Source organism: Ascaphus truei, chromosome 7, assembly GCF_040206685.1.
Source record: "Ascaphus truei isolate aAscTru1 chromosome 7, aAscTru1.hap1, whole genome shotgun sequence".
NCBI classification, from domain to species: Eukaryota; Metazoa; Chordata; class Amphibia; order Anura; family Ascaphidae; genus Ascaphus; species Ascaphus truei.
Genome location: NC_134489.1, coordinates 31,193,978 through 31,266,066, shown reverse-complemented (window position 1 = coordinate 31,266,066; position 72,089 = coordinate 31,193,978). Strand labels below are relative to the sequence as shown.

The 72,089-nt window shown below is 44.3% G+C and overlaps 1 protein-coding gene across 1 annotated transcript; it reads right to left on the bottom strand.

Moving 5' to 3' along the window:
• Positions 1–27,606: 27,606 nt before the first annotated feature.
• On the bottom strand, positions 27,607–58,478 carry LOC142498503 (extracellular calcium-sensing receptor-like). The gene is made up of 5 exons (XM_075606737.1): positions 58,221–58,478; positions 54,265–55,104; positions 46,622–46,849; positions 29,004–29,127; positions 27,607–28,523 (listed from the first exon to the last, which is right to left on the bottom strand). The coding sequence occupies exons 1-5, from the start codon at positions 58,476–58,478 to the stop codon at positions 27,607–27,609; spliced, it is 2,367 nt and encodes a 788-aa protein (XP_075462852.1).
• Between the last annotated feature and the right edge of the window lie 13,611 nt (positions 58,479–72,089).

Here is a 72,089-nt window from a genome sequence, read left to right as displayed (position 1 = left end):
TAGATTTTTCTTTGCTGCGCGGAGCACGTGTAGTGATGGCCACCATCTTCGATGCACCCACCATGTGTAATTGTGTGCTATCCTCAGTGTCTAGGGTGTACTTGGTTCCTAGACTCTGACGACTGACCTCCACTCGCTCTCTAACACTCCTGGTGTGCTCTGCATTCTCTTTTGGTCTGTATCCCACTAATATGAGGTGGCATACCCCAGGCTAAGCGGAACTTCTCTCCTCCATGCACTGTACTCGGTGTCTACGATGCAAGTGCTCTGTGGTGCGTTGTGTGGGTGATAGCTAGTTTACCGGGCATCTCACTAGGTACGTGCGTCTCCTACTTTTGGCCACTCATAGTGTGGGCCCTGGGCCATGGTCCCTGGACAAGTTAACAGGCTAACCCCCCCATTTGCCTCACACTACCTGTCTCAAGGAACTAGAACAGCTGTAGCTATTCACCCCTCCTATGCCACCTCCTTAGGGCGCCTAGGGCATACTGTGTGGGATTCCACGCTCCCCTGACTACCCCCGGTGTGCAATTGCGCCCTTCCTTCCTCAGCACTTGCATGGAGAGTGCATCCTACTCTTCCCATTCCGCTTCGCTGAAAGCCTGTCCTGTTCTGGATCTCAGCAGCGCACCTCCAAATGTAACCCATATTCCCCCCCCCCCTAGACTCATCTGCTGTATCTAGGGTGCGTGAGGGCAGATTACATGCGTGTGGGTCAGGAGGGCCTGAGCTTCCCGCGATGGTATTGGGGAGACAGGACCAGGCTCCTGGGGTGGTAACCTCCATGATGTCTTAGTGGTGGTGCAGCGCCTCCATCTTCTATAACTCCCAGGGATATGGGAAAGGACCCATATAGAAGAGAACCCTGGTCCCAGGGTAGATACTCCGAAGGTACACACAATAGTCGTGGGTAAAAGGCAATGTCTCTCTTTATTGTAGTACTAGGCACACAGCAGACGTGCAGCATGCAACGGCAACATCCACAGCAATGGCCGTACGTGTACCCACACAGGGTTTCCCAGCCGTACAGTCTCTCTCCTCTCCTTTCCTCCAAGTAGTTCCCCTCAGGATGGTCTGAGAGGGGGTCTTTGCTTCCTGCCTCCACCCTCAGCCTAGGGTGCTCAGGGTGGGGCTAGCTCTTCCCTCACCCCCTAAGCAGGGTGAGGGGCATGGGTCCACCTATCGCTCACTAGGCCCTACTCCACAGGAACCTAGCCACCTTCTCTGTCTGACTGTCCAGTCCGACACTCCAGCACCAACGAACTGAACTCAACAACTCCCGCCACTCACGGGGCTGGCCGCTAAATTGAGTCAGCCCCACCTTTCATGATCTCAGCAGCACCTCCCCTCTTCCTCATGCCTGCAGCAGAGGTCAGGGCCTGCATCAATCAATCAAGGTAGGGCTTTGAAGGGGGGAAACCCATGATTACTACTGGTGCCTGCCCTTAACAGGACTTACCACAGTAGGTGGAATATTTTATAGCCCGTGCTGTTTACAGTGGGCTACATATATTATCAGCTCAATATCACTGGCTATGAATATAACCCTAGGATAAGTGATTATGAGTCTAGGGAGCAAAACAATAAGTCCCTAACCACAATGTGGGTATAACATACTAGGCTCACATACATAGTAACAACGTAGGGCTGACTCAGATCAGGTGTGTATAAAGTTTGTTCAGCATCTTTCAGGTAGGTGGTGTGTATGATAACCAATCTATCTATAAGGTGGTAAACAGTACTGACCCAACACCAACTCTGTTGTCAGAGTTGATCTCTAAAGGATCAGTACTCAGTGAGAGGTAGGAAATAAATACATGGTAATGCTGAAAGTCCATAACTAAGTCCCGCCCCGTGGATATGACATCACGGCTCATTGACTAAACAGTCAGTGAGTCTGCCAGGAGGGGGAGCTACCCACAATGTTTACACAGGAGTGCCTAGGGAATTGTGCTCAAAACCCTGTTAAAGCATACAGTGATGCTGGTTAGGCACAAGCAGGCACTAAGGACTGGATAAGTCCTGGGTGAGGGGTGTGGGTAAGTGCTGTTAGTGATGTGTATGATGGTGCTTGTGTGTCCATGACTACTTGTATGTATCTTAATAAAATTATGATAATAATTCAGACATGGATCCTAGAACTTAACCCAAGCCCTAAACAGGAGGTCAAATGAGAGGCTAGAGGACAAATTAACAGGATGGATAGTATAGGGGTAGTGAGGGCCATTAAAGTTTGTTCAAATGAATGGAGAGTACATGAACCCTTCATTAAGGCCCCTGGGAGACATGGTACCCAAGGTGTAGATCCATTTCGCCTCTTTTTTAAGGAGGTCCAGGTCCCAATCCCCCTTCCGAATACCAGGTGAATACTTATCAATGCCTATGAAGCTAATTGAATCAGTATTGCCATTTTGGCAGAAATTAACATGTCTGGCAATCGGAGTATCACTTTTATTTCTAATTGTTCCGAGGTGCTCCAGAACCCTGTGTTTGAATTGTCTCCTCGTTTTGCCGACATATTTTTTGCCACATAGGCAGGTGCCCATATAGATTACTCCCATGCTGACACAATTAATGAACTTGCGTATAGTGTAAATTCTGGTGTCAGCATGGTTGCTGAATGTCTTACTGACTTTGATGTTCTTACAGGCTTTACACTTTTGACAGGTAACAGTGCCTATATTCTCCGTTTTAACAGCATACAGTATGTTGTGTAGAGATGGGCAAACTGGTCCATATCCCCTTTCCAGGTTTTTTAGACCAAATCCAATCCACATCCCAAAATATGTCTGTGAATTGAGTACAAAAAATCTGAGTGGGAGGAGGAGGAGTTTCAATGTAATAGCATATCCAGTTGTACAGATGCAGCCACCAAGATTCGACCATTTCTCGGGAAGATATACTAAGCTAGACTAGCCTAGGCATGAGATTTCAGCAAAGCGTTTATCCGCGAGTTTACTGGTGTTTTGAAAGAGTACAGAAATTGAAATTCAGTGTTGCCTGCAATACTGCCCAGAAACTCAAGTGGGTGATCGCAAGTTATTGTGTTTTATTGTGTCAGTGACCATGGTCATTTTCACAATAGAGCAGTGAAATTCAAACTAGTTTTATTTGTTATAAAGACACCTGGGCATTGCCTACACGCTGAACTGTATATGCAAAGACATTCACTTTTGCCATCAGGTGGATATGCGCTGAACTGTAACCACACAAATGAGAATTCAGGTAATCCGGGTAATCATATACAGCTAAACAAATGTGCGATTGCCAGACTTCATGGGACAATGATTCAATGAATCACGCGTGGAGCATGGCTGACTGCACTGAGATTGGTCAGAGAAAATATTGAGGAGGTTATATCAAACCTCTCAAAATAAATTAGGTAGAAATATCTGTTTTACAGTATTAGATATGAAAAAAGAAAAATGGTCTAGTGCTATAGCTAATGTGGTATATTTATTTATTTATAAAATGATTTACCGGAAGTAATACATTGAGAGTTACCTCTCGTTTTCAAGTATGTCCTGGACATAGTTACAGTAATATGACAAATAATACATGGTTAAAAATACAGTTACATAAATGAACAGGCTATACATTACAGTATATACTATACATTGCATGCACAGTTAGAGAAGATGTATATTATAGGCGTATGTAACAGTTACAGACATGTTTAAAATGTGACACAGCCTTCGTTTTGAAAGAACTTAAACTGGTGGTGGATGTGAGAGTCTCTGGTAGGTTGTTCCAGTTTTCAGATGCACGGTAAGAGAAGGAGGAGCGGCCGGATACTTTGTTGAGCCTTGGGACCATGAACAGTCTTTTGGAGTCAGATCTAAGGTGATAGGTGCTGCATGTGGTAGGGGTGAGGAGCATGTTCAGGTAGTTGGGTAGTTTGCCCATAAAGAATTAAAAGGCAAGACAGGAAAGGTGAACTTTGTGCCTAGACTCGAGTGATGACCAATCTAGTTCTTTGAGCATTTCGCAGTGATGTGTGTTGTAGTTGCATTGGAGAACAAAACGACAAATTGAATTGAAGAGGGTGTCAAGTTTGCTAAGGTGGGTTTGGGGTGCCGAGCCATATAAAGAGGCGACACACTTTATTCTAACTCGGCTAGTTCCGCAAATTTCAGAATATCCCGGTGATGTTCGGTTTTGTATCGTTTTCGCCCGGAGTGTATTGCGTTATTTTCCCGGCTGTGATTTAAGCATTTTATTCCCGCTGGCTGCAATACTGCAATGCCGTGTAAAAACACATGGGGGCGTTTCCGAGCTGTTGTCTAGCCGTCCCCTGAAATTCATGAATTGTAATGCAGTATACATATATATATATACTGTATAACAACAACCCCTATAACCCCTAACATACACATACAGTACTGTATATGCACATCAATGATACTATAGGACGTCCCCTGGCGAGATGTGTTTGCAGCAGAGAGAGATCCGCTGCTCTCTCTGCGCAAACATCGGCACATTAAAAATTATTTCAAATACATTTTTATTCATAGTGACCATGTGCAGGGGGTCTCCGGAGCTGAACCGCATTGGTTTCAGGTCCGGGGACCCCCTGCTTCCCGAGATACAGCCCCCTTTATGAGGTGCCAGTATCCCTCTGCATTTAAAGGTCCAAATCACGTGACCGCGGCATGTAAACCAAGCAGAGGGATACCGGCACCCCCTAAAGGGGCCTGTATCTCGGGGAGCAGGGGGTCCCCGGACCTAAAACCAAAACTTTTCTGCTCCGGAGACCCTCTGCACATGTACAGTATAAATAAAACACCCATATCAATAAAGAATCGTTCTTTACCTTAGCGGCTATGTGCTATGGTAACAAAGCAGCATTACTGTATTTTAATAATATTGTACAGTGAGCAGGGGGTTCCCTGAGCCAGATATTAATGCTCAGGGCACCCCCTGCTCCTGCACAATATTATTAAAAATACAGAAATGCTGCTTCATTACCATAGCTGATAGCCACTAAGGAAATGAAGGGGTTAACCCACCGTGCCCGCTTTATTGTGGGTAACGGGGGTGGGTGAAGGGGGTATTTGGCCCTTGGTGTGAGTTTAGGACTTGCGGGGGGGTTGCGGGTGCACTTAACCCCTTCACGACCCTAGCAGTTAATACCGCTACGGTCATGAAGGGGTTAACCCCTCCCGCTACCCCCCCGCAAGCCCTAAACAACCACCATTGGGGCTAATACCCCCTTCACCCACCCCCGCTACCCACAATAAAAAAAACTCACACAAAGCAGCCGCCCAAAAAAATAAAATAAATCTTAATAAATAAATGAATATAAATAAATACATTTAAAATACATTTTTATTCATAGTGTAGATGTGCAGAGGGTCTCCGGAGCTGAACCGCGTTGGTTTCAGGTCCGGGGACCCCCTGCTCCCCGAGATACAGCCCCTTTTATGAGGTGCCGGTATCCCTCTGCATTTAAAGGTCCCGATCACGTGACCGTGGCCTGTAAACCAAGCAGAGGGATACCGGCACCCCCTAAAGGGGCCTGTATCTCGGGGAGCAGGGGGTCCCCGGACCTAAAACCAAAACTTTTCTGCTCCGGAGACCCTCTGTACATGTACAGTATAAATAAAACACCCATATCAATAAAGAATCGTTCTTTACCTTAGCGGCTATGTGCTATGGTAACAAAGCAGCATTTCTGTATATTTCTGACCCTCTGCACATGTACAGTATAAATAAAACACCTATGGTAATGAAGCAGCATTTCTGTATTTTTAATAATATTGTACAGTGAGCAGGGGGTTCCCTGAGCAAGAAATTAATGCACACGGGGCCCCCTGCTCCTGCACAATATTATTAAAAATACAGAAATGCTGCTTCATTACCATAGCTGATAGCGGCTAAGGCAATGAAGGGTTAAGGCAGAATAAACAATAAATACATTAAATACATATTTTAATGTGTGTGTTAAACATCCCTGACTTTACTGTAATCTGTGTAAGATCCCCTCCCCCTATTGTGTGTGTTAAACTTCCCTGCCTTGACTAATCTATGTAAAAACCCCTCCCCCTATTGTGTCAGTTAAATCTCCCTGCCTGTGTTACTGTGAGTGCAGTGTACTGTATGTAAAGATGGGGAGGGGGAGGGGGATCCCGTGTAAATAACCACACCCACACCCACTACCCTCTACCCACAGCACGTGGCCCCTCCGCTGCTGCAAAACAGAGACAAAAATTAAAACATCCAAAGTAATGTCCCCTCACCCCTTAATCACCATAGCGGTTTTTAACCGCTACAGTCATTAAGGGGTTAACCCACCCTCACCCACCACTCGGGATGCCTACATACCCTCCCACACTAACCCCCCCGTGAGGCCTAACGACCCTCACCCAGTACCCACAAGGGAGGCCTACCCACATACCATTGGGAAACACCCCCCCCCCACCCCCAGTACCCACAATAAAAAAAATACAGTGACCCACAATAAACATCATTCTATTTAATAAATACATTACCCATCCCCTGTGCCCCCACCATAAATACAAGATTTATTCTTTTACAAACAGGGTTCATAACGCAGCCCCACACGAGTCCCCAGTGAACTGGCGGAGCACCTGGACAGACCTACAGGGTACCAGCAGCCCTTTTTAAACAGGTTCTGGAGGCCTGCTGGTGGGTCCCGCCAGCACCATGGCCCCCAGGTGGTCTCCTTGGGTCACCGTGGGCCACAATTGGTCCCCACGGTAGGCCCGCAGATGTCTGGGAGCCCCGGGTCAGACCCACAGGTGTCTGCGGGGCCTCGGGTGGTTCCCACAGGGGTCTGGGGAACTCACGAGTGCTCACTACGGGTCCGCGGTGCCCCCACAGAAGTGGGACCACACATCATCATCCCCGCACCTACGGGTCGGTGGTGCCCCCACAGAAGTGGGACCACACAGCTTCATCCCCGCAGACTACGGGTCAGCGGTGCCCCCACAGATGTGAGGCCACTGCTTCATCCCCGCATGTGTCACCCGTGGAACCACCAGCCTGATACCCGTGGGATACCCGAGGAAACCATAGGTGGTCTCCAGAGGTCCCACGCAGAACCACGGAACAAACCCTGAATATAAAAAAAATAAACCTGGCCTATACATTCAATACATACGCTCCCCCCCCAACACCTACAGTACAATAATGTGCAAAATAACTATTATCCAGATATGGATAATAGATTAATTGCCCATTATTAAAAACATTAACTAGCATATTAAAATAAATAAAGTACTACTGACCTCATCAATACGAAGTGTCCGTCGCCAGCAACTTCCTTGTCTTGCCCACAAAATACATAGCCAATACAAAGCCAATACATTGCAATTACATTCAGATATCAATTAACCCCTTAAACACCTTATCAGATAATAACCGCAAAGGTAATTAAGGGGTTAAGCCACACTGGCCCGATACCCACCCTTCACCCATGAATTTGTACAGTGTCTTCATCATGCAACTATATATATATGTATATATAATACGTATACCCCTGAGGAAGGTCCCATTCTGTAGGACCGAAACGTTGGGTTTCTGGATGTATTTTTGCTTTCACTAATACACTTTGATTTTCAACATTGAGTGCTGTCTCTTGTTTACCAATCCTTGGAACGGTAACGTATAACTATATATATATATATATATATATATATATATATATGTATATATATATATATGTATATATATATATATATATATATATATAAAGTATATATAGTTGCATGATGAAGCCACTGTACAAATTCATGGGTGAAGGGTGGGTATCGGCCAGTGTGGCTTAACCCCTTAATCACCTTTGTGGTTATAATCTGATAAGGTGTTTAAGGGGTTAATTGATATCTGAATGTACTTGCAATGTATTGGCTTTGTATTTGCTATGTATTTTGTGGGCAAGACAAGGATGTTGCTGGCGACGGACACTTCGTATTGATGAGGTCAGTAGTACTTTATTTATTTTAATATGCTAGTTAATGTTTTTAATAATGGGCAATTAATCTATTATCCATATCTGGATAATAGTTATTTTGCACATTATTGTACTGTAGGTGTTGGGGGGGGGGGTGTATGTATTGAATGTATAGGCCAGGTTTATTTTTTTTACATTCAGGGTTTGTTCCGTGGTTCTGCGTGGGACCTCTGGAGACCACCAGAGGTCTCCTCGGGTATCCCACGGGTATCAGGCTGGTGATTCCACGGGTGACACATGCGGGGATGATGCGGTGAACTCACATCTGTGGGGGCACCGCCAACCCATAGTCTGCGGGGATGAAGCTGTGTGGTCCCACTTCTTTGGGGGCACCGCCGACCCGTAGGTGCGGGGATGATGATGTATGGTCCCACTTCTGTGCAACCCATAGTGAGCACTCGTGAGTTCCCCAGACCCCGTGGGAACCACACGAGGCCCCGCAGACACCTGTGGGTCTGACCCGGGGCTCCCAGACATCCGCGGGCCTACCATGGGGACACAATTGTGGCCCAGGGTGACCCAAGGAGACCACCTGGGGGCCATGGTGCTGGCGGGACCCACCAGCAGGCCTCCAGAACCTGTTTAAAAAGGGCTGCTGGTACCCTGTAGGTCTGTCCAGGTGCTCCGCCAGTTCACCAGGGACTCGCGTGGGGCTGCGTTATGAACCGTTTGTAAAAGTATAAATCTTGTATTTATGGGGGGGCACAGGGGGTGGGTAATGTAATTAATAAATAGAATGATGTTTATTGTGGGTCACTGTATTGCTTTTATTGTGGGTACTGGGGGTGTGGGGGGGGGGGTGTTTCCCCAACGGTATGTGGGTAGGCCTCCCTTGTGGGTACTGGGTGAGGGTGGTTAGGCCTCACGGGGGGGGGGTTAGTGTGGGAGGGTATGTAGGCATCCCGAGTGGTGGGTGAGGGTGGGTTAACCCCTTAGCGACTGTAGCGGTTAATAACCGCTATGGTGATTAAGGGGTTAGGGGACATTACTTTGGATGTTTTAATTTTTGTCTCTGTTTTGCAGCAGCGGAGGGGCCATGTGCTGTGGGTAGTGGGTAGTGGGTGTGGGTGTGGTTATTTACACGGGACCCCCTCCCCCCATTTACATATAGTACACTGCACTCACAGAAACACAGGCAGGGAGATTTAACCGACACAATAGGGGGAGGGGATCTTACACAGATTACAGTTAAGGCAGGGAGGTTTAACACACATTAAAAATATGAATTTAATGTATTTATTGTTTATTCTGCCTTAACCCTTCAATGCCTTAGCGGCTATCAGCTATGGTAATGAAGCAGCATTTCTGTATTTTTAATAATATTGTGCAGGAGCAGGGGGCCCCCTGAGCATTCATTTCTGGCTCAGGGAACCCCCTGCTCACTGTACAATAGTATTACAAATACAGAAATGCTGCTTCATTACCATAGCACATAGCCGCAAAGGTAAAGAACGATTCTTTATTGATATGGGTGTTTTATTTATACTGTACATGTGCAGAGGGTATCCGGAGCAGAAACTTTTTGGTTTTAGGTCCGGGGTCCCCCTGCTCCCCGAGATACAGGCCCCTTTATGGGGTGCCGGTATCCCTCTGCTTTGTTTACTGGCCGCCGTCACGTGATCGGGACCTTTAAATGCAGAGGGATACCGGCACCTCATAAAGGGGGCTGTATCTCGGGGAGCAGGGGGTCCCCGGACCTGAAACCAATGCGGTTCAGCTCCGTAGACCCCTGCACATGTACACTATGAATAAAAATGTTTCTAAATAATTTTTAATGTGCCGATGTTTGCGCAGAGAAAGCAGTGGATCTCTCTCTGCTGCAAAGACATCTCGCCCCCGCCGGCCCTGTATCATTGATGTGCATATACAGTACTGTATGTGTACAGTACTGTATGTTAGGGGTTATAGGGGTTGTTGTTATACAGTATATATATATATATACTGCATTACAATTCATGAATTTATGCCATCTGGCGGACACGCGAAGCATTGCAGCCTATTAAATCCTGAACCATTATCAATTAACACATCAGCCGCGGTCAGCCGGGCATGACCCCTGGCTGGGAACACGGCATGCTCCAGGTGAACAGTGTCGCATTCCAGGAACCAGCCAGGGACAAACCGGTGATTTGTTAGAATAAAGTCTGCCGCAGCAGTACTATATCTCCATAGTTTATAATTATAAAAAATATATAAAAAATAAAGATATATTACAATAAAGATGTGAATGTGTAATTACGTACAAGAATACAATTTAAATTCACAGTAAGTGATACAGTATAAGGCTGCCCAATAGGTAATACGACTACCCAGAATAAATATAGAAACTATACAAAAGAATAAAAAATGCTGTAAATCGCCTGGTAGGTAAACTAAACAAAACAGTGTTTTTGGTGCAAAGTGATAAACCAGTTAATATGTGCAAATGATCCCAGTGTTGATTAGCACTAAAAAAACATATAATACTGTAACTCCAAGTAGAGGATTCTCCAGGTCAGCAGACTCTTTGTAGACTCTCATATGAAGAAAAGAACACAAAAACCTCATATGAAGAAAAGAACACAAATCCCTCATATGCCTGGTAGGTACAGCCTATGATTGATAGCACCAATAACATGTAAGTATAGTGAATACAACCGTAGATGGTCCAACATGAGAGAATGTCCTGGCCACTCAAAATATGATATTATTATGGATGATGGTCACAGCACATGCACAAGAAGAAAATATAAAACACATGTATTGCGTAATGTTTTCTTAAAATCCTAAAATTACTCAGCCCTTCTTGAGAAAAAAGAAAAGAAAAAAAATATTACTTTTTTTTTTTCCCGACTTGAAATTCACATTGGCAGTGAAGTGATTGTAGGCAAATCACAATGCAGGACTTATCAGCATGCGCATTTGTGTGAAACCAGGAAAAGTCATCTCTCAGCCAAGAACCAAAGCCTGAAACATTATGGGGCCTATGTTCAAAGCACCGATAAGCCACTTATAGCAACCATATCGCCAAAAAAGCCTACTGCTATTCAGTAAGGCCCGATAAATCGGCGATAAGAGAGCTTTTCGTCAAAGCATTTGCTGTATCATAAATGGCGATTTACAAACCATGGCGATTTTTTTTATCGGAGTTTAGGGAATAAGGCATTAAATCTGTTCAATACCCTCAACAAATTAGGGTAAATTTCAAGCCTAAAAATAAATAATAATAAATCGGAACCTTTAAATATCAATTTACCCCATAATCTGGTGAAATTATTATTCCTTAATTTTGATTTTGTTTGAAAAAAAGAAAGTCTGCTCTATCTTGGCATTAAAATAACCAGGTCCTTTAATACCCTTATCAAGCTAACTTCCCTTATATGTACATAAAACTTAAAAAGGACCTAGAAGGGTTGTAAAAATACTTAGGCAGATTATTGGAGATAAGGAAAAAACAGAGGTATTAAGCAAATTCTTTGCCTCTGTGTTTACCAGGGAAGAATCAAGTTCAATAGTAGTGCCGCAGGAGGAAGCCACAACCGCCATATTAATGAACAATTGGTTAACTGAGGAAGAAGTTCATAAGCGTCTTGAAAAAATTTAAGTAAATAAGGCACTAGCCCCGATGGCATACATCCAAGAGTTCTTAAGGAGTTAAGCTCAGTAATAGCCAAACCATTATATTTAACATTCAAGTACTTCATTTTCACAGGCTCAGTACCACAAGATTGGCGTAAAGCAGATGTGGTGCCTATATTTAAAAAGGGAGCTAGATCACAACCGGGGAATTACAGACCTGTAAGCCTGACTTCAATAGTGAGTGAACTACGGGATAATATTCAGGAATACCTAATGGAAAACAAAATTATTAGCAATAGTCAGAATGGATTTATAGTATGAAAGATAGATCATGCCAAACTAACCTTATTTGTTTCTTTGAGGAGGTAAGTAGGAATTTAGACCAGGGTAATGCAGTTGATGTGGTCTACTTGGATTTTGCAAAAGCTTTCGATATGGTTTCACACAAGAGTTTGGTGTACAAAATAAAGAAAATTGGACTCAGTAATAATATTTGCACCTGGATTGAAAACTGGTTAAAGGACAGACAACAGAGGGTTGTCATAAATGGAACTTTTTCAGGTTGGGCTAAAGTCGTGAGTGAAGTACCTCAGGGATCGTTCCAGGGACCCCTGCTTTTTAACTTGTTTATTAATGACCTTGAGGTTGGCATCGAGAGCAAAGTCTCCATCTTTGCTGATGATACTAAATTGTGTAAGGTAATAGAATCAGAGCAGGATGTAATTTCTCTTCAGAAGGACTTGGAGAGACTGGAAACGTGGGCAGGTAAATGGCAGATGAGGTTTAATACAGATAAATATAAGGTTATGCATTTGGGATGCAAGAATAAAAAGGCGAATTACATATTAAATAGGTTAAATTGGGGAATCCTTGATGGAGAAGGATTTAGGAGTGCTTGTAGACAGCAGGCTTAGCAATAGTGCCCAAAGTCATGCAGTAGCTGCAAAGGCAAACAAGATCTTATCTTGCATCAAACGGGCAATGAAAGGAAGGGAAGTAAACATAATTATGCCCCTTTACAAAGCATTAGTAAGACCACACCTTGAACATGGAGTAAAATTGTGGGCACCAATCAATAGAAAAGACATTATGGAACTAGAGAGAGTGCAGAGATGAGCCACCAAATTAATAAAGGGGATGGACAATCTAACTTATGAGGAGAGACGAGCTAAATTAGTTTTATTTACATTAGAAAAGAGGCGTCTAAGAGGATATGATAACTATATACAAATATATTCAGGGACAATACAAGGGGCTTTCAAAAGAACTATTAATCCCACGGGCATTTCAAAGGACTCGGGGGCATCCATAAGGGCTGGTCCCTGCTGGCTACTGCAGTGCCCGCTTTGGTGGATGCTGCAGCGACGAGAGCCCTCCCCTCTATGGCGCCGGGCCCGCTGCGAGGGGGGCCGCAGCGCTGTGGTGTGTCAATAGAATTGAGAGCAGGACTCGCTACGGAGCGCTAAGCCACGCCCCCCGGCGGTTCAGCCAATGAGGGCGAACCTGCCGGGTGAAGTCATGGCCTTGCTCCCGTCACTCCCCCGCCACGCCCTCCCCGGTCTTTTGGTCTGCAGCTCCCTGCAGACCGGGGAATCCGCTGCACGCGCCACCAGTCTTGCGGGCGCGCGTGCAGCGGAGGTACTGAGGCCTCAGCCTTAAGGTTGGAGGAAAGGAGATTTCACCAGCAACAAAGGAAAGGGTTCTTTACAGTAAAGGCAGTTATCATGTGGAATTCATTACCCATGGAGATTGTGATGGCAGATACAATAGATTTGTTCAAAAAAAGGTTGGACATCTTTTTAGATGGGAAAGGTATACAGGGATATACCAAATAAGTATACATGGGAAGGATGTTGATCCAGGGATTAATCTGATTGCCAATTTTTTGAGTCAGGGAGGAATTTATTTTTCCCCTTATGAGATACCATTGGATGTTATATCTCTGGGGTTTTTTGTTTGCCTTCCTCTGGATCAATAAGTATAGATATATGATAAAACACTGATGGATTGAACTTGATGGATGGAAGTCTTTTTTCAACCTCATCTACTATGTAACTATGTAACTACTGTGTAATTATGTAACTATGTAACTATGTAACAATGTAACTTGATATCATGATTTGGAAGGATAACGGCGGTAAAAATGACCCTACTGCCTAGAATCTTGTACTTGTATAGGACTCTGCCAGTCCCCTTTAGAGTGAAGGACATCACAGATCTACAAAACAATATTAATAGGTTTATCTGGAATAACAAAAAAACCTGCATACATTTCAAAGTTCTATCCAGGCCAAAGCTTGAGGAAGGCCTGGCAGTGCCCCATATTAACTCCTATTATCTGAAAGCGTAGATTGCTCAACTAGTGGTCTGGCATGTAGACCCCAAACAAGGTGGCTCGAGATTGAGGATGCCTCTGTCTCAATGATATTCCTATAGACAACATTCTCCCTACAATTAAACAATCATTGCAATTATGGGATAGAATAGCGATATAACATGGCCTGACCACAGCGGGCTCTACCATGACACATTGTTTCCCAACCCACTGTAAACCAGATTGTGATCCACAAAAATATAACTGGTGGGTAAAACAGGGAATCCACAGCATCAAAGACCTATTATTGAGGGGAAAATTAAACCCAAACACAACTTCAAGAATCTCTCCAGATTCCCCACTCAGAAACATTCAGATATATCCAAAGACATTTCACCAACAGCTAACTAAAAATAAGCCAGCTGTTACTACAGTACACGAGGAAACCTGCCTCTCTGATCCACAGTGCAAGGGGCTGAGCTCTATGTTGTTCCAGACCACCCTCCCACCCTGCACAGAAAATGACCTGAAATACATAAGACATTGGGTGGCAGACTTGGGAGAAAGCAAAGGCCCATCTATATTGGGGGACATCTGGGGGACTGTGTCCTCTGTCTCTATTAATCTATATATAAAACGCAAAATCTGTTTGTCTGTGTGTTTGTGGGCGCTCTCATTGGCCACTGGCCGGCCACACCTGGCCCGGCCGGCCAGTTAATTAAAAAAAAAACACTGCAACCGGTGCCGGGTCTCCTTGTTGGCAGTGCCAAAAGTCATCTGGGCCGAGTTTCGGCGCGCCGGCATGAGAGGGAGGCCCGGTGCGCATGGGAGTACGGGAGCAGCATGAGGATAAAGGCGCCTGCAGAGGGGCCGGCCACCATTCCCACACCATCAGAGCACCGACAGCCCCCCTGCAGACACCGGGCCAGCACCGCTATTGGGGGAACCGGGCCGGTGGCAGCATCGGGGTCCCGCCAACTGCCCAGCAGCATCGGAGCACCAACAGGCTGTCCCGCCACCACCCCTCCCCCCGCAGATCCGGAACACAGCCAACCCCACCCCTGCAGCCACCGGCCCATCCCGCCGTCCCCCGCAGCATCAGAGCACCGCCACCCCCGCACCGCATCAGGGCACTGCCACCCCCCTCCAGCATCGGAGCACGGACACCCCCCCCTGCAGCCACCGGCCTGACTTGAGATCATCCCCATGGTAAAACGTATTTTTATATATATTGGGGGTGTATTTTATATATGTATTGGGGGGTTTGGGGTATTTTATATATGTATTGGGGGTGTTGGGGTTTTTTATATATGTATTGGGGTGTTGAGGTATTTTATAAATGTATTGGGGGGTTGGGGTATATTAAATATGTATTGGGGAGGTTGGGGTATTTTATATATGGGTTGGGGTATTTTATATATGTATTGGGGAGTGGGGTATTTTATATATGTATTGGGGAGGTTGGGGTATTTTATATATGTATTTGGGGGGGTTGGGATATTTTATATATGTATTGGGGGGTTTGGGTATTTTATATATGTACAGTATTGGGGGTTGGGGTATTTTATATATGTATTGGGGGTGTTGGGGTATTTTATATATGTATTGGGAGGGGTTGGGGTATTTTATATATGTTTTGGGGGGGTTGGGTATTTTATATATGTTTTGGGGGGTTGGGGTATTTTATATATGTATTGGAGGAGGGATGGGGTATTTTATGTATTGGGGGGGTTGGGGTATATTTTAGCATTGTGTCCAAAATTTTGACACGCCACCTGGAAACCCTAGCCACCACCCCCACCCCGCCCCTCCCCACCCCCGCCCCCCCCTAGCCATCATGCAGCCACCGGCCTAACACCCCCCTCCATGTATCAACGGCACCCCCTTCGCAGTCACAGGCCCTCCCGCAGCAAAGACTCCCCACAGTAGCAACCACCACCACCGCCCCCCGCCCCGTATCAGCCACCGGCCTACTGGCCCTCCCTAAGCTACCGCCCACCGCCCATCCCGCAGCCACAGCCCCCCATAGAAATGACCCCCCTTCACAGCCACCGGCCCTCCCTAGGGCTGAGTTCACGCTGGCGCAGAGCGTGCGGTGCTTGCCGCTTTTAGTTACATAAATGTGTATGGGCAAGTCCCGCTCACCCGTTTCATTTGTGGGCACGCACGCTCAACCACGCATAGCGCTTGCGTAAACAAAAAAATCTAACTTTCAACTGTGCTCAGCTTCCCTGCAATGCCTCCCCCTGATTTTTATTTGTATTGGGGGTGTATTTTATATATGTATTTGGGGGTTTGGGTATAGTTGTATATGTATTGGGGGGGATGGGGTATATTTTTATATGTATTGGGTGGTGGGAGTATATTTTTTATATGTATTTGGTGGCGTTTGGGGTATTTTTATATGTATTGTGGGGGTAGGGCTGTATTTTTATATGTATTGAGGGGGTAAGTAAAAGTTGCGCGCTAAAAAAAATTCCCCCGTGGTAGGTGCGCAATGCGTTGGGGGGGCCTACTCCTTTCATTTGTCCTGGGCCCCATGATTTCTGTTGGCGGCCCTGGTGAGCGGTCACACCGGAGTGGGACTTACGGAAGCGTCTGCGACGGAACAGGCTACCCACACAGCTGTGAGCGGTCACACCAGGGCGGAGTTACGTCACGGGCATGGCTTCACAGGGCAGCTTCTCACATGAACCTCACACCGGAGCGATGGAACAGGCTACCCAAACAGCCGGGAGCGGTAACACCGGATCGGGACTGAGGAGTGCTCCCTGGGACTCAGGGGGTCCGGAGCTTTCAACTGGGGTGGAATCGGAGCTGTTAACAGAGGGGGAACTGAGCTGTTAATGGGGGGCGGAGCTGTGAACCGGGGGGGAACTGAGCAGTGAAGGGGGGGAATCTGAGCTGTGAAGGGGGGAACGGAGCTGTGAAGTGGGGGAATGGAGCTGTGAACTGGGGGGGCGCATTCAAGTGAAGGGGGGGACCGGATTGATGTGAAGAGGGGAAATGGGGAGAGAGAGGGGAATGGGGAAAGAGAGAGGGGGGGGCGGAGAGAGAGGGGGTGTGGGAAAATTAAATCCAGAATGCATACAAGGAGCTCTAAAAATGGTGCCTCACCCCAGATAGACTAAAAATAAATCTTAAAGACCATGTCACCTGATTGTTTCTGGAATTGTGGAAAGCGAGGCACAATGCTGCACAGCTGGTGGGACTGCCCACTGATTAGAGGGTGCTGGTCTGAGGTTTCGTCGTCGCTCATAGGTAAAGTGTTCTAGATCGGGGTGAGACTCGGCCCATTGTATGTCCTGATGGGCAGTCCAATACAGTTCCTGCCCTACTAAGGTTGGAAGCTTTGCTCACTTAAATTAGCGGCTACCAAATGTGCTATAGCGGCCTCATGGAAAGGCCCTGTCCTGAGCCTAAATAAAATGACCAACAAGATTTAATAGTGAAGAGGGTGCCTGCTCAGCTAATAGTAATAATTACTGCTGGTCCTGGAGGTGTGCTATCAGGAAACTGGTTACAATCAGACAAAATATTTCTGACCCTGTGACCCAGTGTGGTCTGAATGCTCTCAAACAAAGGCACTTATGTAAGTGGAATACTTTGTGTTTTTAACATTAAAAACAGTACTATACTATTTTGCTTTTCCCCTCTTTTTGTATATGGAATTTCCCCCTCTCTATGTGGATCTGGAGTACCTGTCTGGAGACATAAGTTGGTAACTTTGAATAACAACAACGCTCTGATTTCACGTTAAACACGTGAGTGCAAATTTTATAGAACTTCCAGCATTGAAGCTAATTTGCTGAAGTAGACAATATTGCACTATTTGGTGTTTTTACACTCTCTTACATGTCCTGATGTGATTTGCGCACATGTTTCTCCTTCGTTTGCTGATTGAATTTGGTTTGAATTCTACGTCAGGAGCTGCACTCATTAAGGATTGTATATCATCTGAGTTACCTTTGATCTGTTGTGACATTATTTGCGCTTGATTTTTCCTTGCACAATTCTTATTGGTACCCTTGTATCTACTCGAGCACCCGCCAGGTCTTATAAACAGGTTGTAATAGAAACAAGACATGGATGACTCCCTGTCAGGAGTTATTAATATTGGGAATAAATCTTGGTGAGAGTCCGCTTCTGATCTGTCATAATACAATTTATGACAGTTTGCAAACTAATAGTGTAGGTCCTATGAATCATACTGTGAATCACCAATGTTTTTATTGTTTAATACATTGTGGTGTTGCATGCTGGCTCCAACAATTTGACCATATGGATATTATATTGTTACATGCCTCAATGTGACAAAAGGAATCTTTATGTTTCACATCAGAGATAACCAGGATAATTGTATTATCTCAGATGTGAAACAACTGATATCCACTGGCTCCCAAATGTAAAATGTCCTTATGTCTCTTTTATAATCACTGCGACATAACAGAACTGAGCTTTCCGTTTATTCTGAAGATAAAGACTCATGTACAAAAATAGTACAAAAATGGCAGTGACTTGCTAAAAATGAGTTTGCATGCACGCTGGAATTCGACATTTTATATGCTTGAGCGTCTCCATGAGCAGCAAAAGGCGGTCAACGATTATGTAATGGAGTATGTCAGGCAACTGGAAAGAACTTTTCTGCAGCCTAGATTGTGGTATCTAGTGGGAGATCTGTGTACTGCTGAGGCATTTTGAGGAAGCCACTGATCTTGTGTGCAGTTATGAAGGTGGCATAAATCAGATATCCCTTTCATTTTTCTCCTTGAAAAATCGTGAATTAAAATTTTACACAGCATGTCATGGAACACGAACTACATTTCTGACTCACCCCCCTCTCTCCTTTGCAGTTTCTGCCTGTCAGATCTTATTCTCAGCTGCATGGAGTTTGCACACACATACTGTGCCTGTGTACATGCAACAATGTTGCATTTCTTGCCTCTGAGCACGTAATCAGTGAACTGCTACTGCAGCTTCTCCAGTCCTCCCAGTTAATGGACTTTCCCATGTTCTCCCCTGTCTTTTGCTGACAGTTAGTGCAGTCTCACTCAACCTTTAGTGTGACCCCTGCCCCTCATTTCCTTTTCCACTCTAGATCACAGTGAGTACAGACCTGTCTGCATCCACCCCTGGTAAGGCCTTTCTCTCTTACCATAGTCTAACCCCATAGAAGCATCCCACATAGAGAAGCACTCTCTGCCTACACTACACCCACAAGTTCCTGTGTTTTCTACTCCTGCAATAAAATTAAGAAAGACATTCAGGACTTGTCATGCTTTGGAAGAGGGAGGACATGAGTTGAGCTTACTGGAATCATTCATACATCATTCGTGACCCTGGTTCCAGGATACAGCATAATGTTGAAAATGATGATGATGATTAAATGGTGGAAATAGTATATAATGGCTTGAATGCCTTATAAATGGCCCCAGTGGTGTCTGTATCAAACGGAGAAATGAATACCCTCAGGTTACATTGTTATACCATCGCTTCAAAGACAGAATCAAATACTTTTTTGTCCCATGGTGAAGAGACTGTGGCAAATTACAAGGAGATGCTAATTGATCGCTTCCAGGCAGTGTTGGAAAAGGCAGAATATAATAAAGTCGAGGAAAATGAAGGTTAACAGAGGGCAGCCTCAGTGGCCATACATTCCACACAGGAAATGACAACATAGTCATCATCACCGCTTTCTTCCTCTCAGACCTCAGGTTAAGTGGCTTTGATAGTGATGGTGGTGTGGGTGGTAATGGTGGTGGTGGCAGCAACAGCAGCAGAAGTCATCACCCATCACTATGAGAAATGCTCCATCACTATGGCATGGTTTGTACTAAAGCAGAAGCGGCAGACACCTCTAATACCACTAGTGCTATGGACATTGTGGAGGCCTATATGGGTGATAGCTCATTGCTGTCAACTGATTCTGATCCTCTTTAATAGTAGGCTGCTAAACCAGAATCATGGCCTGCTTTTACAATGGTGGCAGTGGAGAGACTGAGTTATAGAAAGAGAGTTTAGTGCAGTTGTGCAATCCAAACTGATGCCAGACAAAACTGTGTCATGGTAGTGGGAGGATCACTTTTATCAATATGAATCAACATCTAATTCTTCAGAAATGTACGACTCCTGCACCCAGAATTCAAGAGGCTCAGGAAGAGCGGGCTAATTAATGTGCTAAGATTATCACAGCACTACCAGTGCCACCACCACTCTAACACTGCCAGTGCTATAGCACATAAAAGATACAATGCAACAATTGCTGTCTGCCCATCTCCAGTATTAGTGTCCACGGCAGAGATGTTGTCAATTAGCACAACTAGTACCAGTGGTGGCTCTGGCCAGTGTGTGGCATTGGCAGCTTGGCATTGGCACAGCTCTTGGCTTGTTGTGTTTATTAATATATGTACTGTATGTCTAATTTCTAAACCTGCTAATGTACCATCTCTCAGTAGCACATGGGTGTGATGGAGGGCGCCAACACCAATGACATACTCCTTTTTGTGAAAATTGTGCTCACAACAATGATAATAGCAATAACCTGAGAACACAAAGTCAACATTCTGAGTGTTACATCTGTGTCAATCAATGCATTGTCCACTCCACTGTCACTAGTGTAGTAGTATTGAGTGCCTGTCTGACTCTGAATAAATTGAGTAATTCAGTAACAAAAACAATAATTCATTTACACAACCGGTCAGAGAGGCTGACTGTCTGAGATAAACTACACACAGTTAAGTTTTGCCGCTGCATTAGTCACAGTCTCAGTCTGCCACGTCTGCCAGTTGACACTGAGTCTGTCAGTGTCACTGCATCTCTGTTGTCATGTCAGTGGCTTATTGTGTAGTTGTTCATCTCCTGCCACTGCCACCACATCTACCTCCAGCACTACAAACAACATCATCCTCATCGTCATCATAATCTTAGTGGCAAAATGAAAAATTGCAAACATGCCATTATATTAGATATATTTTATTTGGACTATCAAGTGTGGGCCTGCACAATGCAACACCCAAACTACAGTACTATACCGGGCTACACCCACCCCTAACATCTCTGTCAGAATTGTCAATTGTCAAATTGGCACCTGGCAATGCAGAGTGTCAGTCACCAGTTAAGTAACATCAGCATGGTATTGGAACACTGTATGGCTTGTTATGTATGTAATAAAACACAGTTGTTATTCCATCTCTCAGTAACGCATGGGTGCGTCCCTTGGGTCCCAATTACGTACTCCTTTAATTTTGTTAATGTTTTGCTCAGAATAATGATTAACCTGTGAACACTAAGTTAGCACTCTTTGATTGTTATATCTGTGTAAATCAATGCATTGTCCACTTCCCTTCACTTCACTGGCTATCCTGCCTTCACTACCAACTGATATATATATGTAGCGCACTTTCCCCCACCGCCTGGGAGATGTGTGGCTATGGTGTATGGGTGTGGTGCAATACCTGATGGTACCCAGGAGATCTGAACCTCCGCTGCTGGGAACCTAGGGTTCACTTGAGTGGTGCTCGGTAGCGTCTCCACCTGTACAGGATTCTAGCATGTGGTATTCCCCCATTAAAAGGACACATAAAGAATACACACTTGGTATAGCAGAACAGTTTTACTATATGCAGCTAAATATAGTTACAGCCTATCCATCAGGCCACGCACGGCCGTACCTTCCAATACTCCATCCCTCTCAATGAAGTCACCATCCCCAAAGTACCTAGGGGCCCTTGGGCACCAAACCAACCTGGTGTCCAAAAGGTCAATCCCCCCACCCAATGTGTGGTACAGCGCTGCCTACTAAAGTGTTGTTGGTGCACGTGAAAAGTTGGGTACCTGCTGGATGTGTCACACCCGGGCGTGCAGTTGCTGTAGATGATGATGGGATCCACGGATCTGTTGCCGTAACCTGTGAAGCCTCTGCCTCTATGTTGGGTGGTATCCCACCTGGACTGTGCCACCGTCGATAAGAGTCTCTATGTGAAGGGTGATCTGGTCCCAAACCACCTATAAACAGGATGCAGCTGCTTCTGTCTGTATCCCTCACTCTAAAGCTACAGGGGCAGTGTCCCTATACTATGGGCCTGTCCCTGCAGCAACCACAAGCTGAGGGGAATTGGGGCCTAGCTGTGGCCTAATGGGGGTCTCTGGCCTAGTGCAGGTGACACAGACACCTGCACACTAACACCCTACTCTGATGGCGTCCCAGCTCCGACTGCATTGCGGTCACAGCACACAAAATGTATCCATTCCCCCTTACAGGAAATACTAGCGCCCTATTGTTTTTTTCACAGCACGTGACTGCTGCCCCTTGGGCTTCGGGGGATTGTAGTTCCCCATCTGGAACCTATAGGCATTGGCTGCCACTTTGCCTGAGCTACTGTGCTTGTGCAAAACCCTGTATTGGCTACCGCAACTCCCGGCACCTCTCTGCGGATGCGCAATGGTACTTTGAAAAGCCCGCCAGCACCTCACCAACTCAAGCCACAAGATGGTCTTGTTCTCGGATCAGGCAGTCTCCTTACATACACTCCGATGAGCTATCTCTATCATGGAAGACAGACTGGCGACCAATCAGAGCATGGGAATTTTCCCGCCAGCCAATCACGAGCCTTGTTCTCTGGACTTGGTACTCCGCCCTTCCCCGCTTTCCAGATGTCCTGCCACCCATCCGCTCCTTTGATCAGCCATTGCCATGTAGACCCCCCCCCCCCCGGGTAATTACATTACTAGGGCTGGCTGCATAATAATGGGTACCCATCTTTTAACATTGGGAACTTGGAGTCTAAAACTTGCTCCCTAAAACATAGTCCCTAGAACTTGGACCCTAAACTTGGACTCTGTAATCGGGTTTTAAAACAGGCTCTTGTACTGTGTTTTAAAACCGATTTGCAGAACTTGCTGGTGGGCACAGATTACACTTCCATAAAACACAGCGTCTTAATGTACAGACGCATACCCGTAAATCATATAAAATTGGGATGTTAAACACTCCCAGTTACCAAGAAATGTAACCACAGCACATACATTTGCAAGAGACTGCTATCCTGATTCATCTTTCCTGCAGCAATATATCTTTTATGCGGGTAAAATGTCAGTACTACCAGTATCTCTGGTCTGCAACACTTTACACAGTAAATCACATTTTACACTTGCTAATCCAGGCCGGGGATATGCTTAATAAAAACATCCTAGTTGTGAGTTGCTACTACGTTTTTAAGGGGAGATATTGCCGGGTCAATGTGCATACGCATACCTGCAGACCTTGCCTGCTCATCGGGTACTTTCTCCGGAGAACCAGTAACTTTGGTCCCTGACCCCGTATGCATATTCTAAACTAAACAGTTTCACCCAAATATCCCCCTTAAAACTCATGCACAAAAAATCCCCAATTTAATCCACGCCCTGAAATGTGAAAACACAACATATAGCTTCTAATACATTTTTGCAATGGATTGCAACACAAATACACTGTCCCCGGTTCATGGTGCTACTTAGCTGCCGGGGGCACACGTTTTTTAGGGGTAACCAGCCGGGCTTCACCTTTATTTCTTAAGACTGGCTACCCGCACCATCACACACTGAATAAGAACCAATTATGACATCAAGAAATAAAGGGTAATCTCAGTTGGCACGAGTACTATAGGGATCCGCTGCTAAATGCAAGAGGCATGTAGGTTGAGAAGGGGAGAGAGGAGAGCACTTGAAGGGTGATAAATGAACCAACCCAGAAAATCCAAAAGGGGTCAGGTTAATTACCTCTTCATCATAACCAGGAATAGAAATCAGCACCGTGCCTCCAATGATAACAGTGGGGAGTGCCTATACTCCTTACAGTGCACCATCTCTGACTCACTGGCAGGTGTTTGAACAAGCGTGTAGTGCAAACGGATCAGTACTGCTTATGTTCGTCACTCCAATCAAAAATGCCGAACAGGAAAAAAGCAGCAGATTGGTGGGACTGCAAACCCATAGAAATTAGCGGAATTCACCAGATGATAGAAAAAAATTAAAAATATTTATTGAATACATAATAAAAAATACAGCACAAGAATACAAAAAAGGGACAAAATCTCCTCCCACAGGTTTTGCACCGAGTTGGCGCTTTCACAAGGAGTTTCTTTTTTTTTGTTATGTAATCAATAAATCTTTTTTATTTGTTTTCTATCATCTGGTGAGTTATACTAATTTCAATGGGTTTGCAGTCCCACCAATCTCCTGCTTTTTCCTGAGGCACAGACCCTCCTGCCCTGACAGACACCACTCAAAAAAAAAAAAAAATGAAAGCCAAATTTTTTTTTAAATGATAAAAAACTGAATTATACATTATTTAGCTAAGAAGTACTGTAGATACAGTATCTTAATTCTGCAAATGGTTGCATTAAAAGATCTAGGTAATGTCAATGTATTTAGCATGCTGAGTCACTTTCTGATCTTCCACATCATGTAACAGGACAAATTGGCCATAAAAAACCCAGCAACAATTAAGCAAATCTGCCGCCCCTAGACACTTAGCCGTGTCGGCCGCCTCCTTGCTGCTGCCCTGTACTTCCTTTGGAATACAAGCGTCAAATGGCGCCGCGGATGTCCTCGAGGTGACGGCGTGTGGCATCATGTTGCCATAGCAACGAGACGCTTTGTGAAGGCATCAGCGGCGCTGGGATTCAAAAGGAGATGGTGGGCTGCAGAAAGGAGGCGGCCGACACATGTAAGTGCATTCCTGTTAGATATATAAGTGCATTCCTGTTAGATATATAAGTGCATTCCTGTTAGATATATGGTGCATTCCTGTTAGATATACAAGTGCATTCCTGTGAGGTCTGATAGGCCCGAGAGTGCTTCAAATATATATGGGGCGGAAATTTTTGCCGCTTCCAAATTTTACCGCCCTCGGTTTGGGCCTAACAGGCATTATGGGAAATCTGTCACTACATGTAATATAACTAAAGATACATAGCCTCAGTGCTACATGCCCAAAAAGCTCGTCCCAGCACTAAATTGATTAACCACACAACACAGTAAGATAAATGAATAGTATTTCTTTTTATTTCAGATTGTAAACATAATGCAAAAATGTGAAATACATATCTCTGTAATTTATTAATCTTTGTAATCTCAATGGTAAAGACAGACTACACACTTTGTAAAATGTTGCCTCAAAATGTTCACAGTAGCGTGTGTAGATCTACAGGATAAGACAAAATGAGATCAGAAAGGGTTTAGATACCCTTCCTTTCCCCAAAGAAATCATAATGATTTAACAAAAATAAAGCCAAAATGGAGAAGCCATGTGTGAAAAACTAAGTACACCTTATGATTCAATAGCTTGTAGAACCACCTTTAGCAGCAATAACTTGAAGTAATCGTTTTCTGTATGACTTTATCAGTCTGTCACATCGTTGTGGAGGAATTTTGGCCCACTCTTCTTTACAACGTTGCTTCAGTTCATTGAGGTTTGTGGGCATTTGTTTATGCACAGCTCTCTTAAGGTCCAGCCGCAGCATTTCAATCGGGTTGAGGTCTGGACTTTGACTGGGCCATTGCAACACCTTGATTCTTTTCTTTTTCAGCCATTCTGCTGTAGATTTGCTGGTGTGCTTGGGATCATTGTCCTATTGCATGACCCAATTTCGGCCAAGCTTTAGCTGTTGGACAGATGGCCTCACATTTGACTCTAGAATACAGAGGAGTTCATAGTCGACTCAATGACTGCAAGGTTCTCAGGTCCTGTGGCTGCAAAAACGAGGCCAAATCATCACCCCTCCACCACCGTGTTTGACAGTTGGGATGAGGTGTTTGTGCTGATATGCTGTGTTTGGTTTTCACCAAACGTGGCGCTGTGCATTATGGCCAAACATCTCCACTTTGGTCTCGTCTGTCCAAAGGATATTGTTCCAGAAGTCTTGTGGTTTGTTCAGATGCAACGTTGCAAACCTAAGCCATGCTGCCATCTTCTTTTTAGAGAGAAGATGCTTTCTCCTGGCAACCTTTCCAAACAAACCATACTTGTTCAGTCTTTTTCTAATTGTACTGGCATGAACATTAACATTTAACATGCTAACTGAGGCCTGTAGAATCTGAGATGTAACTCTTGGGTATTTTGCAATTTCTCTGAGCATTGCACGGTCTTACCTTGGGGTGAATTTGCTGGGATGTCCACTCCTGGGAAGATTGGCAATTGTCTTGAATGTTTTCCACTTTTGAATAATCTTTCTTACTGTATAATGATGTACAGGTGCGCCGACGAGTATTCTTAAACTTGCCTTAAACTTTCAGTTAGAATAGGACAACCAGGGACCCCCGCTTTTAATCCGATGGGCCATTAGTCTGTCTGCAGAAATGTCAGGGAAATGTTGCAGCATGAACCCAGGATGTACCTGGGTCTTGTTGGTGTTTGCCCCAGATTTGTTTTAGAATATCCATCAGCACTACAGGAACTCTAGGTTTTTTTGCAATTTCTGTGAGCATTGCACGGTCTGACCTTCGGGTGATTTTGCTGGGACATCCACTCCTGTGAAGGTTGGCAACTGTCTTGAATGTTTTCCACTTTTGAATAATCTTTCTCACTGTAGAATGATGAACTTTAAATTGTTTGGAAATGGCCTTATAACCCTTCCCAGATTGATGGGCAGCAACAATTGCTTCTCTAAGATCATTGCTGATGTCTTTCTTCCTTGGCATTGTGTTAACAAACACCTGGATGCTCCAGACCAGCAAACTGCTAAAACTTCGGCTTTTACAGTGGTTGTCACACTTGCAGATGATCAATTAATCAAGGGCATTTGATTAGCAGCACCTGTCTGCTACTTAGCATCTTTATCCCTATGGAAGCAGTAAGGGTGTACTTAGTTTTTCACACATAGCTTCTCCATTTTGACTTTATTTTTGTTAAATAAATAATGACACAGTGTAATATGTCATGTGTTGCTGTTCATCTGAGGTTGTATTTAGCAATTTTTAGACCTGCTAAGGAACAGATGATTGTGAGAGAGAGAAAAAGAGAGAAAAAGAGAGAGGTAGAGAGAAAAAAAAAAGAGAGAGAGAAAGAGAGAGAAAAAGAGGAAGTGAGAGAGAGAGAACACAAAATAGCGGAAGTACTGTTAGATTTGAAAGACTGTTTAACCAGTCCAAATCCGTTTCACGGATTTTTCAGAATTTGCCATTCAAAATCCGTTCCATCGTGTAAAATCCACCGACGGGTTGTTGCAGTTTCAATCCAAGCGGATTACAGTAATCCTTATCCGCCATTGGATACAATCCGCCGATGATGGATTGGATTCTTAAAATCTATTAGCGGATTGCGGAATCCGCGGATGGGGTATCGGTGTTAAAAAAATCAGCAGAATGTGAAATCACCATTTTTGAGACTAATTCGCTGAAATCCGCAGAATAAAGTAACCGCTCGAACCAAAGCAGATCCAAATCCACCAAAAAGATTTGCCCATCTCTATTAAGAACAATGTAGAAAATCAGTGAAGGAGGCACCCCAAAACTTACAGTAAACATATCTTTAATACCTTGACGTTTCGGCTACCCAGTGGAAGCTTTACCAGGACAGAATATATATAATTGTGAGGCAAATTTTAATAAGGACATTGACTCCCTCTTAAATGCTTTTATTCTCATGTACTGTATATTTGCATCAATCATGAATGGTCATACAGTTAGAACCCTGAGGTATAGTATTCATAGCCATGTTTTTCAGATCTAAGGCAGATAGTCACGTTGAGATGATCAGTGAATGAGATGTTCCAGGTCCTATTCACAATCCTCTTTTATTGCTGCTTCTCCCTGTTATATACTTTTTACTGTTCATCTGAGGCTGTATTATAATGATGTAGCATTTTGGGAAAAATATGCAAACAAGGAGTCCAGAACTTGAAGATAAGATAGCAAAAACTTCGACAGCCACCATGTGTTTGCCTTTGGTGCTGAGATAAGCTGGTATAAATGTCACCCTAACACTGGCAAAAACCAGCATGCTGAAAGTGATAAACTTGGCTTCATTAAAGGTATCAGGGAGTTTCCTGGCCAGAAATGCCACTAGGAGGCTAATAAAGGCTAAGAGACCCATATAGCCCAAGACGCATGAAAATAACACTTTGGATCCCTCATTACATTCAATAACTATGGTTCCAATCTCTGCTGCCATATTAAGCTCTGCTAATGGGGGAGAACTGATTAGCCAGACAATGCACAAAACTATCTGGATCATTGTACAGAAAGGAACAATGTAAATGGGAATCCTGAATCCCACCAGCTTTCTTAACCTGCTGTCCGGATTGGTACCACTGAACACCATGATGACAGTGATAGTTTTGGCCAGTATCACGGAAAGGCAAACAGAGAATATGACCCCAAACACCACCTGGCGAAGCATGCAGGTCATCATGGTTGGGCGGCCAATGAATACCAAGGAGCAGAGGAAGCAGAGAATGAGGGAGATGAGGAGGAGGTAGCTTAGCTCTCTGTTATTGGCCTTTACTATGGGAGTCTTGTGCTTTATTATGAACAAGCAGAGCACAGAAACTGTGAGCAAACACAAAATTATTGAAATGCTAGCCAAAGAGGCTCCTAAAAACTCTTCATAGGAGAGGAACTGGATGAGTTTTGGCACACACACCTCTTTTATGGTATCAGGCCATTTATCTTCTGGACACTTGAGGCATTCACTGTTATCTGAAAAAAAATGAAAATAATTATTAGATAAAAATGATTGCCAAGTTTGTACAGTACATATAGAGAATGGACAACACATACACTTTTCCAGTCTTGAAGATGAGGCTAATACTATCGGTGTCAAGAAAGAGTTGTCCATATTCCCACAAGGTAGGACTTCAATGTGTTTGTCAAAATCATTGTTTTGCAATCTCTTCATACACAGCAAACAATAATTTATATTATGTCTACAGTATATTGAATTTTGAGAATTTATAATTAGGAGCAGAACTATGGACCCCTGCATCATATTCCTAAGGTGATATGTATAGAGATTTGAATGATCTGTGGATGCTGACAATTCATATCCAACCTTCAGCTATAAGATAGACTAACCATAGATTTTAGGGTAATACTGATTTGCTAATCTTTTTCAGTAACTAAATTAGTAACACGTGTTGGAAATACAGTATTTTTATAGTAAGTGTAAGTATTACACACCTGCAGGGTTCAGGATCTCCCCTTCAGAGCATAGTATACAATCAAAACAGCAGATCTTTTGCCCTTGACGTGTAGCTCTTCTGTGGCCTTTTGGGCATGGGGCACTGCAGACTGATAAAGGAGCCTGAAAGAAAGTGAGTTGAGAATAATTATATCACTTTGAGTGCACAATACAATGTAGTAGATCAACCATGGGATGTCGTGCTTTGCTCACATGGCTACACACACACACTTCATGTAAGGCATGGTCAATTGGGTGTGTCTATTTCGTCTATAATAAAATAGCGTGAACACAAGCACAAGGTCTGTTTTATAGGATCATGATATGTGAGTATGGTGAACAAGTAGTGATTGCAGTGAATTAGTTTAGAATTTTGTAGTTAGTGGTATTGTTGTTCAGAGTACAGTACATACTGTAGCCATTATGGTACAGTATATTATTATATTGCAGTTCCAAAATCATATCCCTGCTGTCTCTTTTATTTACTCAGATCTAAAAAAACACCCTATTCACCAAATGTCCATCTCCAACCTTTTACTCCACTTCAGGGGTTACCAGTACATAAAACACAGAACCCCAGTAAGCTCTTTTTGGGAACCCCAGAGCCCCCACAAAATATATATATGTATATGTGTCAAAATGGAGTGCTATCGAGCGTGGCAAATGTATACAACAGACGACAGAGAAGCCCAATGCTACATCCAACATGACAGAAATACACAGTAAAATACTTATATATTCTCTTGAAATAGGGTCATTTAGTTTAACCCTTTGGCCAAAGCGTTGTAAGCTTGCGAGCCACGTCAAGGCAGACCCCTGTTCGCAAGTCCTAACACTACCAGATAAAATACTAATATACCTCTATTAGGATTAAAATTCTCATTTACCTCTATTAGGAGGGAGAAAGACCACAGTGGGTCTATATCCAGTAGAATGAGGCACTTGCAAACTAGGGAAGTGGGGAGGGGCGGGCTTAAAACCTGGGAAGGAGGAGCCACTAACCTCCACCAGCTGGAACAGCTGAGAATGGGTTAACAAAATATAGAACCCCAGTAAGCTCTTTTTGGGAACCCCTTAGCCCCCACAAAATATATATATGTATATGTGTCAAAATGGAGTGCTATCGAGCGTGGCAAATGTATACAACAGACGACAGAGAAGCCCAATGCTACATCCAACATGACAGAAATACACAGTAAAATACTTATATATTCTCTTGAAATAGGGTCATTTAGTTTAACCCTTTGGCTATACATTTGCCACGCTCGATAGCATTCCATTTTGACACATATACATATATATATTTTGTGGGGGCTCAGGGGTTCCCAAAAAAGCTTACTGGGGTTCTGTGTTTTGTTAACCCATTCTCAGCTGTTCCAGCTGGTGGAGGTTAGTGGCTCCTCCTTCCCAGGTTTTAAGCCCGCCCCTCCCCACTTCCCTGGTTTGCAAGTGCCTCATTCTGCTGGATATAGACCCACTGTGGTCTTTCTCCCTCCTAATAGAGGTAAATGAGAATTTTAATCCTAATAGAGGTATATTAGTATTTTATCTGGTAGTGTTAGAACTTGCGAACAGGTGTCTGCCTTGACGTGGCTCCCAAGCTTACAACGCTTTGGCCAAAGGGTTAAACTAAATGACCCTATTTCAAGAGAATATATAAGTATTTTCCTGTGTATTTCTGTCATGTTGGATGTAGCATTGGGCTTCTCTGTCGTCTGTTGTATGCATTTGCCACGCTCGATAGCACTCCATTTTGACACATATACATATTTTGTGGGGGCTCAGGGGTTCCCAAAAAGAGCTTACTGGGGTTCTGTGTTTTGTTAACCCATTCTCAGCTGTTCCAGCTGGTGGAGGTTAGTGGCTCCTCCTTCCCAGGTTTTAAGCCTGCCCCTCCCCACTTCCCTGGTTTGCAAGTGCCTCATTCTGCTGGATATAGACCCACTGTGGTCTTTCTCCCTCCTAATAGAGGTAAATGAGAATTTTAATCCTAATAGAGGTATATTAGTATTTTATCTGGTAGTGTTAGGACTTGCGAACAGGTGTCTGCCTTGAAGTGGCTCGCAAGCTTACAACGCTTTGGCCAAAGGGTTAAACTAAATGACCCTATTTCAAGAGAATATATAAGTATTTTACTGTGTATTTCTGTCATGTTGGATGTAGCATTGGGCTTCTCTGTCGTCTGTTGTATACATTTGCCACGCTCGATAGCACTCCATTTTGACACATATACATATATATATTTTGTGGGGGCTCAGGTGTTCCCAAAAAGAGCTTACTGGGGTTCTGTGTTTTCTTAACCCATTCTCAGCTGTTCCAGCTGGTGGAGGTTAGTGGCTCCTCCTTCCCAGGTTTAAAGCCCGCCCCTCCCCACTTCCCTAGTTTGCAATTGCCTCATTCTGCTGGATATAAACCCACTGTGGTCTTTCTCCCTCCTCATAGAGGTAAATGAGAATTTTAATCCTAATAGAGGTATATTAGTATTTTATCTGGTAGGGTTAGGACTTGCGAACAGGTGTCTGCCTTGACGTGGCTCGCAAGCTTACAACGCTTTGGCCAAAGGGTTAAACTAAATGACCCTATTTCAAGAGAATATCTAAGTATTTTACTGTGTATTTCTGTCATGTTGGAGTTACCAGTACATACCAGGTTTTCAATATGCCATTGTATCCAATAACCAATGTGGTATATCAGCAGATAAAAACAGACCAAATACCAATAGCAACGTTTATATTCTATTTAGTTTTTGAGGGAATGACTTTTGCAGACCTATTCAGTCCTAAACCTAGACATTAGAGACTGTTCCAGTCTTGGATCTCAGTCTCAGTTCTCATGCATTGTCCCTGGCCCAGATGCATGAAGCCCTGTTAAAATAATGCGTTTTTGCCAAACCAGGTAACAGACATTATTTTTCCTTAGTTTAATGGGTATCCCCTAAGCTAATTATATGCAAAAATCACGTCTGTCACCCAAAGTAGTATTGTACCGATAAATGCCGTGTGTTATTAGCACAGAGACGTGATAACCAATACGATGCCCAGGTGCACTGGGAAAAATCGAACATCCGTACCAATTAACGCACATGCGTTCCAGACACAGAACACATGTGCATTTCCTAAACGTAAAAAGAGAAAGAGAAATTCTCCCTTGTCATTTGACATTTTGTTCGCTCACTTTATTTTTCAGCCAGACTGCTTTAACTGTGTGTTTAAATAAATGTTACGTTTAGTATCTCCATCTCTTTGTAATTATCCAAATAATAACAGTGAGGTTGTAATGTCATTATACATACATAATTTAGCACAATATATAACATACTATATCATGTTACTTTTACAAACATATCCTACATTATGGTAAATAAAATATACATGTAACCCATATCCCCCCCTCCAGACACAGATGCTATATCTAGGGTGCGTGAGGGCTGGCTACACGTGCTTTAGTTGTGCGTACCTGCCGGTAACAGGAGGGCCTGAGCTTCCCGCGATGATGTTGGGGACACAGGACCAGGCTTCTGGGGCAGTTGCCTCATTCTTTAGTGGTGGTGCAGCGCCTCCATCCTCTATACCTTCCCGGGATATGGGGTAGGACCCTTATAGAAGAAATAACCCTGGTCCCAGGGTGGATGCTCCAGAATCACACACAGTCTCTGGTAAAATCAGCAATGTCTCTTTATTGTCTCTAGCTTGCACACAGCAGCCTTGGCAGCACACAGCAGCAGCAGCACACCAGACAATTCAAAGGTGTACTGGCCTTCTCCTCTCCTCTCCTTTCCTCCAAGATGCACTCCGACAGGATGGTCTGTGAGGGGCCTCAATACCCCAACGCCCACCTCAGACTGGGGGTAGATCCTCCCCATCACCCCCTCATTAGGTGAGGGGCATTGGTCCCCCGGAGCTCTGCTCACTCTCCAAATGTCATAGGCCAGAGTTCTCTCGCTCTCTCTTGCTCCCAGGACCGAGCTCGAACTACTCCTCTCCTCCAACTCCCAGGACAGACTCAAACTAGACCTCGAATTAGACTAGCTGTCACTCACAGGAACTGGCTACTAAATAGAGTCAGCCCTACCTGTCGTGATGTCAGCAGGACCTCCCCTCTGTCTCACGCCTGCAGCAGAGTCACGGGCCTGCATCTATCACTCAAGTCAGGGCGTGAAGGGGGAAAACCCATGATTACTACTGGTGCCTGCCCTTAACAGGACTTACCACAGTAGGAGAAAGATATATATAGCCCGTGCTGTTTACAGGGGGCTACACTCTCCCTCTGGGGGAATCCAATGGTCCCCACTTGGACCTATCTTTAGCAGTACCATCCTGCGGTGAACAACCTGGGAAACAAAACACATATCATGCAGTTTGGTAGTCATAACATATGCTCACATGAGGTAGTAATACAAAAACACTGGTTACTCCCAACGTGGAGAACCCTAACAGTAATGCTTCGGATCAGGTTTCCTTACTTTTCTGCCATTGTGATCCGTAATGGTCACAAAGAAGGACTGTACCGACCCATGCTCTGGCCGATATATTACGCTGTGCATGTATATGCACCGTCCTATACTCCAGATCGGACCAACTCACTGATCCTGTCCTCATTATGGTAACCTGCCTTACCAAACTTTGTTCGTAGATATTCTCGTATGGCTTCTCGGAGCCAACTATCTCTGCTCTCCTCTATTTCCCTCATTATGGGCTCAGGCACATAAGGGTATTCGTATCCATGTGACAGCCTATCCTAGCCACTATGGCTCTGTCTGCTTGGCTCAACTTAGTGAGCTTACGGTGACCCGCCCTGCTTGGCAGTACCCAAAACTCTGGTTCTATAGGAGCAATCTCATCATAAAATATACTGGGGCCTTTGGCTGAATGAGTTTCTGCTCTATCTCCCGGTACCTGTGATCTATCTCGTCCTCCACCTCCTGGGGAGCAAAGGCACCTGCCGCCCACCAATAATCAACTATGTTGTTCTTAATGAGTAGTAACCGCGTATGGTCCATACCTTCGTGGTACCCAGTGAACAGGGGTGCCCACCACTTGTCACGGTGCTCGTATTCTGTGGAATGGCTAGCGTTCTCTACCTCTGACTCTGCTTGGGACGAGACACCGGATGTCCCCGCCTCTGTAGAGCGCGAGCAATCTCTCCTCCCCTTGGCGTTGAAATAAATGGTAGGGTTCATCATGTGAACCACCATACTGACAGACCCAGTCTCTGCTGGAGTATGGGACCCTCGGGCTCTCCCTCTAGCTGTAGGAGAAAACGGCACAGGGTTAGGCACACGTATCACATTGGCATATGGTATTTCCCCATCAGACCCCTCATCGCTCAATTCCCAGTCCCGCCAATCTCTGGAATATTTGGGGTACTTGCTCAATTTATCCCCGCTAGGTCCCGGTGACAACACTCATGACAGGGCAGGGGCAGTGGCCGGGGCGATGGAGCTAGGGATTGGGGCTGGGGCAATGTTCAAGTCAGTGTCCAGCAAGCGGGTAATACCGCGACCAAGGGACGCTTTCTTGGGTGCTTTCTCCGCCATACTTCGCGCTTCTCTCGATGGGTCTCGACTCTTCAGGGTGGCCATTGCAGTGGCCATGGCTACTCTCCGTGGGAAGAACAGCGCTCCCGGGCCTCTCTTCCCGTCGGGCCCGTAAGTGACGTCATCGCCGGTGCCCGCGGAATCTCCATCCGCTCCGTGGTCACGCACCGGAAGTGCATCGAGGACCGGAAGGGGTGGTGGTGGAGCATCCGGTTCGTGGACAGACAAGTAGGCCACAAGCCTCTCCTTCTTGTCCTCCGCGGTTGCTGTCTTCGCCTGGCGGGAGTAAGGGGGTGGTGGAGTCTCCTTACCACTCCGTTGCTGTTTGGTGATCTTGAGGTCCTCAGGAGTCGTCTCGGATGCCATCTCCGCCGCACTGGGAGTCACCACGGTCGTGGGACTTCTACGGGCCTCAGGCCGCACCAGCGCTCGCCGTCGGAAGGTGTCCGGACTAGTCTGCTCCTCTTTGTTACCGCTGGGGTGGTTCGCCGGTAGGCGCATCGCCACCGATGGTACGCCAACCTCTTCCTCCGAGGATATCACGATCAGATCCTCCGCAAGGGAGTCACCGGGTTCTTGGGCGATACAACCAGTGGGTATGGGTACGAAACCATCTCGCTGCGGTACCTCCACTGCGGTCACGCTCTTCTCCGCTGACGGTTCTCTCGGCTCTGTAGTGGGCTGGGCCTTGGTTCTTCCCGCTGGGTTGCAACGGGGAACTAGGGCAGCCTTGTCTTTCATCTCCGCCACCTCCATTAGTGTTCCCGGAGAGGCACCCCACGGGGTCTCAATCAGTGGCCATGGCTCGTTAGGCCACAGGTAAAACGTGCCGCTTTGAGGATATCGTGCCTTGGTGCTTGAGACCGCTCCGGGTATCCCGCAGTGGATGCACAGGCACCGGAGGTACTCGTGGCTCTCCACCTACACTACCAGTAAGCCTCCTGGTAGCTGGTAGATCGTGGTGCTCACTTCGGACATTTTTAGCTCAGGGGTGGAACAGTTCAGTGTTTCAGCTTCTTGCTCCTCGAATGCCAGGCAGAAGTGAAGCTCCTCGCTCTCTCTTACTTTCCCTCCCTTTGCTGGGGAGGACGCTTCTGATTGGCTCTCCTTGTGCCCCCTCCCTCTGGTGGAATCCAGAGGCGGGGCAATCCTTCTTTCAGTGTGACGTGGTCTGGGTTGTTGGCTAGTCACAGCACAGGTGGGTGGGCTTTCGGCTTACGCGCCGCTCCGCTCCTCTTGCAGGGGATCTGGGTTTGGCGCCAAACACCTGCACATTTCCCGCCACATTTCTCGTACAGTCTCTTTGCACGATTCACGTGCTTGCTCCAGGATTGACGGGAATCGCCCATTTTAGTTTGGCTGCTAATTGCTGGCCCGTGGATGGCGCGTTTGTCGCCATTTTGGGTTCTTCTTTGCTCCACAGAGCACATGTAGTGACGGCCGCCATCTTCGATGAGCCCACCACATGTAAATGTGCACTACGCTCAGTGTCTATGGTGTAACACGATCCTAGACACTGGCTGTACCCACTGACACTCTCTGCATCTCTCTGCATGCTTTCTCTGTTGCCCACTAGTATGAGGTGGCATACCCCAGGCTAGGCAGAACTCCTTCCCTGTGCACTGTACTCGGTGACTGTTCCGGCAAGTGCTCTTTGGTGCATTTCATGTGTGTACCGGGCATCTCCCTAAGTACGGGCGTCCCTACTTTTGGCCACTCATAGTGCGAGCCCTGGGCCATGGTCCCTGGACATGTTAGCAGGCTAATCCCCCCCAGTTGCCTCACACTATCTGCCTCAAGGGACTATGACAGCAATAGCTATTCACCCATCTTACGCCACCCTCTTAGGGCACCCAGGGCATACTGTGCGGGAGCGGAGGTCCACGCTCCCCTGACTACCCCCAATATGGCATGCCCTACTTTCTTCAGCACTTGAACGGAGAGTGCACATCACTCTTCCCGCTCTGCTTCACTGTAATCCTGTCCTGTTCTGGATCTCAGCAGCTCCTCCAAATGTAACCCATATTTCTCCCCCCAGACACAGATGCTATATCTAGGGTGCGTGAGGGCTGTATACACGTGCTTGAGTGGTGCGTACCTGCCGGTAACAGGAGGGCCTGAGCTTCCTGCGATGATGTTGGGGACACAGGACCAGGCTTCTGGGGTAGTTGCCTCATTCTTTAGTGGTGGTGCAGCGCCTCCATCCTCTATACCTTCCCAGGGATATGGGGTAGGACCCTTATAGAAGAAATAACCCTGGTCCCAGGGTGGATGCTCCAGAATCACACACAGTCTCTGGTAAAATCAGCAATGTCTCTTTATTGTCTCTAGCTCGCACACAGCAGCCTTGGCAGCACACAGCAGCAGCAGCACACAATGCAATCCAAAGGTGTACAGGCCTTCTCCTCTCCTCTCCTTTCCTCCAAAATGCACTCCGACAGGATGGTCTCTGAGGGGCCTCAATACCCCAATGCCCACCTCAGAGGGTATCCTCTGGGTGGGGGTAGATCCTCCCCATCACCCCCTCATCAGGGTGAGGGGCATTGGTCCACCGGAGCTCTGCTCACTGTCCAAATGTCATAGGCCATAGTTCTCTCTCTGTCTCTTGCTCCAGGACAGAGCTCGAACTACTCCTCTCCTCCAACTCCCAGGACAGACTCGAACTAGACCTTGAACTAGTTCTGTCATTCACAGGAACTGGCTACTAAATAGAGTCAGCCCCACCTCTCATGATGTCAGCAGGACTTCCCCTCTGACTCATGCCTGCAGCAGAGTCAGGGGCCTGCATCTATCACTCAAGGCAGGGCGTGAAGGGGGGAAACCCATGATTACTACTGGCGCCTGCCCTTAACAGGACTTACCACAGTAGGAGAAAGATATATATAGCCCGTGCTGTTTACAGGGGCTACATACAGTTTGTTACATAACCTAAATGATACTTAAACCGATGCACCTCTTCGTGTTACTGAATGGTACATACTGTAATTGCTCATATATATATACTTTGATTTGACACACAACTTTTCAATGGAAAGTGCCAAGTACCGTGCCAAAATAGTATATTAGGGTACCAGTTTTTACACCCCTTTGTCATTATAGCCTATTGACTGAAATAACATTAGGATAATAATGGTCTTGGTGTGATTAATGGCAAGTTTAGGTGAGACCAATTTATCATAAAGTTATTTCCCTGCGATAACTTTAACACGGTTTATCAGAGCTGTGAGTTTAGACTAAAAGGTGACTAGCATCTTATTTGCATATACGTATAGTTTAGAAACAAAGTTCCAAGAGCAATGCTCTGTGTGAGGGACACATATAGTCAAGATAAGCATTAAGGTTGCACACACTGAAAGTGTGTAAAGGAAGCCAAATATTGCTGTTTGAAGTAATGGACCCAGTGCTATATGAATAGTGGAGAGATATATACCTTGAAAGTCCACAAGGTGGAGACAAAGACTGATATATATTGATCACAATAAAATGCAGTACTCCACCGGACAGAAAATCTCATCGATCGGCACTGTTACTGGTCAGCAATTACACCTGTTGTGGGGAGGAGATACAATACTCACGGCCAGCGGCTCCATGTCTATGCGTGCATCACGAGAATAGAGAGCATTGTTAGCGCACAGCCAGGGAGTCCTGTAAAGTCCATGCAGGAGAAGGAAAAAGCCAGGCCACTCCAGAAGTAAAAAAATAGTAATGAATTTATTGCATGCTGAACATACACAAAAAACGGGACAGGTAAACGCACCTACGCGTTTCGTACTCAAGGTACTTTATCAAGATGACAAAAGTGTATTAAAGCTGCTTATTTATACTTACCCGAACTGCTTCTGAATCAATAGGATGCCGCGTCACCTTCCCGCGCCGCGCAGTGTCATGGCGGCAAGACCAGTCACCTGCATGCGCGAAAGAACGCGAGAGAGGTGCGCGCACAGCTACAGGTCGGGCAGCTCAGGCAAAGGATAAAAGACCCTTAAGCACTACGCGCTTCAGCCCACTGAGTGACGTCATCAGCGCGCAACACAGAACGTGGTCACGCTGATGTGATGCCACGTTCAGTAGCCTGACTAAACCTAAAAAACTTTTTTACAAAACAAAATCTTTATTAAACCAAACAATATTGTGCACATAGTTTTTAAGGAGAAAAGTGTATATAAAAACGAATAGCTTGTTGCAATACTAGCAGCAACCCTGTGTAACAGTATACTGAGCAGACAGAAGAAATAATTGTGAGCAATGGTTGATTATAAATAGTGGGCAAATAGCACACATAGTATTAATAATATTTATGTAGATGTATTATAATATAATAATCATACCATATAACATGCCATAGTATTTCAAAGGTATAAACCTAGAATCGTATAAACTTAAGTATATAAGCACAGTTACTGTACATAGGGAAAAAATTAAAACACCTTGTTTATCAGAGGAAAAAACAGTTCGTGTTGAACAAGCATTTGAAAATAATAATCAATACATAACTACATAATAGATTCATAATAGGATACTAATAATCTCTACGTAACATTTAACCTGAGTATCAACAGTATTTGTAACAGAGGAATACATTGATATAACGAGTTTATACATAGTGTTATATACATGTTAGTAAAATAATGTATATGAAAATATAAAGAATATATATACACACTATGTATTGTGTATTCAGAAAAATGATCATGAACACCGATTGGAAAAGCTGTGTACTCTATAAGTATAATAACATTAAATGTATTACTTATTTGTGATAATTAATATAATAATTAACTTAGAACAATATTGTAATAGAAAATGTTATGTCTACAAAATGATTAAACTAAATAATCAAAAAAGAAGAATCATAAAAAGTGACTTAGATCCCAATCAATGTTCATGCCCAGAGGGGTTGTTGTTCTCAAAGTAAAAATCCAGTAAGATTCTCGTCTACTGTATCTAACTGTTTAATCCTATCTCCTCCTCTTATGGGCACAGGAACGTGTTCTATGCCCTGAAATGTGAATGAGTTGCTGTTACCATATGGGCAACTAGAAAAGTGTTTTGAAACGGGGTGAATCTGATCCCCGTTATTGATAAGCCGTAAATGCTCAAGAATTCTAATTTTTAAACACCTAGTTGTCCATCCAACGTATTGTCGGCCACATCCACATTTCAGCAAGTAAATGACATAAGAGGAGTTACAATTTATGAATGATTTAATGGTGTAACTTTTTCTCGTGTTAGAAGAACTAAAAGTTTTGTTTTTATTCATTTTAGAACAAGCTTTGCAATGGGAACATGGATATGTTCCGTGGGGTAATGTTGATCTGTCCTCTCTTGTAGATTCAAAGAGACTAGGGGATAAAAAGTTAGACAAAGTTTTAGCGTGTTTGAAAACAACATTGGGACCCGTTGCAATATACGGTTTTAAAATTGGATCCAGGGACAGAACATACCAATGCTTTCTAAGAAAATTCTTTATAGCTCCAGTTTGTTTACTAAAAGGGGTAATAAAGGAAGGACTCTTGTTGGTTTTGGCTTAAACATAAGTCTAGATAGTTAATGTGTTGTGCATTATATGAGTGAGTGAACTGAAGATTAAAATTGTTTGTGTTAAGTGATAAAATAAATTTGTGTAAGACCGTGACATCACCCTCCCAAATCAATATCAAGTCATCAATGAAACGTTTGTAAAATAGAATGTGCTCCCTATATTTGTTAATTTCTCCAAACACGTGGAACAGCTCCCACCACCCCATGAAGAGGTTGGCGTATGAGGGGGCAAAACTCGTGCCCATGGCTGTTCCACGTGTCTGGAGGTAATGAACCCCATTAAAAAGAAAAAAATTGTGAGTGAGAAGAAAGTAAATTGAATCTAAAATGAACGTGGATTGTGCAGGTGATAAATCAGACCGATTGAGAAAATACCCAGCAGCTGTCAATCCATGTTCATGGGAAATGACAGTGTATAGGGATGTGACATCCAGTGTCACCCACATAAGATTGCGTTTCCATCTAAAGCCATCTAGGGTATTGATTAGATGACTACTGTCTCTAATGTAAGACGGTAGCTTTTGCACCAGGGGTTGGAGAAAATAATCCACATAGCGTGAAACACCATCCCCCAAAGAGTCAATGCTAGAAACAATTGGCCTCCCAGGTGGGGAGACCAATGTTTTATGAATCTTCGGGAGATGGTGGAACACAAATAATTAATACATTTAATGTTATTATACTTATAGAGTACACAGCTTTCCCAATCGGTGTTCATGATCATCTTTCTGAATACACAATACATAGTGAGTATATATATATATTCTTTATATTTTCATATACATTATTTTACTAACATGTATATAACACTATGTATAAACTCGTTATATCAATGTATTCCTCTGTTACAAATACTGTTGATACTCAGGTTAAATGTTACGTAGAGATTATTAGTATCCTATTATGAATCTATTATGTAGTTATGTATTGATTATTATTTTCAATTGCTTGTTCAACACGAACTGTTTTTTCCTCTGATAAACAAGGTGTTTTAATTTTTCCCTATGTACAGTAACTGTGCTTATATACTTAAGTTTATACGATTCTAGGTTTATACCTTTGAAATACTATGGCATGTTATATGGTATGATTATTATATTATAATACATCTACATAAATATTATTAATACTATGTGTGCTATTTGCCCACTATTTATAATCAACCATTGCTCACAATAATTTCTTCTGTCTGCTCAGTATACTGTTACACAGGGTTGCTGCTAGTATTGCAACAAGCTATTCGTTTTTATATACACTTTTCTCCTTAAAAACTATGTGCACAATATTGTTTGGTTTAATAAAGATTTTGTTTTGTAAAAAAGTTTTTTAGGTTTAGTCAGGCTACTGAACGTGGCATCACATCAGCGTGACCACGTTCTGTGTTGCGCGCTGATGACGTCACTCAGTGGGCTGAAGCGTGTAGTGCTTAAGAGTCTTTTATCCTTTGCCCGAGCTGCCCGAGCTGCCCGACCTGTAGCTGCGCGCGCACCTCTCTCGCGTTCTTTCGCGCATGCAGGTGACTGGTCTTGCCGCCATGACACTGCGTGGCGCGGGAAGGTGACGCGGCATGCATCCTATTGATTCAGAAGCAGTTCGGGTAAGTATAAATAAGCAGCTTTAATACACTTTTGTCACCTTGATAAAGTACCTTGAGTACGAAACGCGTAGGTGCGTTTACCTGTCCCATTTTTTGTGTATGTTCAGCATGCAATAAATTCATTACTATTTTTTCACTTCTGGAGTGGCCTGGCTTTTTCCTTCTCCTGCATGGACTTTACAGGACTCCCTGGCTGTGCGCTATCAACGCTCTCTATTCTCGTGGATCTACAAAGGATGGACTGCACGCCGCCAATGATACAAGTGCCCCCCTGGTAGTACAGGTAAAGTGCCGCAGTGCCTTTTATTTATCCCTGTTCACCACGGTCATTGACCATTATTATTATTATACTGGTTGGGTGTGATTTTGTGAGTATCTAAGCTGACTCCACTGATGTTCCCACCAGTTGTTAATTAATCCTATTGGGGGCACTCCATCTTGGTTTGGATTAACCCAGTGTGGTTTTATATACTGTCGGATATCCACTACAGGACTGGTCACAATTTGGAGCATCACATCTACCTTATTCTATGTGATATCTATGCGTGCATCACGCTGATGAGTCTAAGCAGAGGAGAAATCCAAATGTTGTAAGCGGTGTACAGCTGCAAAAACGGGGCCAGCACCAATGCTAATGAGGTTAAAAATAGTTTATTTGTAACATGGTAACGGGGAAGGAGTTTGCATTAGCATACCTAAATAAAGTCAATAAAAAGAGCAGCCAGCTAATCCAATCAATACAAGCAGTAACAATATCAAAAATTATTTAATTCAACCATTAACCAATGAAACCAATTAATTCCTAAACCAACTCAAAATGAATAGTAACACTAACCAATCAAACCAATGAATTACTACAACATTAATGAATGTAAACATTAAAAGACAAATAAATACATTCAAACAATCTCCTAAAAAAACATAAAACGCATTAGCCAACATAATACAACATTAACTACAAACGAACACCAATCGCAAACATTTTATTACATTAAGCAGGAAAAATACAAACAATTGCATCCACATAAGAAACTGACATTAAAAAAACCAACAGCAATACCAAGCCATAAATGTCCCCCAAATATTGTAATAATAATGTATTAATCTGTACCCTAAAGTGGTACAGATTAATATATTATCAGTCAATGTGCCAACCCCAAAAATTCAACAATCACATCCAATGAAAAAACCTATAAAAAAAGACATTTACAAACATTTAATATATTACTTACCATTAGAAGCGGTGGCCCTCCGACTTCCGGGGAAACAGGAAGCTCACGTACCTTGAAGGCCTCCAACAGCATCCGATGCCATCCGCCATGAAGATCCGGATCAGGTACCCAAATCTTCTTTTTTCTTTCTTTAATCACCTTCTTCTATCTTCATCTGTCACCATTTCTTGATCTTCTTTATCTTCTTTCTTCATCTGTCAATCCAAAATACCCCATGTTAAATCTTAGCCGATGCTGTCTCGTCGGCTTCTTGGGCTCAAATGAGGCGTCACGGCCTTAAATATGGCTTGTGACGTCACATTTAGCTTCAAAATGGTTAACAGCCACCTGATTGGCTGTTCAAACCATATTCCGACTTTAATTTTTTTTTCTTACATGACGTCACTTAAAGGGAATGATGCCAGCCCATCTGAATCACTTTAGGGTACAGATTAATACATTATTATTACAATATTTGGGGGGCATTTATGGCTTGGTATTGCTGTTGGTTTTTTTAATGTCAGTTTCTTATGTGGATGTAATTGTTTGTATTTTTCCTGCTTAATGAAATAAAATGTTTGCGATTGGTGTTCGTTTGTAGTTAATGTTGTATTATGTTGGCTAATGCGTTTTATGGTTCTTTCAGAGATTGTTTGAATGTATTTATTTGTCTTTTAATGTTTACATTCATTAATGTTGTTGTAATTAATTGTACAAAAAATGCAATGAACCGGCGCTTCAGGCTACAACAATACCCCAGTCCAATGATTAGTCCATATAGATATGGAAAGTTCTTTTCAATATTCCAGCTGGTGGAGCGATGGTGATCCAATTGCTGGCTGCTGGTTCCGAACTCCTCCTAGTATGTAATGGACAAAAAGGAAAAGACCATTGCGCAGCCACAAGAATCCATAAATAACTCCACAACAGATTAAAGTAATGAACTTACAGACTTGCTGTGTTATTGTTCCTTTGAGACAATCTGTGCTTTTAACCTCTTCTCTTCCAGATATCACGAATCCCACGTGTTATATGTCTATCCTTCAGGTTTTCTGTCTGTTCACAGCATTACCACTTGGTCATAGTTCCCATGTGTTCCCAGAAAGGAAATAACATGAAAGATGATGGTGCAGATTGATAAAAATTTATTACAATAAAAATAAAAACAGCCAAGGGCTTACTCACATAAACCAGGCTGTGTAAAAACAGCTGACAACGTGCCGTCCACAGCTTGATACAATCAGGTAGGCAGGCTTCTTGGAGGATGGTGCTATTGTTGTTTGCAAACCCTGAAGTGGTGTCTAACTCTCAGTAGTTACTCTGCGAGATTGGCCCTTCTATTTGCAATAGCTTCCTCTATCTCAGCTTGAGGTGGCCAGCACTGCAGAATGTGCTCTGCTCACCTCTCTGGGTAACTGCCGTCAGCCCGCGCTAAGCCTCGTGATGTCACACTCTGGCGTCTCTCCTGATCTCTATGCTCCTGCTTCTGAAGACCGTGTCAGTTCTAGCTCCTCCCTCTCCATACACGTTTCGTGACGCACATTGCGTGATGAAGTGACCACATTGCGTCACGAAATGCGTATGGAGAGGGAGGATCTAGAACTGACACGGTCTTCAGAAGCATGAGCATAGAGATCAGGAGAGACGACAGAGTGTGACATCACGAGGCTTAGCGCGGGCTGACGGCAGTTACCCAGAGAGGTGAGCAGAGCACATTCTGCAGTGCTGGCCACCTCAAGCTGAGATAGAGGAAGCTATAGCAAATAGAAGGGCCAATCTCGCAGAGTAACTACTGAGAGTTAGACACCACTTCAGGGTTTGCAAACAACAATAGCACCATCCTCCCAGAAGCCTGCCTACCTGATTGTATCAAGCTGCGGACGGCACGTTGTCAGCTGTTTTAACACAGCCTGGTTTATGTGAGTAAGCCCTTGGCTGTTTTTTATTTTTATTTTTATTGTAATACATTTTTATCAATCTGCACCATCATCTTTCATGTTATTTCCTTTCTGGGAACACATGGGAACTATGACCAAGTGGTAATGTTGTGAACAGACAGAAAACCTGGAGGATAGACATACAACACGTGGGATTCGTGATATCTGGAAGAGAAGAGGTTAAAAGCACAGATTGTCTCAAAGGAACAATAACACAGCAAGTCTGTAAGTTCATTACTTTAATCTGTTGTGGAGTTATTTATGGATTCTTGTGGCTGCGCAATGGTCTTTTCCTTTGTGTCCATTACATACTAGGAGGAGTTCGGAACCAGCAGCCAACAATTGGATCACCATCACTCCATCAGCTGGAATATTGAAAAGAACTTTCCATATCTATATGGACTAATCATTGGACTGGGGTATTGTTGTAGCCTGAAGCGCCGGGTCATTGCATTTTTTGTATAATTGTCTGTAATGAGTTTGTGAGGAATTTGTTTGGCAGAGACCCTGTGGCAGCTTTCACTTAGCAATAAGCTTATTATTCACATATTGTATTTACACTTTATATATTTTTTTGCGCTGAGTTATAGGGTATATCTTTTTTTAGTTTATCATTGTAATTAATTGGTTTGATTGGTTAGTGTTACTATTCATTTTGAGTTAGTTTAGGAATTAATTGGTTTCATTGGTTAATGATTTAATAAATTCGTTGTTGATATTGTTACTGCTTGTATTCATTGGATTAGCTGGCTGCTGTTTTTATTGACTTTATTTAGGTATGCTAATGCAGTGTTTAATAATGGGCAAATAATCTATTATCCATATCTGGATAATAGTAATTTTGCACATTATTGTACTGCATGTGTTAGGGAGGAGGGCGGGAGGGGGTCATGTATTGATGTTTGTTAATTCTTTTTTAAATATACATTTTAATTATAGTGTAGATGTGCAGGGGGTCTCCGGAGCTGACCCGCGTTGATTTCAGGTCCGAGGACCCCCTACTTCAGGAGATACAGGCCCTGTTATGGGGTGCCGGTATCCCCTGCACTTTCAAGCGTCCGCGTCACGTGACCGGGACATTGAAATTCTGCAGGGGATACCGGCACCCCATAACGGGGCCTGTATCTCCTGAAGTAGGGTATCCTCGGACCTGAAACCAATGCGGTTCAGCTCAGGAGACCCCCTGCTCATGTACACTATAATTAAAATGTATTTATTTATTGTACGATCGCCTGCAGCAGCCTTGCATGGAGATGGCAAATCTCCATGCAAATGTTACAAGCGGCTTTTTTTTCAATCAGCTAGCGTACGGGAACTTTAAGTGCGATAGCAGGGGGGAAATACATTGCACGCACGATAAGCCAGTTTTGGGCACGTCCGATAAAAAATGGGCTCAGGGCCTTAGTGAATCACGCCGCCGGCTTCATTTGTTATCGGACTTGCTATTTTTTTTCAGGCCGGCGCGAAAGCTCGGAGCTTAGTGCATAGCCCCCATAGTCTTAACCCTTATAGATTACTCCTTTTAATTGATGTCAGAAACAGGTTCCCTGCTGCTCAACACTACTTTGGACACACTAAGGGGGTGGAGAAGTGATGAAGAACAGTACGTTTCGTGCAGGTCCTTTTTTTAAGCTTGTGTAAGTGCACAAATATAGTACAACCTATTATAAATAACAATGACTTTATTTATGAATTTCCAGTATAAATACAGACCTGTACTTAAATCATGAAGCTGCTTTAAGTTTCTTCAAACACAGTTAACACCTTATACTGAGCACTGTATAATAATACTTACGTGACTCTGTCCTCCATTCCATAAGATTCTGCTTTGGTCAATCTGCAGTTCGTGGCCTTTCGGAGAGCGGGCATCAAAGCTGCCAATGTGGACGTATTGATTGCTTCCATTAGAGAAGAGCTGCCAGTTTAAAATGTCAACAGACAAGGGAACATCACCATTCTCATCAAAAAATATCGTCTCCCCAGCAGTGTTGTTGAAGTTCACTTTTTTGACATAATGAAGCAGCTGAAAGGCAAAACATCATCAAAGCAGGAATCAATTTTCTGGGAGATTGTACTTCTATTTTGAAAACTGAGCTATGTACACAGACAATTGTGTATATATGGGACCCCTTCTCTTTTCTCTCTACACACTCTCTCTAGGTGACCTAATCACATCTTTTGGGTTTAAATATCACCTCTATGCTGACGACACACAAATTTACCTTTCAACCCCTGACCTTACACCTGCTATACAGACCAAAGTTTCTGAATGCCTTTCTGGAATATCATCCTGGATGGCCATCCGCCGACTGAAACTTAATATGGCAAAAACAGAGCTCCTTATTCTTCCTCCCAAACCTGGCCCTACTACCTCCTTCCACATTACTATTGGAAATACGATCATTCACCCAGTAGCCAAAGCACGCTGCCTAGGGGTTACACTTGATTCCTCTCTCATTCTCCTCTCATATTCAAAACGTTTCTAAAACCTGTCGCTTTTTCCTCCGCAATATCACAAAGATACGCCCTTTCCTCTGTTACACAACTGCTAAAACTCTGACTCAGGCCCTCATTCTCTCACGTCTCGATTACTGCAACCTCCTGCTGTCCGGCCTTCCTACCTCTCACCTGTCTCCCCTACAATCTATCCTAAACACTGCTGCCAGAATCACTCTACTCTTTCCTAAATCTGTCTCAGCGTCTCCCCTGCTGAAATCCCTCTCCTGGCTTCCGATTAAATCGCGTATCTCACACTCAATTCTACTGCTCACTTTTAAAGCTTTACATTCTTCTGCCCCTCATTACATCTCAGCCCTAATTTCTCGCTATGCACCATCACGACTCTTGCGTTCTTCTCAAGGAAGTCTTCTTACTACCCCCTTTGTATCTAAAGCTCTCTCCCGCCTTAAACCTTTCTCACTTTCTGCCCCACACCTCTGGAATGCCCTTCCCCTCAATACCCGACTAGCCCCCTCACTATCCACCTTTAAGACCCACCTTAAGACACATCTGCTTAAAGAAGCATATGAGTAGCACTGGATAATCATGGACACATGACACAAAGCTTGGCCCCCTGCAGAAGCACTTACTAGTATTCCCTCCTACTGTCTCTGTACGTTCTCCCTACCTACCAATTAGATTGTAAGCTCCTCGGAGCAGGGACTCCTTCCTTAATGTTACTTTTACAGTATGTCTGAAGCACTTATTCCCATGATCTGTTATTTATATTTGTTATTTATGTGACATGTATTACTACTGTGAAGCGCTATGTACATTTTATGGCGCTATACAAATAAAGACATACATACATACATACATACATATATATATATATATATATATATATATATATATATATATATATATATATATATATATATATATATATATATACACAAAAAAGAAAAAAAATCACAGTGCCTTAAATGAGATGAATAAAAATAGTCAATAGTGGAAATAGCCCCTGATGTAATTCCTAATGATGAAACAAGCAGAGCTGCGGGCAAGGACATAAAACAAACATGTGTCAAGGGTTGGTCTTCGACTAGAGTGGATCCCAGTGGCAGGAACAGCAGGGAGCGTTGTAGGCATCACAAGCAGAGGTCAAAGGCAGGCGGCAGATAGAGTAGTCGGGGTCACAAGCAGAGGTCAGCAATGAGGAGACTTGTGTTTACCGCAGTAAACACAAGAACCTAGCAAGAGCTGAGGAACCATAAACAGGCACTGAGAGACAGAAAGAGGAAATTTATATAGGCAGGCTGAGAGGTAGAGCACAGGTGCAGAGGTGTCTAGTTTCAGGTTCTGGAATGTTCCTTAGCAGAGCAGCAGCAATCCCAGTGGACAAGTATAGGCACTGCAGACTAGAACAAGATATTGAGAGAGCGGCAGCAATCCCAGTGGCCAAGCATGGGTACAGCAGGCTTAGAACATGACACAATGACAAATGTAACTCAAGGATAGAAGGGAAGGAGGGGAGGGAAGGAATAGGGGAAGGAGAAGAAACATTAGGAAAACACAGAAGGAAACAATATGCCAGAAATAGTAGAAAAAAAGGATAAAAATAAATAAAAGCCCAAAAATAGAATAAAAACTCTGGAACTCCGTGCAGCTCTCCACAGGATACAACCCACTCCTCAATTCCTAGAAAACAAAAGAGGAAAGCGCAAGCCCGATAGCGCAGGTCAATATATAACAGGCTTTAATAGATTGAATAAAATTGGCCACTCACAAAGATAGCTAGAACATAAGACACAGGAATAAAGACAGGGAGCCACAAGCAGTGTCAGCAAAAGAGGATCCGACTGGGGACAGGACTCCACGTCCAGGCGAAACATACTTCCGTTTCCAGACAGGGTGCGATTGAGTGTACCTTCCAAAGCCACTCCTGCAGGATAATGGGTTGCCATACAAGGTTCCGCCGCTGTAAGACTGGCTTTGGAAGGTACCCTGACTGGAAATAGAAGTGCTTCATCGCCTGGACGTGCAGTCCTGTCCCCAGTCTGATCCTCCGTGAGTGGCCAAATTTATTAAATCTATTAAAGCTTTTTTTATATTGATCTGCGCTATGGGAGCTTGCGCTATATATATATATATATATATATATATAATAGCTATTAACAATGCATTTATAACTGGGTGGCATGCAGGGAACTAAGAATGACAGATTATTTAGTCACATTGCTGGGGGAAAAATATCAATTCAACTGGATTCCTGCAAGCAATTAAAACAGCAGGTCACATTGGGAAAATCACACTATTTAAAGTAACCATTCTGCAATAGAATACAAAACTAGGTAGGACAAAGGGCTGTTATTTTAAAGGGAACGCGGTGGAACGCAGTTCCTGTTCCTTTCATCATAGACCATGTTGAAAAATGTTATAGTATTATAGTAATAATCTAAAAAAAATATATAAAACAATCCGAAGGTAATAATTATTATTTACATTTAGTCAGATAAATAGATTTGAACGATTTTGAAATGTGAATAAATGTGTATATTATTGCACATGTCCAAGAACAATTCCCCCCCAACCCCCGGTCCCATCCTCACATCAAAGTTCCCTCCCCTTTTTATTGTAGAATAAAAGCATTGGGTAAGACTATGGCTCTTCCTTACAGTACCAAGGAGTCTCTGGCCATAAAATCCCTTCCAGTGCTGGAAGAAATCTTAAAGCCCATTGATGACAAGAGCTATAAGATGTATTCTGCCAGAAGACTTCACATAGTAAATATGGACCTTAATGACCAGAAATATGTTTTGGTTTGAAAGAGCAGCATGACTTCTTTCTCTCTCACTCCCTGCTTCTCTTTGCTATAACTGAGACCTGGCTCACTCAGTCTGACTCTGCTCTGGAAGCTGCCCTCTCTTATGGTGGCCTTTCCTTCTCCCACACTCCGCGCCCTGATGGCAGGGGTGGAGGTGTGGGACTCCTGCTCTCCTCTCTCTGCCATTACCGAACTCTTCCTATTCCCCCCTCGCTTGCCTTTCCCTCCTTTGAGGTTCACACTGTCCAGATCTTCGCTCCTCTCCCTGTTCATGTGGCGGTCATCTATCGCCCACCTACCTCTACTCACCCCCCTTCTGCCTTTCTCTCTCACTTTGAATGCTGGCTCTCTTTCTTCCTCTCCTCAGACTCCCCTGTTCTTCTCCTTGGGGACTTCAATTGCCACATTGATGACCCCTCTCTCCCTTGGGCTTCCCGCTTTCTTTCTCTAACCTCTTCTTTTGGCCTTCAACAGTGTACTGCAGCCAGCACCCACAAGGATGGCCACTACTTAGACCTGGTTTTCACTAAAAACTTCTCACTCTCTGATTTCTCCATTTCCCCTTTTCCTCTATCTGACCATCACCTCATATCATTCTCTCTATCTCGCTTCTCCCCTTCTCCACCTCCATCTACCCCCCGGTTCTGCAGAAACCTGCGCTCTATTCACTTACCTGACTTTGAGTCCACGTTACACTCCTCCCTCTCCTCTCTAAGCTCTGCTACAGACCCTGACAAACTGGTCAGGAACTACAACTCTGCCTTGTCCTCCTCTCTTGATCTACATGCCCCGCTTTCTCTCTGCCACACTCGCCCTTTTAACCCTAGACCCTGGTTAAATTCCCATACGCGCATGCTGCGTTCCTCCACTCGTTCCTCTGAACGCCTCTGGAGGAAATCTCATACTCTCGCAGACTTCCTTCACTACAAATTTATGCTATCCTGTTTCAACTCTGCCCTCTAGCAAGCTAAACAAGCCTACTTTTCTTCACTAATCAACATGCACAAGTCTAACCCACGCCGACTGTTCTCTGTCTTTGATACTCTACTCAAACCACCCTCAGCTGCCTCTCCTTCCTCCATCTCCGCTCAGGACTTTGCTGACTATTTTAAGGAAAAGGTCGAATCCATACGTCAGAACATCCCCTCTGTTTCTTCCTCCCATCCTACACCTCTTCCTAACTCTCCTCCAGCCTTCCTTGACTCTTTTTCCACTGTCTCAGAGGAGGATGTGTCGCTGTTGATCGCCTCTTCTCCCTCTACCACTTGCCCTCTTGACCCCATTCCCTCCCATCTCCTAAAACCTCTTGCTCCTACTATAATCCCTACGCTCACGCACATTTTTAACTCCTCCCTCTGCTCTGGAACCTTTCCATCCTCCTTCAAACATGCAACAGTCATACCATTACTCAAAAACAGCAAGCTTGATCCTACCTGTCTTTCTAACTATGGCCTGTCTCCCTCCTGCCTTTTGCCTCTAAACTCCTTGAACGTCTTGTATTCGCTCGCTTGCTCCATTTTCTCAACACATATTCTCTCCTAGACCCTCTACAATCTGGCTTCCGCACTGCTCACTCCACGGAAACAACCCTCACTAAAATAACTGACGACCTCCATGCTGCCAAAGACAGAGGTCATTACACTCTGCTCATATTACTCAACCTCTCTGCAGCATTTGACACCGTGGACCACCCTCTTCTCTTTCACATTCTCCATACTCTTGGCATTCGGAACAAAGCTCTATCCTGGATCTCATCCTACCTCTCCCATCGTACTTTCAGTGTCTCTTCTGCTAATACCTCCTCCTCCTCTATTGATCTGTCTGTGGGGGTACCCCAGGGCTCTGTCCTGGGACCTCTTCTCTTTCCTCTGTATACACTCTCTCTAGGTGACCTAATAATAACATCTTTTGGGTTTAATTATCACCTCTATGCTGACGACACACAAATATATTTCTCAACACCCGACCTTATACCTGCTGTACAAACCAAAGTTTCTGAATGTCTCTCTGCTATATCATCCTGGATGGCCCTCCGCCGCCTTAAACTCAACATGGCTAAAACAGAGCTCTTCATACTTCCTCCCAAACCTGGCCCTACTACCTCCTTCCACATTACTGTTGGAACTAGAATCATTCACCCAGTAGCCCAAGCACGCTGCCTAGGGGTCACACTCGACTCCTCTCTCACATTCGCCCCTCACATTCAAAACATTTCTAAAACTTGTCGCTTTTTCCTCCGCAATATAACTAAGATACGCCCTTTCCTCTGTTGTTCGACTGCTAAAACTCTGACTCAGGCCCTCATTCTCTCCCGTCTTGATTACTGTAACCTCCTGCTGTCCTGCCTTCCTGCCTCTCACCTGTCTCCCCTACAATCTATCCTTAACGCTGCTGAAAGAATCACTTTACTCTTTCCTAGATCTGTCTCAGCATCTCCCCTCATGAAATCCCTCCTGTCTTCCGATCAAATCCCGCATCTCACACTCCATTCTTCTCCTCACTTTTAAAGCTTTACACTCTTCTGCCCCTCCTTACATCTCAGCCCTAATTTCTCGTTATGCACCACCCAGACTCTTGCGTTCTTCTCAAGGATGTCTTCTTTCTACCCCCTTTGTATCTAAAGACCTCTCCCGCCTTAAACCTTTTTCATTGACTGCCCCTCACCTCTGGAATGCCCTTCCCCTCAGTACCCGACTAGCACCTTCTCTATCCACCTTTAAGACCCACCTTAAGACACACTTGCTTAAAGAAGCATATGAATAGCACTGTGGCTATTCTGAACACATGGCACATAAAGCTTGGCCCCCTGCAGATGCACTTATCAGAACTCCCTCCTACTGTCTCTGTTTGTTCTCCCTACCTACCAATTAGACTGTAAGCTCCTCGGAGCAGGGATTCCTCTTCCTTAATGTCTAAAGCACTTATTCCCATGATCTGTTATTTATATTATCTGTTATTTATTGGATTACCACATGTATTACTGCTGTGAAGCGCTATGTACATTAATGGCGCTATATAAATAAAGACATACAATACAATACAACAGAAAGATCTTTTTGATTAAAATAGGTACAGTCAGCATATCTGGCAATGCATAGGTGTTTTTTTTGTTTTGTTTTTTTTTACCAGATTTTTCGGTTAAGAAATTCTGTTGCAGGGCGTTTATGTTCCCAGGGAAAAGGTGACCGCTCTGCACATTTTCTAAATAAATATACAGCACTCAATAATGATTCTGAATACATCTAGTAATAACAGTGACTGTACTCAGCATCATGTATGTTTTTAGAAAGGAGGATCATTTATTTTCCCAACCATGAGAAACCAATTGAAAATAATAATTTCACAAGAAATTTAACAACTAATTTTAAACTAGGTTTTCATTTCTTATTTTCTACCAAATAACACAACATATCCCAGAATATCCCATAAAATCATAGGTATTCTATAGGATTCAATGGCTTTGTCGGTGCACAATTTCACAATATCCCAACATAGAAAGTTTGCGGTATACTGTACGCAGCACAGCCTTTTTTTAATCTGAAGTTATGATATGTGTGGTCGGTGCAAAGGGGAGACCCCTAATTGCCCCCAAGATCAATGTAAGGTACAGTGAGTGTTCCCAGCACTCCAATAAAGATATATGACTTGTATGTCTAATAAAAGCAAAATCAGTGTGTATTGACAAAATTGTGGCAGTAACAACGCAATAATGTGCAACAGGCGAAACAGGAAAAATGAATATATAAGTATACTGTAATCTGAGGTGAAGGGGGGAGGGGAAGGGAAAGGAGAGGGGGAAGTGATTACACAGACAAGGTAAGGATGTGCAAAAAACAGAAATACAGTACAAGACATGAGAATTTTTGGGAGGCAACGTTAACTCTACGGGGTCCACAACCCCTTCTAATGGCGCGTTCCCATATTAGCCCTATTGGGGGACTATGGTACTTCCCAACACTCCACTTCTAAAACTTCCCTCTGGATAAAAACAGTTTTGGAAGTGAGAGTGCTGGGAAGTACAATAGTACACTGATTTTTCTTTTATTAGACATACGTGTCATATTTATTTATTGGAGTGCTGGAACACTCAAGGTACTTTAATATCCCAACATATCGCACCAGAGGTAACAAATCCTGCTCCTGTACATCTGTATATATGTGCTAGGTTGTACCTGCCAAGGTTGGTGATTGTAAATATCTGCACAAGATCCGTTTTTGAATGGTCCTTGACCTGGCACACAGAAGCTCATCTGGTGCAAAGCATGAGCCAATGCAAAAACTGCGTTGTGAATTTTGTATGTGTATCTGAAGTTGTAAACATCATACACAGATGGATCAATACTGTCCAGTCTCTCCTTGCCGGTGCACTGAGGGGTTCCTGCCTCAGGTTTAATAGATGTATAATTGTTGGTCTCCTCTGCTGGCCAAATACAGCCAAAAGCATTTTCCCAGAATGTCTTCATGAAGATGTCATCTAAAAACTTGGAAGGATGAATGCTGTAAAGAAATTCCTTGAAGCCTGGAATCTTCCCGCTCTGAGGTGCGACCCCCAGGCTACCATTTAAGGTTTTTAAAATGTCTTTTCTAGGAAAATCTGAAGAAATGGACCAGCTGCCACTGCCAACCCAGACTTTGTCAGTAATATTATGAAAGGAAGCCTCTTCCATTAAAGGGATGATGTTCTCCATAGTGGAATAAACAACAATTGCTGTGGCTCTTGAATTTTTAACAATGTCTACAATTCTGAAGACAGACTCCATGGAGCTGTAGGTTGGAAGAGTCTCTAGGAATGCAATGCAGCCACCGTTCTTTTCAATCTCTTTGATTAGCAGCTGACTTCCTGACCTTCCCAGGTCATTATCTGTGGTGATGATACCCACCCATGTCCAGTTGAAGTTCATCACCAACCGAGCAATGGCAAAAACTTCATAGTTGTCATTGGAGATAGTCCTGAGAAAGGATGGAAACTTTATTTTATCACTGAGAAGGGGGTGAGCTGAGGCATAGCTGACCTGGGTGAAAGAAAATAAAATATAATAGACAAAATATTCAAGTTTCATTAACCTATCAGTGTGTTACATATTTCTGTGGTTAAAAAAGTGTATATATATATATATATATATATATATAGTTATGGAGCAATATGAAGAATGAAACAACAATGGCTATATAATTTAGAACCCAACTGTGTAATTAAAAGTTTTCTTTTTATTCGAAGTAGTGATATTTTGTTAATGATCACTAGCTAAATTGTTTGTAGAATAAACATATAAATGGAATACTCTTAAGTGGATGATGTGAGGTGTAGATAATTATGATACACTGACTTAGAACTGCTATTAGGTCCTTTAGAAGTTAAGTAATATATTTATTTTAATATAGAGTCAACATTATGGCCAATTACATATGTTAAAGTTTATGGATACTAGGAAACAGCGTTCCTAGTGCACCGTGCTCAGCTGTAGGGAGTCTCTAGGCATCCAATTATTATACAGTATACCCTCTAAATGAGGAGAACAGGTCAACACCACTCTCTGCAAATGTATATGTGAACAGTGTCTCTATTCATATCTCCTAAGATGTGGGGAAAACTGTGCTTTGTTGGTGAGAGTCTGTAACAAATCTCTGACCTCCCAGTATACAGTATATAACTTTCCCCTGGAGAGAAGACACAAAGTATATGACTCCCAAAGCGTAATGAGCTAATGGGGGTACTCACAGTGGAGAGTTGTCTTGTGCGGTGAATCCCACGGCGTGCATCACGTTGAAACAGGCAAACAACAGGATATTCTCACGGAAGAAAACGGAGCACAGCAATGCAGCAATGAGGGGGCTAGATACCGGTATAAAAGTCCTTTATTCCATGTTAGACATCATGGCATGGGATAGGTTAAAAATCTCGAACGCGTTTCAGGCCGTCGTTGACAAAGGGCGACGGCCTGAAACGCGTTCGAGATTTTTAACCTATCCCATGCCATGATGTCTAACATGGAATAAAGGACTTTTATACCGGTATCTAGCCCCCTCATTGCTGCATTGCTGTGCTCCGTTTTCTTCCGTGAGGATATCCTGTTGTTTACATATGTTAAAGGGCTTTCTCTATATCCCCAAAGCAAACGCTTGGGCTATTTTTGCCTGAGATTCCTTCTTGACTTCAAGAGAGAATTTCGGCTGAAATAGCCGATCGGCCAATTCGGTAAATATAGAATAATATCCTAACTCTTCGGCACTACCAAAGCGCATGAAAGCAAGTAGTCCGTTGGTAATTTCACTTCACTTACTGTACATGAAGATTCCTCCAGTGTCATAATTTCTGGCAGCATTCTGCTAATATTCAGCTGGACTTGCACAGTCTCATCAGCAGAATGTTCAAAGTGATGAGTGTTACAGTGAAGGGGTACCCAGGCCAGTAAATATAGGTATTATGCCCGGCTGGGTGCCCCTAAGTACTATTAGGGAATGTAGAGTGTCAGCTCTGCAGCTCACTAATGGCTGCAACCCTGTAATTGTGTTAGAACAGTCTGTTTGGGTCCCGCTAGGTATAAGGGGAACCCTTGTATAAGTCATGTAACAAAATTCCCCTCAGTCACTGCTGACTGCAAGCCTGTGAATGTGTAAGAATTGTCTGTGTGTGTCCCGCTAAGCATAAGAAGACCAGATCATTACACTAAGTTACATTGCAGGAGTGCGGTCACAGTTATGGATTAGTTCCGAGTATTGCAACAATGTTTCAATGCCCAAACCGCAAAGAGAAAAAAAGGTTTTTAAACTTCAGCCGCTTTTTCACACAACACAGAAGCAGGGAGATAACTTAGGTTAGGAGTACTGCTGCGGCCAAGCTTAATCTAAAGCTTGCCCGCATTTTTCCCGGCCATTTCAATTTTGGCACCGGAATTGGCCGCGCGCCAGCCGCATCTCACGGCCGCGCGACCGGTTTTCCAATCAGCGCCTAATGGCGCTGAACAATAGAAGCGCCTGCGGTGCTGGAGAGGAAAAAAAAAGCCCGCGTCTTAACACGTTTGAAAATTAACCACGGAGGCGGCCGCTTTAGACTATGGGCGGCTGCCACTGTATGTGAGCGCTATGAAATTTGATGTGAGTGCTGCTGGGGTACAAACAGTAAAGGAGGTATATTTTCCTTATTATTAGCTTTTATACAAAGTCATGAATGAAAGTTCCTCTCTTTTTAGTGCATTAAAGTTATGAGAGTAAAGAAATTAACATTCAGACAGGCGGGGCAGTGGATACATTGTGGATTCACAAGGACAGTATATGACAGGCAATTCCGGTGAGTGAATCATGCATACCTTATGTGCGGACTTCTGAGGCACCCTGCTGATGCGTTGCCAGGCTGTCGGCAGAAGTCCGGACTTAACAAAAACAATGACAGATCACAGTGTTACTTTAGAAGGATTTATTATAAACAGTTTGCCCAGCAGATGTCCAGATGTCCTGGACAGAGGTAGACATTCTGCCGCCAGAGAAGGGGGCTTGGTTAGGTATGCTAAGCGGCTCAGATGTGATGTTAGCACATGACTCTTGGCATACCATGAAGCCCCTTGCCCGGCTGCATGAACTGTTGGCAACTCTGCCGTAGGGTGGGGTTTGATTCCCACGCTGAGATTGGCTGCACATAGTACAGATAGGCTTGAATAGTTCTAAAAATCTGTGCAGTCAGTGGGGACGGGAGATTCATCTGAGATACATCGTGCGGTACAAAGTCTATTCCATCATAACTAAGATTTGTACCCCGCTTCAAGAGTTAGTTAGAACTGAGGCCTTGCGAACGAATCATGCAAGGGCAGAATGAAAAGATTACTTTCAGCGGAGAAACAGGGGTTGCATGCGGCGCCCTTAGCCAAAGACTGTCTCCCGGCTCTATTTGCGCACCAACACCGCTCCTGGGAATTGGTGCCGGGAGACTTTATTTCTGTGAAGTTCGTTCCGTGGACATTTTATTTCATTTTACCCAGTTCCAGTAAGTATTTATACGTGTTAGTTTGTAAATCAAGCTGTGTGTTTCTCGTGTAAATAAATCACAATTTATTTTATCTCACGCTTTGTTCAATCAAAGGATCCGGTAATTAAGGTGTTAAAAGCATTGGACAATGAGTTAATGTTTATTTACCTGAGGATACCTGTAGAGACCCAGGATGTTGGCTATTGGCATTGAGGCTTTTGATGGCATGTCTCCAACTATAGCAGATGGCATGAATTTTCCATGGCAATTAAAGTTTGGCACAATGTCCTTCTTTCCTGATAAAATCCACGTTGATCCCATTAATGACCTCACTTCATTGTAACAGGAATCAAAGAGTTTGAACCCCAATGTGACATTGGGCAGGAAATCTGGTGTGTTGTTAATCTCCATAGTGGCAAATACCATGGTTAGGAGGTAGCGGTAATACCTAATATGAAATCTGAAAATGGAAAAAAGGTTTATAAAAATGTAATTCAAAATTAAATTAGTGATGTTTCTTTCTTTGCCTTCAGTCTGTACATTCTCCTCCTCAGCATCAATTTACTCTCTCTGCCAACTTCTCAGCTTCTTTTGTCCTTCTAATACTCCAATAACTAGTTTGTCCCATAACCTTGTAACCTATTCACCTTCTTTGCACGTAAAGGAGATAGAACTAATTCCAAAATGTTGTTCATTGATGCTTTAGTCTGCAAATAGATGTTCTTTACAGGGTATATCCTGAGGTTCTGGAGCTCCTGTCTTGCTGTGTACATTATAGCTGTATTGTATGTGAATACATGGAGGGGTATTACAGGTTTTCCTCTGGCTCTGCCAGCATGATCTAGTATTATTTATTTCCTATTTACTGTACATTAATTGTGCACAGATTTCAACCAGTATTTTGTACACCCCTGTCAACAATAGAGGGTCATATTCTCCAAACTAAAATAATGTATTCTTCCTTGAAGACACATAGGGAGTTATTAATTTCCTTACTTCCGTACCATCTCAAAATCTGCAGCAATATTACCCCTACTCGCTGTTTTATTGAGCACAGATACGGAAAAAAGTTTTTACAAAGATCTGCACCGCCTGGAATATGGGTTCTGCAAGAGAAACTGAGGCCCAGCACCAGAGGGTGCTAAGCTTTAGCATTCATACAATTGAGCGCTGATGTGTGCGGAAGCTTATCACCCTTTTGAGGCTATATGCCTGGGCAAGAAAGAAACATATTTAGTACAGTACCCATTGATGTATATACCTCACAAAACACTTATACAACCCATATACTGTAGATAATGCTGTGACCACACCTGAGATATCTGGGAAATAAACAACTCACTTGCGGCATTGAAGAGGCTGTGGCTGTTTCCTGAATGTTATCTCTGGGTATTCTACATCCAAGTGGACAGCAAAGAGTCCCCCCAGCGTGATGTCTCCAGCTGCAGAGTAGCCAGCAATGTCTGCGTTAGTAAGTTTACACCCGTCCAATGATTTTCCACAGACACCGTCACAGCACCACAACAGCAGCAGCAAGAAGTGCAGAAGGCAAAATGGCAGGGAGCATACAGGCAGCCGCATCTTGTTCTGGAATAAGAAGTTTTTTCAATCAATCAATGTTAGTTATCAGCACGCAGACTACCCAAATGTTTCATAGGTGTGTTGGTTAGAATCTTGGAGTCAGATAGTTACTTCTGCATCCATATCACTGATCTGCTGTCCAGTTTGATGCAAGTAAGATGAGAACCATTGGTCTAATCTTCTTACCTCCTGGAGACCTCTCACTCATTAAATATGTTATTTTTTAAACCCTACCATATCAGGAAAACATTGCATTAATTAAAGAAATTAATATAATCAGTTCTTACAATTGTTCTTGCCCTCAGCCAACCTTTAAATCACTGAAAACGCATCTTTCTTTAAATACTTAATAATTGGTCTACTTTTAATTGTTCTACAGTATCTGAATTGAATTAACTTCCTTGTTGGGAAAAAATAAGTAAATATTTATTCTGGATGCTAAACATAGAAAATATTTTATGTAGGCTATTACATTAATGTATTTTGAACATTGCATTTTATATATATATATATATATATATATATATATATATATATATATATATATATATATATATATATATATATTGTTTGTAATTTGCTTTTTAGTACAGGTACCATTTTAATTTAAACATAATGTAATCTGATATGCACATTTCTCAAACAGAATTTCTTTACTGTCAAACAATTATCCCTTGGATAAGCCGACACTGCAAATAGGTACAGTACTTACCCTGCAAAGAGGAGCAGAATCATTCATGAAAACTCGTCCATGATCTCACTCCATATAATTAGACAGGTTTATCACTAGGAATACCTTAAATGGATTAGAGCATGAATAATACACAGGTTACGCCTTAATATAAACAATCAAAGTTTAGCCAACCACTAAGGAATGTGTGTCCATTCTTTCATTTGCTTAGTAAGATTCTGTGTTTAAGTAACTTGTCCTATGAATCTCGGTCTATCTGCTGAAATACCTGAAAAACTCACTGATGCAATATTCTTAGATTTTGCTAAGGCTTTTGATGCTGTTGATCATGCTATCCTGCTTAACAAACTCCAGAGCTCTGGAATAGGGAAGCATGCTTTAAACTGGTTTCATTCTTACCTATCAGGTAGATCCCAACATGTGTCTATCTCAGGCTCTAACTCCAACCCCTTGGATATCACCTGTGGTGTCTTGCAAGGTTCTGTTCAGAGATCTACCTACAGCTTGTAAGGGAGCTTCAATTCACATGTATGCAGATGACACAATCTTATATGCACACAGCCCTAGCCTCTCCGACCTTGAACACATACTTCAATCTGACTTTTTGACACTTCAAAATTGGATTTCCCAAAACAAATTGTTTTTAAACACTGACAAGACTGTAACAATGGTATTTGGGACCAACGCTACATTTTTAAAGCTTCCAATGACTGAGCTCCAGATCAGAACCAATTCTAATAGCACCCTAGCTCCTTGTGCTTGTTTATAATACTTGGGCATATGGTTTGACTCCCATTTAACATTTGGGATGCACATTGATACCCTGACATCCAAAACCTATGCCAAACTAGGTGTACTTTACAGGAACAAATCCTCCTAAGTCTGCTGGTCAGAAAGCGTATTGCTAATGCCAATTATCGACTATGGGGACATAGTATACGGCTCAGCATCCCAAACCCACCTTTAAAAACTTGATACACTCTGCAATTCAATATGCCGTTTTGTTCTCCAATGCAACTACAACACACATCACTGCGAAATGCTCAAAGAACTAGATTGGTCATCACTAGAGTGTAGGCGCAAAGTTCATCTTTACTTTCTTGTCTTCAAATATTTTCTGGGCAAGCTACTCATCTATCTGACCAAGCTCCTCACCCCTACCACATGCAGCACTTATCATCTGAGATCTGACTACAAAAGACTGTTCATGGTCCCAAGGTTTAGCAAAGTTGCTCCTCCTCCTACCTAGCACCCCAAAACTGGAACAATCTACCAGGGACTCTCACAGCCACCACCAGTCTAAGTTCTTTCAAAACTAAAGCTGTCTCCCATTTTAATCTGGTTTGTAACTGTTACATACGCCTATAATATATATTATCTCTAACTGTGCTTGCAATGTCTTGTATATAATGTATACCCTGTTCACTTACAGTATGTAACTGTGTATTTGTAACCATATATTATTTGTCATCTTAACTCTATGCCCAGGACATACTTGAAAACGAGAGGTAACTCTCAATGTATTACTTCCTGGTAAAACATTTTATAAATAAATAATAAATAAATACCTGCACAGCTCAAAGCACTAGTGAAGCGGATGGTTTGCAGTGCCTTTATATAAGCCCAGCTTTCCTCGAACAGAGAAGGATGTTGAGCCTGTTTGAAAGCTATAATTATATATATTTTTAAAAGACATTAATAGTGTGCCCTCTGTTATTCCTTGAAATCATTATAATTAAACACCTTACAATAGCAACCCATGATTAAGAGCATCCTTTTAGGGACAAGACTAAATTATGGTTTTGCTAAGTTTGACAGTTTTGACTGGCTGAGCAAGCAAATTTTTCTTGGAGAAAAGCAGATATTGTTATACTGTATGTTGTTAGAATGGAAGAAATTCCTGTAGGATAAATAGGTGACGTGTTCTCTTTATTGTGATTGACATTACAAGGATTACATTTTCTCTACTGTAGTGGGATAGAAACATTAACCAGGGAAGGGGTTACATTGTCTCCTGTATATAACCATACCGCTGTGTTGAGGAAAAATGCAGTTTAGTAATAAATCCCCATCGGTTGCTGAGTATTTACGTAATCTAGCAACACCGCCAAACCTTGCATTGCGTTAAAATAACAGAAGCGTTTAAAAAAGCAGTGCAATGAATAATATTTTACACATGTGGCTGCTGTTATTGTCCCTTATATTTAGTGATAACTAAAGATGGGCAAAATTTTCACTGGAATTCGAATTCTCACTCTCAAAATCCAGAAGCGGATGCTGAGGTATTCGGACCGAGGTTTTAGTGCCCAATCTGCCTTCAGATCCTGGATTGGGGGTCGGAGTTTGGTAACATCCGTGATGGAAATCCGCTAAACAGATTCCTACGGGTTCGCCCATCCACAGCATATAAAATAGTGATCTCATGAATAAGGGTTATTTAGTTAAACCCTTTGGCCAAAGCATTATAAACCTGCAGGCCCGACAAGGCATAACCAAATTTGCAGGTACCAACAGTGAGTATATGTAATTATTGTCCCATGGACTGGTGAAAAATGTGTGAAAGCCCTGAGGGGGTTAAATAAAGCATATGCTTTTGTGAGTAGTGCAATTAAAAGTTGGCCAAAGCCAGAATCATAGTTGCCTTACTATAGACGTAAACTGTGGGTGCACAAATTCCCTGGTGTAAATATAATAAAACTTACACGTATTTATTTCTGTTATCCTTATACATTCACCTACTCTTCAATGGAGGGTGATGTGCAGACTGACACTGAGGTGTATTATATATTAGTACATAGTTATATAGTAGATGAGGCTGAAAAAAGAGGTACGTCCATCAAGTTCAACCTATGCTAAATTTAGACAACAGATACTTCATCCTATATCTATACCTACATATTGATCCAGAAGAAGGCACACAAAAAAAACAGATATCAAATGATATCTCTTAAGGGGAAAATAAATTCCTTCCTGACTCTAAGAATTAGCAATCGGATTAATCCCTGGATCAACATCCTTCCCATGTATACTTTTTTTGTATATCCATGTATAGCTTTCCTTTCTAAAAAGATGTCCAACCTTTTTTTGAACAACTCTATTGTATCTGCCATCACAGTCTCCATGGGTAATGAATTCAACATTTTAACTGCCCTTCTGTAAAGAACCCTTTCCTTTGTTGCTGGTGAAATCGCCTGTCCTCCAACCTTAAGGGATGGCCCCGAGTCATTTGTACTGCCCGTGGGATGAATAGTTCTTTTGAAAGCTCCTTTTTATTGTCCCCGACTCAAGTGTTAGTATTGTATCTGCAATCACATTTTTAATGGGAAAAAGGATAATTTCTGTCCACAGGAGTGATAACATACAGTGGCGACACACTTTATTCTTAGTAAGCTAGAGCCGCAAGCCGGGAGGTCTCCCGGCTTGCTCGTTTTTTTCCCTCGGCGTGCCGCGCGTCATCGATGCGCGGTCACGCTTCATCGGGAGTGTGCGCGCATGGCGCGTGTGCCCAGGGCTCCCCGAGAGAGCCCTGGGTTGCTGTAATGTGGGGGATAGCGGTTGGGGGGACCCGGCGGATCCAGAGAGGGGAGGGGGAAGCCCCGATCGGAGGACCGATCCTCTGAGTCTCCAGCGCGCGCACGGGACACCTCGGCGCGCACCCGGTATCTGTCACGGCGGAGACCGGGTAAATGTTAGAATAAACTTGGCCGCGACAGTACTGTATGCAAAACCTTTTATGAATATGCGAAAATTTTAAAAATGAATATAGGTACATCTCTAGTCTTGAGCACTTCGATGCCAAAAGTTTGACTAGATTCAAAGCTGGGAGACTTTAGTAATTAGACTTGTGTCTCTGGCAGTGGGGGAAACGGTGGGAGTGCGACTGCGGCTGCTCTGACGCCAGAGAATTAACGCTACTGGAGCTCTGATCCGGAAGCATGGACCCTCGCAGTGAAACTACCGCCCAGCACTGTCTTTTTATCCGCGGCTTTTTGCTTCTTCAGCCACGTTTCCGGAGACCGCGAGTCTGGCTACAGCTGCATAGAGTGAGCATATTACTTTGTTTTACTAGTACACATAGAAATATGTCACATGACAGTGGGCAGGACATGTGAAGATAAAACATTTTAAGTTCAATAAAAAGTTCCCCTTTTTAATTCGCTCTTTCATTAAACACCGTGTACAACATTTAACTTGATTTCATAATCACATCACGAGACAAATGAAACTACAGCTCAACCCCGTTATAACGCGATCCGTTACAACGCGAATCCGCTTATAACGCGATGCAACCATAGCTCCCAATTTTCATATTTATGAATACTTTAAAACCCGATTATTGGTATCTTAAATACTTTATTGTACAATGCATACAATTGTACGTTATTTCTATTGCGATCCGCTTATAACGTGATGTGATTCTTTGGACCCCAAGTCCAAACACAGCGTTATAAGGGGGTTGCACTGTATTCAGTGATAGGTAGAACATTTATATACTTTTATAAACCTGAAGAAGTCTCGTCTCTTAAATGTGTTATTGCAACAAAAAAAAACACTTTCACAGTACCGTACGGACACGCATGTTGGAGAATAACAACTTAAAAGGGACTTACAGTACCAACAAATGTATATTACAATGCATTTCTTGAAACACTGTGGGGTCTCTATATCAAAAAATAAGTGGTCTAGAATAAAAAAAATGCCCATATTTCTGCTTGAAACGTTCATAAGCCGCTTATCGACCATCTGATGCAGGAAAAATACATTTACAGCCCACTTCATTACCTTAGTGGCTAACCGCTATGGCAATGAAGGGGTTAACCACCTGTTCCAGGCTTATTGTGAGTAGCGAGGGTGAGTGAAGGGGGTATTTGGCCCTGGGTGGGTGTTTAGGCCTTAGAGGGGGGGGGTTGCGGGTGGACTTAAACCCTTCATTACCTTGCATAGAGAGAGAAAAGAAACCTAGTATATAAGCACTCTATTTCACATCTAAATGTATAGTGAATGTTTTAAAATACTTTATTTGTACCAATAAATAAAAAAATGGGGTTTAAAATAAGATATATGTCAAACAGTACGTGACTGTCATTAGTAACGTAACTCTGGTAAGTTAGGTTGATAGAACATATGGGGAACCCTTATGGATATTCGGGATCCTTTGCTATTATACAGCTGCCTATTAATATAGGACTAGGGCCGTCATCGGGCCACTGCTCAGAAAACTGTTCTGTCCCCTTTTGAGTGGATCAAAAATATGTAATCATCTACTATATATTTCTGAAAGTGTCCTATGTGTCCGGGTCTGTACTGCACCGACACACTTTATTCGAGTAAATACCCAGTATGTACCTGGCAGATACCTGGAATGCGCCGCTCCTCACCTCTGACAAGCCCCGTTGCGTTTGCCTTCCCAGCCTGGGTTCATGCCTGGCTGATGGGCGGCTGATCTGTTAAATGATAATGATTAGGATTTAATAGGCTGCAATGCTTCGCGTGTCTACCAGATGGCATAAATTCATGAATTTTAATGCAGTATATATATATATACTGTGCAGTATTGCAGCCAGCGGGAATAAAATGCTTCAATCCCTGCCTGGAAAATACCTCAATGCACTCGGGCAGAAAACAGTCACAAACCTCAATACACCCGGGTATACCCGAATTCGTGGGACTAGCCGAGCTCGAATAAAGTGTGTCGCCAGTGTATGTGTCTCCCTGTGTCCCTCCCTGTGTCCCTAGCGGCAATCCCATTGGACCTGCCTCAGACCAATGACATTGCTCCCTTGGCCCACCCGCCCCCGCACACCTCACACCACTGCCTCAGGCCAATGAGATTGCTCCCTTGGCCCCACACCCGCCCCCGCACACCTCTCATTGGCCTGCGCCCAACACACCAAACACACCAACACCACTGCCACACTCTCCCAGCCCTCACTGACCTTTGGGAATGCTTCACAGCACCTAACCCTCAGTTCTCTGGGAGATTTGGGAATGCTTCACAGCACCTACAGTAAACCTCAGTTCTCTGGGAGATTTGGTAACGCTTCACAGCACCTAACCCTCATTGCTCTTCACAGCTCTCACCTCTCAACCAAAACAACTGCAGAATCAGGTACAGACTCTTAGCTATATATATATTTTTTTCACCACTGCAACACTACCCACCCTCACACAACGCCGCACGCTCACCCCACCTCCACACAACGCACCATCACGGAACACACACCACCTGTTCACAACCACCCCCCCACCAATGCACACCACAAAGCACGCCACACATCTCCCAGTAGGGCCTCACACATCACCTTAACACTCTTGCAACATCAATGCTTCACTATATGACATAGCACTCATTCCATTCTAATACACCTCCTCACACATGTCTGCTTTATGCACCACAAAAACCACCTCCACGGACCACACATCTCGCCTTCACCCTGCTGCCACATCCGTGTTTCAATCTACACAACAAACCCTCCTGGATACCGGCCCCCTCCCACCCCCCCCCCAAACACTCCCGTCCCACAGATGCCCCCCCCCTCCCAAACACTCCCGTCGGCCGGATGCCCCCCCCACAAATAACTCCCGTACACCACAACACCCCACAAACCCTCTCTCACTACCTCCATTCAGGGCCCGCATCCCAAGCGCGCACGTGGAGCGCCAACACTACCTCCACACCAAACCCAGCACCACATACACATAACTCCCAGCACCACACTAATAAACTCCCGTCGCACGGATGCCCCCCCCCAAACACTCCCGTCCCACGGATGCCCCCCCAAACACTCCCATCGCCCGGATGCCCCCCCAGCCCCCCCAAACACTCCCGTCGCCCGGATGCCCCCCCACCCCCCCCAAGCACTCCCGTCGCACAGATGCCTCCCCAACCCCCCCAAACACTCCCGTCCCACGGATGCCCCCCCAAACACTCCCGTCGCCCGGATGCCCCCCCAAACACTCCCGTCGCACAGATGCCCCCCCCCCACCCCACCCCAAACACTCCCGTCGCACGGATGCCCCCCCACCCGTTGCCCGGATGCCCCCCCACAAATAACTCCCGTACACCACAACACCCCACAAACCCTCTCACTACCTCCGTTCAGGGCCCTCATCCCAAGCGCGCACGTGGAGCGCCAACCCTACCTCCTGTCCCACGGATGCCCCCCCCCAAACACTCCTGTCGCACGGATGCCCCCACCACACCCCCCCCCCCAAACACTCCCGTCGCCCGGATACCCCCCCTCCCAAACATTCCCATCGCACGGATGCCCCCCCCGCAAACACTCCCGTCGCATGGATGCCCCCTCCCCCCCCCCCAAACACTCCCGTCCCACGGATGCCCCCACCACCCCTCCCAAACACTCCCGTCCCACGGATCCCCCCCACCCCCCCCAAACACTCCCGTCGCCCGGATGCCCCCCCAAACACTCCCGTCGCACGGATGCCCCCCCCCCAAAACACCCCTCCCCCCCCACGGATGCCCCCCCCACCCCCCCAACCACTCCCATCGCCCGGATGCCGCACCACAAATAACTCCCGTACACCACAACACCCCACAAACCCTCTCTCACTACCTCCGTTCAGGGCCCTCATCCCAAGCGCGCACGTGGAGCGCCAACACTACCTCCGTTCAGGGCACGCATCCCAAGCGCGCACGTGGAGCGCCAACAATACATACACACCAAACCCACCACCACATACACATAACTCCCAGCACCACACTAATAAACTCCCGTCGCACGGATGCCCCCCCCCCCAAACACTCCCGTCCCACGGATGCCCCCCCACCACCCCACAAACACTCCCGTCCCACGGATGCCCCCCCCACCACCCCCCAAACTGATGCCCCCCCACCACCCCCCAAACACTCCAAAATCAACACAATGCACATTAAGTGCTCTGGAACACCTCTCCCCTGGAACATGAACCGGCCACACACCAAAACCTGCCCATAAACACACACACACACAACACAAAATCACCTCAAACAATAAATAATAAAATATATTTTAACAAAAAATATCATTCTGCCGTCTGTGTAATTTCTGACACAAACACTCTACACACACACACACAACACCCATACCACACTCGCACACATATACACAACTATCAAACAACACTCAAATCACACACAACACTCCCTCACCCACACAACACTCACACACACACAACCCTCCTGTGCTCATACACCACACACAACAACTATTTAACACACCCCTACCCCCACAACACACTCAACTATGGAAACACACCTCAACTTCACCATCATACCACACACACTCCATACAATGACAATTTACACGTCTATGCCCCCCCTCCTCTTGCACCTGAAACACCACAACACCCTTCCAAACAACACAAACACACCACTAAAACATCTACAACACAACACCTCCACTACCACCACACCTCACACACCCAGTCGCCTTTTCCTTCCAATAACATCAATTACGCTCACAATGCTAATTAGCCCCTATCTGTACTTTTATGCAACAATAATCATCTCATACACACACAACACTGACCAACACACACCCACAAAACAACACTACACCAACAACACTCACACCCCACACTCACCCACACACCCCACACTCACTCAACTACCCACACCACACTCAATCACACACACAAAAATCACACACCCAGCACACACTCAGTCATCCACCCACACCACACAAAAAATACAACCACTAACATACACACACTATTCAACATCACACACACTCAACCACACACCCACACTCACTCATCCACCCACACACCACACACTCAACCACACACCACACACACACACAAGCAACAATCACCCACAACACACATACACACACACACAAAATACATTAAACAAAACACAACACTCGGTTCACATCACGGGCAACGCCGGGTCTCTCAGCTAGTTAGCTATAAAATGCTGTATTCATCCGCTATATGCGTGATTGGTGCAAAGACAGCTGGCAGTTTCCCTGGCTGTGTGTTAACTGATAGGGTTAAGCTAAAGCACTAGCGAAAACCCCTTTGAGAGTTTTCTTCCCCAAATCACCACTAGCCTACAAAGTGATATTGTTGTGCTTCAAAGTAACCAGGTATCTCTCACTAGTAAGTAGTCAGGCAATGACAGCCCACCGGGTACTGAATATCACTGAGGGCTAAATGCGGAGGAATAATTGTATTATCCTCCGTGGTGGTCTAATAACTGGTCTCCTGTAAGGAGATACTGTTTTGGGGTGAAAAAGACCTTTATAACACTTGTCCAAGGTGGGCAACCGGCTGACAAAATATGTGCACAGTTAGATTCACATCAAAAAATATATCATCTGATGTCATATATTTAATCAAGCTTATGTGAGGGGTGGGGGGGAGGGTTAATTGGTATTGGGGCTGTCTATATTAGTGTATTACATACTGTGTAAGACAAATAGGGTGATGGAACAATTAATATACAAGCCTCTGCATCAAGAGGCACTATTGTCCTTGAGCCTCTTGTGTCAGTGGTTGAAATCCAATTGATTTCTGCCCCAATTCACAAGTATGGTACACAGCATAGCAAATGAACTAATGGTTCAGATGTTCCCCCCTTCCCTCCTCCTTGCCTAGGTTGGCAATAGTGTGTGAAGTGATGTTAGCCAGACTTTGTGTGATTTCTGTGCAGTGACTGATCAAGCACAGTTACTGCAAGCCAGTAGGTGATGAAAGGTATTTCACTCGCAGCGCGAGCCGGTCAAGGCAGTAATGTGCAGTTACCGATACCAAACAGCTGATGCAAGTTGCCTCTCATTGCAAAACAGTACCGTGCGGTGTGTAGCCCAATCTCGTTACCACCCTACACCCCTACACCACATAACAGATGTCTACGTGTGAGTATTGCACACATACTGTAGATGTTGGGAATGTGTATAGAGAAGGCAATTTCTGTGTGCACGGTGATCGGCAAAGGCAGGTAGATAAATCACAGACTTCTAGCTCTATAGTATAAAACAACTGAGGTTCCCTCACAAAGCTTCCGATGTATCCAAATGGCCAGATCTAGAGTATTGATCAATGGTATCTAAATCTGTGTCAATCACATAGTGAGACTACAGTTGCATAGTCCCCTATATCAGCGCTGATCATTGATATATCAGCGCTGATATGCTCGAGGGTATGCCTATCTGAGCAGTGAGCTTTTAGAAAAACAGCCCCATACAGCAGGACAGTTCGCGGTGTAGTTATAATCTGCAAAATACCCTTTATCTAATACACGGAGGAAGCTATATAGGAGGCAGCAGTAAAGCTGTCGGCAAACTGCTGTGTTCAAAATAGAAAGCTTCCCCCGTGTGTATCAAGATATGGCCAACGCTTGCGTTTCACGTATGCACGCTTCTTCAGGGCACGTAGGGCTGCACGCTTCTTCAGGGCATGTAGGGCTGCACGCTTCTTCAGGGCAAATTCAATTTACATTTAGATGTGAAATAGAGTGCTTATATACTAGGTTTCTTTTCTCTCTCTATGCTCTTTTGTTCCTACCTAGTTAGCACCTCACATTGGTTCAAATCATTAAGCTGTACGGGTGTTTTCTGTGTATATATAGCCTTCATTACCTTAGCAGATATTACCGCTGCGGTAATGAAGTGGTTAACCCTCCCGCTACCAACCCGCAAAGCCTAAACACTTAATCCTTTGGGCTAATACCCCCTTCAGCCATCACGCTACCCACAATAAAAACAATACACACTACAGCCCCACTACCCACCTCCTAAGCCACAATAAACATAGCAATATTTAATAAACACCAATACACCCCCCCCCGTGCCCCCATACTGTAAAACCATGATTTCCTTTTTAACATATAGGATTCATACCCCAGACCGACGGGGGTCCCCAGTGGGCCCAACGGGTGTCCGCAGGCCCCACAGTGCACCAGAGGGGGGTGCCCACAGGTGTCTGGGTGTCTTCGGGTGGTCCCCGCTAGGTGCTGTGGGCCTCCAGGTGGTCCTTGCCGGTCATTGTGGGCCAAAATGGGGTATACGGGTGCGCCCAGGGTTGTCTGGGGGTCCCCGGGTCATCCCCACAGGTGTCTGAGGCCCTCGGGTGGCTCCCACGGGGGTCTGGGGCCCTCAGGTGTCCCCCGTGGGTCCTCAGGTGGTACCCGTGGGCGTCTGGGGATCCTCAGGTGGTCTCCATAAGGCCCAGCAGAACTAAGGTACCAATCCCTGCACTATATGATACTAGTTATATCATACAGTAGCACAGGTGTGGCCAACTTCTGGCCTCAAGGACCACAACAGGCCAGGCATTAGGGATATCCCTGCTACAGCACAGGTGGCTCAATCAGTGGCTCAGTCGACGACTGAGCCACTGATTGAGCCATCTATGCTGAAGCAGGGATATCCTTAAAACTTGACCTGTAGGTAGGGTGACCACCCGTCCCCCTTTTGCCGGTACCAACCCGGTTTTTCGGGAGCTGTACCGGTTTTCTGTGTGTACCGGAAATGTCCCGGATTTTCCTCAATGTGTCCCCGTTTTTTTTTTTGTCGCCGGCGGTGCGCGAGTAAGCTGCGGTGCGCTGTGCGCTGTGCGCTGTGCGCGAGTCTGCGGCGGCGCGGAGGAGGAGACTGCAGCAGCCCCGCTGGTAAGTATTTTTTTTTTTAATGCCTCCCCCCCGGCAGTTTCCTACCTTGTTGGCCAATCCCCTGCGTCCCGGCATTAAGCCCCGCCCCCGGCATCATCCTTCACCAAGGACCGGCATGTAGAATGGATGGAAGGGCGCCGTGGGGTGGGGT

What these genes read in the sequence shown, in the direction of transcription:
- LOC142498503 (XM_075606737.1), bottom strand. Translation starts at nt 58,478, where the DNA reads ATGGTATTTGCCACTATGGAGATTAACAACACACCAGATTTCCTGCCC. An exon ending in GTCTCTACAGGTATCCTCAG is followed by an intron (nt 55,105 to 58,220) that starts GTAAATAAACAT and finishes TCTTTCACCCAG; the next exon opens with GTCAGCTATGCCTCAGCTCA. An exon ending in ACAATCACCAACCTTGGCAG is followed by an intron (nt 46,850 to 54,264) that starts GTACAACCTAGC and finishes TTTGCCTTTCAG; the next exon opens with CTGCTTCATTATGTCAAAAA.